Source organism: Prunus persica, chromosome G6, assembly GCF_000346465.2.
Source record: "Prunus persica cultivar Lovell chromosome G6, Prunus_persica_NCBIv2, whole genome shotgun sequence".
NCBI lineage: Eukaryota > Viridiplantae > Streptophyta > Magnoliopsida > Rosales > Rosaceae > Prunus > Prunus persica.
In genome coordinates, this window is record NC_034014.1 from 19,959,035 (window position 1) to 20,030,970 (window position 71,936).

The 71,936-nt window shown below is 36.7% G+C and overlaps 6 protein-coding genes across 11 annotated transcripts; all 6 read right to left on the reverse strand.

Moving 5' to 3' along the window:
• Positions 2,276 to 6,919, reverse strand: LOC18774149 (lanC-like protein GCL1). Its single transcript, XM_007207181.2, has 5 exons — positions 6,481 to 6,919; positions 6,154 to 6,359; positions 4,869 to 4,980; positions 3,234 to 3,704; positions 2,276 to 2,852 (listed from the first exon to the last, which is right to left on the reverse strand). The coding sequence occupies exons 1-5, from the start codon at positions 6,625 to 6,627 to the stop codon at positions 2,511 to 2,513; spliced, it is 1,278 nt and encodes a 425-aa protein (XP_007207243.2). The 5' UTR covers positions 6,628 to 6,919; the 3' UTR covers positions 2,276 to 2,510.
• Positions 19,196 to 20,012, reverse strand: LOC18774148. Its single transcript, XM_020565831.1, has 2 exons — positions 19,890 to 20,012; positions 19,196 to 19,783 (listed from the first exon to the last, which is right to left on the reverse strand). The coding sequence occupies exons 1-2, from the start codon at positions 20,010 to 20,012 to the stop codon at positions 19,196 to 19,198; spliced, it is 711 nt and encodes a 236-aa protein (XP_020421420.1).
• Positions 25,595 to 29,556, reverse strand: LOC18773121 (WEB family protein At5g16730, chloroplastic). 4 transcript variants are annotated; one of them, XM_020566490.1, is made up of 2 exons: positions 29,144 to 29,556; positions 25,595 to 28,601 (listed from the first exon to the last, which is right to left on the reverse strand). In XM_020566490.1, the coding sequence occupies exon 2, from the start codon at positions 28,581 to 28,583 to the stop codon at positions 25,887 to 25,889; it is 2,697 nt and encodes an 898-aa protein (XP_020422079.1). In that variant the 5' UTR covers positions 28,584 to 28,601; positions 29,144 to 29,556; the 3' UTR covers positions 25,595 to 25,886. The 4 variants fall into 4 exon arrangements, with proteins under 4 accessions (XP_020422079.1, XP_020422080.1, XP_020422082.1 ...); XM_020566491.1 differs by having other exon boundaries at positions 25,595 to 28,607; XM_020566493.1 differs by lacking the exon at positions 29,144 to 29,556 and adding an exon at positions 28,822 to 29,088.
• Positions 29,646 to 32,311, reverse strand: LOC18775281 (pentatricopeptide repeat-containing protein At4g02750). 2 transcript variants are annotated; one of them, XM_020566495.1, is made up of 3 exons: positions 31,942 to 32,311; positions 31,034 to 31,774; positions 29,646 to 30,749 (listed from the first exon to the last, which is right to left on the reverse strand). In XM_020566495.1, exons 1-3 carry the CDS (start codon positions 31,952 to 31,954, stop codon positions 29,791 to 29,793), a joined length of 1,713 nt encoding a protein of 570 aa, XP_020422084.1. In that variant the 5' UTR covers positions 31,955 to 32,311; the 3' UTR covers positions 29,646 to 29,790. The 2 variants fall into 2 exon arrangements, with proteins under 2 accessions (XP_020422084.1, XP_007205051.2); XM_007204989.2 differs by having other exon boundaries at positions 31,034 to 32,311.
• On the reverse strand, positions 32,397 to 34,165 carry LOC18772051 (histone H3.3). Its single transcript, XM_007207295.2, has 5 exons — positions 34,056 to 34,165; positions 33,389 to 33,460; positions 33,215 to 33,291; positions 33,029 to 33,119; positions 32,397 to 32,929 (listed from the first exon to the last, which is right to left on the reverse strand). Exons 2-5 carry the CDS (start codon positions 33,458 to 33,460, stop codon positions 32,759 to 32,761), a joined length of 411 nt encoding a protein of 136 aa, XP_007207357.1. The 5' UTR covers positions 34,056 to 34,165; the 3' UTR covers positions 32,397 to 32,758.
• On the reverse strand, positions 35,981 to 42,662 carry LOC18774255 (protein SCAI). 2 transcript variants are annotated; one of them, XR_002272142.1, is made up of 9 exons: positions 41,613 to 42,662; positions 39,870 to 40,076; positions 39,499 to 39,750; positions 38,354 to 38,420; positions 38,080 to 38,262; positions 37,840 to 37,935; positions 37,145 to 37,327; positions 36,927 to 37,063; positions 35,981 to 36,707 (listed from the first exon to the last, which is right to left on the reverse strand). XR_002272142.1 is itself a non-coding variant. In XM_007207967.2 (9 exons), the coding sequence occupies exons 1-9, from the start codon at positions 42,123 to 42,125 to the stop codon at positions 36,521 to 36,523; spliced, it is 1,821 nt and encodes a 606-aa protein (XP_007208029.1). In that variant the 3' UTR covers positions 35,981 to 36,520. The 2 variants fall into 2 exon arrangements, 1 of the variants encoding a protein (XP_007208029.1); XM_007207967.2 differs by having other exon boundaries at positions 37,844 to 37,935; positions 41,613 to 42,125.

Consider the following 71,936-nt stretch of genomic DNA (forward strand, 5'->3'; position numbering starts at 1 on the left):
CATACTAAACTCACACAAACTATAACTAATTTTTAGAACAAAACATTAAAATACAATGAAATGAAAGGCAAGCAAACTAACTTAATGGTTTTGATCATTTAACTAATCCATGTTGCTAGGTCCATTGTCACGAAAAAGTCTTCGTCTCATAACATCCCTTCGTTCTAGCTTCCAAAATTGTTTTGTTTCAGGGGACATATGGCTTGTATCCATGGCCAAGGTTTCCCGATCCTTCCTCTCAATGTTTTCTTGGCGTACATACACCCTTTCTTTGTGTGCATACTCCATTTCTTTGTGTGCATACTCCCTTTCTTTGCATACATACTCCATTTCTTTTGCATATTCTAGTTGAATTGCCCTCTCGTCTTCTTGGGTTTTCATGTCTATTTCAATTCTCATGGCTCTTTGCCTTGCAATTTCCTCCAAAAATTTAGATGCATTATTGGTAGAATTACTCCCTCTCTTCGCCTTTACCGCCTTCCTCCCAATAGGCATTGGCTCCCTTTGGATGGCGAATCCGATGCCGGTGTATCATGGTGTTGCGTCTCGTTTAACACCACCGTCGGACTCGTTGGAATAATTCGGAATCTCTTACAATTCTTCACCACCTCTCAACATTGGGTATGGTTGAAAGTTTTTTTGCCTTGCCCAGTAGCACCATACCACATTTGTGCTTGCATAATCTATATATATAATTAAAAAAATGAAAATGCAAGAAACTTAAAAAAAATTTGGCAATGCAACAAATATAAACAAAATAATGGAAATGCAAGAAATTTTAACAATTTATTGGAAATGCAAGAAATATCAACAAAATATAGAAATTGCAAGAAACATTTAAATAAAAATTAATAGGACATTAAAATTAATAAAACTAAAATTACAAATAATTTACCTAATTGCTAAGATTTTCCCCGCTTCTATGGTTGTCCATCGCTTTTGTCAAGGCATCTCTCCGTTTTTCCAACTCTTTATTGAGAATTTTCCACCTACTTTGTAATGCCATTTCCGTACGACTTGAACCCGATCTTTCACAAAATTCGGTATGAATTTTTTTCCACATATGACAGAATTTTATCTCATTGCCCGAGACGGGACAATGACTAATTTGGACCCAACACTCACACAACAAAACATCTTTCATGATTCTCCATGCCCCTCCGGTTTCGATAGAAGAAGCCATAATATGATTGAGAAAAATAAAAATTGAAAGTGAAAAAATATTGAGTAGAAAGTGAATTATAGTTGAAGGAGAAGAAAATGTATGAGGATTTGGTATTAAAAGTGAAGAGTATTGGTTGGTATTTATAAAAGAAAGAAAAAAAATCATTAATTTTTGGGTTTTTTTTAAAAAAAAACAATTTCAAAATTTTTTTATTATTTTATTGCACAAAAATTCGCTGCCGTTGGATTGGAGGAAAAAATTCGATCGGAGAGCCCGGATGACGACACATGGCTTCTAGCTGTTGAGGGACTGTAGCGCGCGTTTGGAATTTTTTTAACATTGCACACGCCAACGTTAAAAAAATTTGAACGACACGGGCTGACGTCTTCCCCAAAACTCCTGCTCGGCCCTGAAGTCAGCCCCAAAACTCGGGCTCCAAGTCAGGCTGGCCTCCCCCTAGCCCAGTCTGCTGGTGTCCACCTCTTGCCCGAGCCAGCTTTTATTGCTGAAAACGATTTTCTGGCCTAAACACCCCCCAGCCCGAGCCCAAACTCCATTGCTGGAAGTGCTCTTACCCTTTGAGGTGGAGGTGCTCTAACAAGTCACTGATTCAGTTTGTCATTGTTATTGTTCTTATTTCTTTTATTTATTCTGTTATCATATATAGTTTCGTTTGGTCATTTACTGTGAGTTTATTTCACTAACTATATGTGATCAGTACTGATTTTTCCCATCAAGATTGTGGAAATAGTTGTCTTTGGGAGCACAAAACATTGAGATGTTTGATTTTCGTTCTCACCTTTTCTTTAATAGTTCATCGGACTCATTAGGTTCAAAATTTAATTTTTTTGTTATGAGAATTGTTATTTACGACTCATTTGGAAGTGATTCTGGATAGAAACATATATTCATTTGGGAGTAATTCTGGATGGAAACATTTATTAAGTTGGTGTAGGCGTGGTCCTTGAACGCTTGCACATAACAAGCAATTGCAAACAACTATTAATTAAAATTTGCTTCGCATCATGACCCTTTGAATAATTTGGGCTTTATTTTTCCCTATCCAGCTACCAAAGTATTCTAATTTCATCATACAAAGAAACCCATTCATAACCAATATGTTTCTGCTGGTTGACTTCAAGACACAAGGGGCAATCAAACCTTGTGTGTTTGGGACAAACAATCTCATTTTTCCACTTTATATATTATGGAATTTAAGATTACAACTGCTCACTTAAGTACACACTAAAATATATACATGTTAGGATACGATCATATACTAACATTTTTCCACTTCATCTCATAATAAGAAGATTTAATTCGCAGATAAAGTTTCCTCAATTTCCTACAGTTCATAACCTGGGAACCTGGCGTTTTCGGGCACGTGCAGATCAAACAAGAGGCAAGCTGTTCCGGCAAGTCCTTGAAAAAGGGAATAGGCATGTTCAGCCCCATGAGTGTCCCCCACTGTCACAAGTTCTCTACCGTTGTGATACAAGAAGCTTGCGAATGCCTTTGCTCTCCCTTCATATATGGCTTCTCCGGTTAGACGGTAGAGAGAAAGGAAGGCATAGGCATTCCCAGCCACACCATCAGCAAGTCCTACCTTCTTCAGCAAGCCATTCTTCCACACAACTTCTCCTGCTTCTATCGCAGCATGGCGAAATTCCCTGTCACCTGGAAACACCTAAAGAAGAAAAGAGACAAGCAGCCATTAATTCATCTAGATTAGTAGACAGACAGACAAACAAGAAATACACACATACATGGACCATTTTGTGCTAGCAAACTTCGAGGATTTTGGATTCAGAAGAAAAGGCCAAGCACCATAACATAAATTCTCAATGCATTGTATACAATTGAGGGCAATGAATGGACCTCTATACTTTGAAGCCTTGCTAAAGGAAAATGTTAAAGGGATCATATCTTCTGACCACATTCACTCAGTATCATAATTAAACTACCAATTAACCTACCAACGGTCACTTTATGTGATTAATTATATCATGTAATCCCTCCAGCATTATTGCATTAGGAAAAGTAAATTTGTGCAGGAGAGGCAACCAACCTGTGATGCCTTGCACAGGGTTATGGCCATGCCAGCTGCACCATGAGACCAATGCACAAACTTGTCTCTGGGGTTCCCTTCACTTGAAGGGTAGTTTCCACTATGAGGAAACCTATTAGCCATCATATATCTGAGAGTTGCCTTCACATCCTCTGCATCCTCTTTAGCAAGTGGGAAGTGAAGCAGGACTTGCAAAATTCCAGCCAGGCCATTGGCTGCCCCTAAATACCTTGTCCCATGCCACCTGTACATGAGTGGGCAGGAAGGGTTATCAGATGCACCTGCCCTACCTCCAGCCAACACAGCATCCACCACAGGCATTAGAAGATCACTTGGCACCTTCTCTTGTCCAAGATACTTGTTTATGAACAAAGCTGCCCATAAAAAACCAGCTCTCCCATGTAGAAGATCATATGACATTCCAAAACCACCTTCCTCTGGCCCAACTGAGAGGGCCTTCTCTTGTGCTACCTATACATGATCAACCAAATAAGTGTTACATAAACCGGCACCTAATCTTCCTGCTTTAAAGGTTCGATCAAAACAAAATTTAGAGCAGATACATTGAACCATCCAACCCAACTGACTGGCCATTATCAACCATACAAGTTTTAAAGTAAAGATAATTTTGAGGGAGGTGCTAACTACATTAGTTGGTAATTTAAGTCCCTGACATCTTGCAAACTTATCCTAATGAGAGCAATTTTGCTCACTATGTTCAACCATATTGTAGCATTACTTATTTCGTCACTTGTTGTGTCCCGGGAGAAAAAATTCAAAACTTTGATCTACAGGAAGAGGGGAAAACAATCCACTCCATCTCTAGGATGAGGAAGGAGCTGATCCAAAAACAGGAAAAGTTTGCCCCGGCACAGACACAAATTAAAATTAACAGACAGACACATAAACTCTCCTGTGTTTTAATTGCAGATAAGCTTCCATAGAAAGTTGCATGTATTAGCACAGACGGTTGGTTTAATTTTCCATACAAGCAACATCTTTTAACTTTGTAGAACGTATAGATTTTAAAACTTGATACGAACATCATTTTAAGTATTAATATATTGAAACCTTCGCACAGAGGCAAAGACTTCTAGTCGGGAACTTCAATTTTGAAGAAATGTATATATTTAAACTGTCATTGTAGGAAGCGCATAAATATCAAACCAAGGTGGTAAGCTGGGGCAGAAATGTGGTAAGCTCATGTCAACAGGTGACCTGATATTTCCAACGGGCCAAAGAGAAAGGAGGAAAAAAAAAAAGTAAAGATATTCCAAGATAGATTTTTTTGGTAAGAATAGACTCCAAGATATTATGAGAGATTCTATTAGTACCATTTTTATTGACCATTTTGTTGATCGCCTCTCTAATACAAGTTGGCAAATAACATTATTGTATATTATAAAATCCATAAATAGATAGGTAATAGAAGTTGTACTAAAAATACGACAGAGATGCCAGTGTGGTATAGCTTAGTTGGTTAAGCTCTTCCACTTTCATCCATGTGCACAGAGGTTCGAAACCACATACACCCAATGAATATTTGTGTAAAACTCCCTCCCTCAATCGCTTGTACTCAATAAAAAAACAACAAAGATATTAAGATGAATTGGAGACTCAGATCGATATGTATACCTCAAGGAAAAGGTTCAAATACAAGTCACGCCTTTGATGGTCGCCAATCAAGTTGGCCACTACAGCTCCAATGGCGTAAACTCCTCCTCTACCACATAAAAACGTCACGTGCCTGCATAAACCAGTAATGTCCATTAATAATAAAGACAAATTAGCTCAAATATCCTTGGCATATCCTGCCTCAAAAATGGGAAGAAGGTAATTCCATGTTCGTTTAATTTACGAGTTTTTGTTTCTGTTTTTAAAGGTCTTTCATATTGTGATTACTTCACTTATTAGAGCATGTCCACCGCTGCACCAAACCTGGGCAAAAGGCCTCCCTGGCAGCCCATTCCAGCTCCAGTGCGCAACAATGAGCCAGGGCAAATGGTGGGTACCACCAGCCTGGGCAAGCCCACGGGCTAATCCTGCCTGAGCTGTTGCCCTCGGGCTGCTGACGTTAGCATGATGTCAGCAGCTGATTTTCAAATTTTTTATTACTGTTGGACCCACCAGCCCATATTGCCCAATGGTTACAAGCCATGTGGCTTCTCCTGGAGCCTCCGATCAAAAAATATTGCACAATCTAACGGTTGTCTAATTTTTGGCTTAAAAAAATTGAACAAAAAATCAAAAAATTTAAAAAAAAATATCAAAAAATTCTGAAATTTTTTTCTATACATACCTACCAATATTATTCACTTTCCACACCAATTTAATTTCAATATTTTGTCCAAAAATGTTATCTTGATTTTTAGGTGAAGATTTTACGATAAATATTAACACTTGGGAATTGAAAATCTTATTCGAAAAGCTTATTAAAATCAATGGTTTAAATATAAAAAAATAAAATAAATTTAAGTAAATAGTAATTGCCTTAGACTTGCGCTAGACTTAGCCCTCATGGATGGAACCACAAATGACAAGCCTAACACTATTCACGTAAATATTGGCAGTCCTTACTCTAGACTTAGCCCTTATGAGTGAAGATACTCTTACTAACTAAAAAATGGGGTGGATCTGGTTTGGGGTGGGGTAGAAAGAGGGCGGTTGATGATTAAAGTGGGAGGGACTTGACGAGAAAGGAGGAAGACAGAGAGACTCAATTTATTGTGTGTAATCCATTAATATTTTATTAATATATTTAATAAGGGTAAGCAAGTCACTTGTCATGCGGAAAAAGAAGAAGGCCAAACAAAATATATGTAATTACTTCAGCTCAGTAACCCCCAACCCCCAACCCCCAACTCCCAACCGATAACTGACAACCGACAAGACCTGTAACGAAACATTTAACGTAATTTACCTTGTGGACGCACGTTCGATGGTCACGCACTTGTCGACAACCTCTGTGGACAGCACCAAGTCCTGCCGGTTACCAGTTGCCTCGTAAGACCTCAAACACGTAAAAGCCGTACCAAGCAAACCCGTATACACTGTCGGATCCAATACCATACCCGTCCGCAGACCCGAACCCGAATCCCCTCCTCCTTCCCACGTGGCCTGTACCACCTGCATCCGAAATTTCAAAATAAATAAATAAAAATCCAAAAAATTAAAGGAGGTGAGGCGATTTCTGAGTTCAAATCTCACCAACGATAGGTGTTGAATTACGAAGCTGACCTCAACATACCTGGTCCTTGAGAGACACAGCTGCTCTGAGAAAAGTCTCGCTGGGAAGTGACCAGTTGGGAGCCGTTGGATCAATCAAATCCAGCCGTTCGTTGTTGGCATCCTCATGACCCTCCGGAGACGACGTTAACTCCACCCCAAACGACATGTTTTTGCTCTCTCTCTCTCTCTCTCTCTCTCTCTCTCTGCTTTCTTCGTGTTTGGGTTTTGAGCTTAATTAGCTGGGAAAAAGCGCACGTATACGGCAACGGATATATGTAGGGGGAGTTTGGGAGAGGGAAAGGTGTTGATCTGATTGTATGGTGTGGCGGTGCACCGTGGAGAGATATGCTTCCCCGCCTACCACGTAAGCTAATTATTACCTTGTACGATTAAATTGCCATATTTTATTACCCTTTTTTTTTAAAATTGTTTTTATCAAATATTTTATTACCGTTTGATGCATGCGAATCACATTCCTCGCCCGCAATTTGGACAAGTAACAGTGGAGAGATATTATTCCATCAGAGAAAGAAGAAACGAGATAAGGGGATGATATATTATTGACTGTGCGGTCCACTTTCTTTAATTAATTAAAGTTATTTTTGGACCCACGATTTTAACGTGTGCCACTAAATTGGCAATTTTATGTTTCATGGTGGAAAATCTACATGAACATGAAGTCCATTTTCACAGAAAATTTTATATGAAACGGGCAATTACAATCTGTCACATAAAAAAATTATCATCTGTGACATATCATGCCATTTCATATAAGTGTTTCTTGTGAAACATCACACTTGTAACTTTTGTCTTATCAATGAGGTGATATTTTATAATTTTGAAAACGATATTGCAAGTATGATTTTGAAAATGATATTGCATGTATGATTTTGAAAATGATATTTTACACACATGACACACCCAAAGTAAAAATTTCTACTTCCGAAAGACAAGTATTTTCATTTTGAATGACCAAAAGGCCTAAAATGATCGGTCCATAATGATTGAAAGTTGAAACCATATAATATATGATGTAGAAGGTGGGGGGTTTTCTGTGCCCCGCTAAAAACGTTGTCTAAAAAAAAAACAACAACTTTGGGAGACAACAAGTATAAAAAGATCTAATCGTATTTTTATGTGGGTCAAGATATTGAGGTGGACGGTGGTGGTGTGATAGACCACAAAGTATAGCTATGTGGGGTAAATTGTAAAACTGTAAAGACCTGGCTTTGCTTGTCAGCTTTCCCTTTCCCTTTTGTTTTGTTTTTACTCCCAATATGAGAAAAATTAGCTATTACACATAACAATTCTTACTAATTAGGATTTGAGACATAGAGAATTTATATTTGGGTTTTAATATCTAGAAATCAAATTTTGTTTTGGATTAAATCAAAGAGGAGGTCCATATTCATTGAGCCTGCCTAAATTACAAAGTTAAAATACAAATTTACCCCTTTTGTTTAAAAGCCTAATCAAAATTAGATCTCTCTCATCGATCTCTCTTTGCTGGAAGTTGAGGTCAGCCTGACGGAGTTTAGGTCCTCGACCTCGCCGACTCCATAGCCTCCTCATCTCTCTTCGGCCTCTCCTTGTCGGAGATCAAGATAAATGAGATGGCAGTAGGCAGAGTTTTTGTTCCTAACAAGACGTTGGTCTCCTCTCCCAAGTTTCCAACACGTTGTTTTCCTCTCCCAAGTTCCCAACAAACAAAAAGGCGTGCTCTCCTCTCCCAAGTAACCAAGTTTTCAACATTCATTTTCAAAAATTGATTATTTTTTCTTTGCCCAAATTGATTATTTTTTTCTTTGCCCAAATTGTTTCTTCACTTGTTCTTTACAACTTATTCTTTCCTTTGCCAAGGCCAAACTGTGTGCTCTCTCTGATCCTATCCACTCCACGCCACACCATCTCTCTCATATTACAAAGTACTTGGAATTTGAAGCCATGATATGATTGCAAGAAGAAACAAAGAAAATTAGGAGGTGAATCCCTAATTTGTCAATGCTTTCCATATATTATTTGTGTAGTTATTTTAATAAACATTTTTTTCATATATTATTTTTGTAGTTATTTTACCAGACTTTTTTGCTGGTTGATGATTGTGCGTGCTTGAGTTCTTGATTGCATCTTGTTGATGTTTGTACCTGCTTTAGTTTTTTTATCTTCAATTTTTTTTTGGTTTGCAAAAGACAATTTAGTGACTATGAGTATGTGAAAATAGATGTAATTGATGCCACTAAAGATGATTTTTGTTTAATTTATGGATTTTAAAATTTTAAAATTTGTTATTTTACTTGTACGTATAAGGCCTCATCATTTTTCTTTGCACATAAGACATAAAGTAGGATAGATTAATACTAAACAATTTAATTGTTTTGTTATTTGCAGAATAGATAACAAATTTTTTTGAGAGCGTAGGAACCAATAAAGTATGTTCCAATGTCAGAGAATGAGTTAAATCAACACTTCCAGCACTAGTGATTGGAGAGGGCACACCATTGGCATTAGCAACAGTAGCACAAGCAAGAGAACGATGATTGTGAATGAGAGACGCATTAAACGTCATATGATCAATAGCTCCAGCATCAAGAATCCAACCACAGTCCTTTTGAGAATCAGTAGCAAAGAGAGCTGGACCAATATTACTTGATTGTTGGAGAATGACAGTATCTACCACAGAAAGAGTAAAAGTGACGGACAATAAGATGTGTCAGTTCAATGGCACAAACGGTGGTTTTTCCCTCTTTTCGGCTAGGGGAGGTGTCATGGCCCTCGCGAGCCCTTCGCTCTTTATAGCTATCCCACCACTTAGGGTATCCATTTTTCTAAAATACTGCTTTACAGCATGGCAAGTACTGCAACAGTGAGTACACTTCCCAGTAGTAGAACCATGATATGAGTATTGAGTCAACGACTGATTCCAACCACAGTCCTTTTGAGAATCAGTAGCAAAGAGAGCTGGACCAATATTACTTGATTGTTGGAGAAGGGCAGTATCTACCACAGAAAGAGTAAAAGTGACGGACAATAAGATGTGTCAGTTCAATGGCACAAACGGTGGTTTTTCCCTCTTTCCGGCTAGAGGAGGTGTCATGGCCCTCGCGGGCCCTTCGCTCTTTATAGCTATCCCACCACTTAGGGTATCCATTTTTCTAAAATACTGCTTTACAGAATGGCAAGTACTGCAACAGTGAGTACACTTCCCAGTAGTAGAACCATGATATGAGTATTGAGTCAACGACTGATTCCCATGTTTCTTGACAGCTATAGCCAAACTGGAAGCACTACCCAGATTAAGCATGGTATTGCGGTATTGCTCCTCCACACAGTGGCAAAGGATGTCGTCAGGTTAGGGAATGGTTATGTATTAAGAATTTCTTCGCGAATAGGATCATAAATATCATCAAGACTAGTAAAAAAACAGATAGACACATTCCTCATCAATCTCCTTCTGGCGAACCTTAATCATGTCAACCTAGGTACAAGTAATTGGCTTGTGGTGATCAGGCTCCTGCTAGCCTTCAAAACAAAAAAATAGGATTCAATAGGTCTTCCTGCCTGCTTAGTCTCCATAGCTTTGCTAGATAAATCATAGATAATTGATTTATCAACACCTTCATAAAATTTCTAAGACACGGCCTCCCAAATATTCTTGGCGGTGGGAAGACAAATAAACAAATTCATCACACTCAATTCCATGGCACCGATAAGCCAACTTTTCAAAATAGCATTCTCCATCACCTACTTGTCATAGGTGACAGCATCATGAGCATGTTCTGGAATAGTACGAGTAAGATATCCCATCTTCTCTCATCCCGCAATAAACATAGTAACAACTTGGGACCAGAGAGTATAGTTGGTGCCATTTTGTTAACCATGGAGGAGAGAAAGTTAGGTTTGGGTGTTTGACAGAGAAAGTCGAAGGGAGAGGGAGAGAGAAAGAGAGAGAAATGAGATCTGTATTTTCTGTTATCAAAAACTGTTACAATTCTCACTTAACTAAAGCAATACTTAATCTGATGTTTATATAGCTGACAACTTCTACTAAGTAGCCTAACTAACAATCACGGGTTATACACTGAGAAGCACGTGACCACTCTCCAGCTCATATATTGTTAACACCCCCCCTCAAGCTCAGCTGGGGAAGAGCCAAGGCTGAGATTGGAGCAATGTTTGATGAATATTGGACTATGAAGGCCTTTTGTCAAAATATCAGCAACCTGTTCATCTGTGGGAACATATTGGACAATGAGATCTTTACTTTGAACACGCTCTCTAATGAAGTGAAAATCCACATCCAGGTGTTTGATGCGAGAATGAAAAACAGGGTTTGCACTGAGAGCTAGAGCAGACAAGTTGTCGCTGTGTAGGAGAGGAGCTTCAGGAACTATCATATGCAAATCGCACAAGACTTGTCGTATCCATGAGATATCTGCAGCACAGTGAGCTAGTGCTCGATATTCTGCTTCTGTAGAGCTGCGAGAAACAGAAGCTTGCTTCTTGGAGGACCAAGCAATCGGATTGGAACCGAGGAAAACAACATATCCTGTGGTGGATCTGCGTGTATTGGGATCACCAGCCCAATCGGCATCACAATATCCAGATAAGACCATGGATCCTGGAGAAAACGTGACACCAAACTGCAATGTGCCTTGCAAGTACCTGATAATACGTTTAACTAGGCTAAGGTGAACATCTGTAGGACTATGCATAAACTGACAGACTGTGTTGACAGCAAAAGCAATGTCTGGTCTTGTGAATGTCAAGTATTGCAGAGCACCTACAATGCTTCGAAAGAGTGTGGGATTTGGAAGTGGAGTACCTTCATCCTTTAAAACCTGATGGTGAGGTTTAGAAGGGGTGCTACAAGGCTTACATGTATCCATAGATGCCTTTTTGATGAGATCTCTAGCATATTTGGCTTGATTGACAAATATTCTCCCTCCTGAATGGTATTGCACCTCAAGACCAAGGAAATATTTGAGCTTTCCCAGATCTTTAAGCTCAAAAACTTCACTAAGAGCTTGAATAACAGATGTCACCAGTGAAGGATCAGAACCTGTGATTATTATATCGTCAACATAGAGTAATAGGATGACAACAGCAAATTCAGTTTTCTTCACAAACAGGCTGGGATCAGAGTGTGAAACTGAAAATCCCAAGGTAGGTAAATAGCCTGTGAATTTTGCATTCCATGCACGAGGAGCTTGCTTCAGGCCGTAGAGAGATTTTTGAAGCTTGCACACATGATTAGGATATTGAGAATCGACAAAGCCTTGAGGTTGCTTCATGAACACTTCTTCTTGAAGCTCACCGTGAAGAAAGGCATTTTTCACATCCAGCTGCCGTAATTCCCACTGAAAATTGACAGCTAGACCAAGAATGAGACGCACCGTTGTATGACGTACCACAGGACTGAAGGTTTCCTCATAATCTAACCCATATTCTTGACTGAAACCCTGAGCAACTAATCTGGCCTTATAGCGAGAGATAGTGCCATCTGCGTTCCTTTTGATCTTAAAGATCCATTTACAGCCCACAATATTTGTATTTGGAGGAGGAGGAACAAGAGTCCAGGTTCCTTGTTGATCAAGAGCTTGAATTTCTTCTGTCATGGCTTGTTTCCATGCTGGATGACCAAGAGCTTGTTTAAAATAGGATGGTGTGTCTGGTTCTGAAATGGAAGTTAACTGTGTATGAAAGCTGGAAAATTCTGGGAATTGCTTGGATTGCACAATACCAGACTTGGAACGAGTTTGCATTGGGTGATTATTCATAGGGCTTGCAGGATGCACCTGTGCAGGAGGTGGCCCTGAATTGTCCATAAGTGAAGATGCAGACTCAAGAGGAAGTAGAACTTCTAATTGTGCATCTGTGAAAACTGGCAACATCTGAATATCATGAATTGGAGATGAAGAAGAATTGGTGGATGATGTAGAGGAATTAAGCACAGGTGCAGATGGAGATTTCTGAGGCATGGAAGCCAAAATAACAGTCACTGGTGTAGATCGAGAGGTAGAGGTTGACAGTGAGGACTGATCTTGATTTAGAGTCGAAACTTGGGTTGTCTTACATGGAAACACATCTTCATTGTGTATAACATGTCTAGAAATGAGAACCTTATGAGTTCTCAGATCATAACACAGTACTCCCTTATATCCCATGGAATACCCCAAGAAAATACATTGATGAGATCGTGGTTCAAGCTTGTGAGCATTATAGGGACGCAGCAAAGAATACACTGCAGACCCAAAGACTTTGAGAGATAGTAAATCTGGATGGCCACCAAACAACTTATAATATGGAGATAGCATATTAAGAACTCGACTTGGCATGCGATTGATCAGGAATGCTGCGTGAGTCACAGCATAAAACCAAAAGGGAAGAGATAGCCCAGCTGTAGTTAATAGAGCAAGAGTAGTCTCAATAAGATGCCTATTCTTCCTCTCAGCCAATCCATTTTGCTGAGGAGTATAAGGACAAGAGAGCTGATGAAGAATGCCTTTAGAAGCTAGAAAATCTTTGAACATGTGACTAATATATTCACCACCACCATCAGATTGCAAAAACTGAACTTGAGCTTGATAATGAGTCACAATATAGGCATGAAACTTTATGAAAACAGATGAAACTTCTGATTTATTGATCAAGGGAAATACCCACATGTAGCGTGTACAATCGTCTATAATGGTGAGAAAGTATCTATAACCACCTAGAGCTGCAACATTGGAAGGGCCCCAAACATCTGTATGCAGCTTAGTAAATGGTCTAAGACTAGTGGTAGAAGAGGAAGAAAAAGGCAATTTGTGCATTTTGCCTTGTAAACAAGAGTCACACATCTCAGTTGTGGAATCAACAGACAAAGGAATATTAGAAACCTTTAACATGTGATGAAGAACATCATTGGAAGAATGGCCCAGTCGAAGATGCCACAGCTTGGATTTGACTTGTTGACCCAAGAGTGCATGAGGTCTTGAATTCCCTTGTGCTGCTGGAGGTAGAGACAAGGCTTTATCGTTGGCTGCATCTTTATTTGCTATGACAGAAATTGAAGAATCCAAGGGTGACTTGTGAATTTGTGAAAGTTGAGGATGAACTTGTGGAATGGGATAGAGCCCTTTGTCACTCTGACCTTTGTACAGAATCCTGTGGGTTTGCTTGTCCTGCACGTATATGTGAAACTCATCAAAAATAACATTGCAGTTATTATCCTTGCATAGCAACAAATCAAAAGATGATCTTCCAAGAAAAACAGATAATCCAAGGAATTGTTTCGTGCTTCAAGAAAACAGAGAAATTGCTTCGTGCTTCAAGAGAATTGAAAAATTGCTTCGTGCTTCAAGATTGAAAAATTGCTTCGTGCAACAGGTAATCAGAAAAATCGGCTTCGTGCTTCAAGAAATTACAGATCATGCTTCGTGCTTTTAATGAAATCGCTTCATACTTAAACTGAAATTGAGGACAGAATCAGCATACCGAAGATGAATGTATCATCGAGTCAAGAAGAACAATGCTCGAAGAAAGTTGGCGACAAACACTTGTAAAATCTGCAGAAGTAATATCAGACTTGAGGAAAGAATCTGCATCCAACGAATCGCCATTGATGCAATCGGAAATTGATTATGATATAGAAGAGCGGAAGCAAAAATGATTAGGAATCAAAGAGCCGAAGCTCTGATACCATGTTAACCATGGAGGAGAGAAAGTTAGGTTTGGGTGTTTGACAGAGAAAGTCGAAGGGAGAGGGAGAGAGAAAGAGAGAGAAATGAGATCTGTATTTTCTGTTATCAAAAACTGTTACAATTCTCACTTAACTAAAGCAATACTTAATCTGATGTTTATATAGCTGACAACTTCTACTAAGTAGCCTAACTAACAAGCCTAACTAACAATCACGGGTTATACACTGAGAAGCACGTGATCACTCTCCAGCTCATATATTGTTAACACATTTAACTTGACACCATAAGGAATAGACGTCGGTTTGGAAACAAGAGTTATAATCAGCGTAGGAGCAGGAGTAAGTGAAGGAGCAGCATCCTCTTGATAAAAAAAGGTTGCCAATCTCAATATCGTCACGAGCCATAAAGGTAGATTAGGGTAAGATGTAGAATAAAGTGCAACAAATTTCGGCAAGGGCAGGAAATTTGCGGCAAAGGTAGGAATAAAGAATAACAATTTTTGACAAGGGTACGGCAGCAATAACAATAGCCAAATAGAACAGCAGCGACGGTGGCAATGGCAAAGAATAGTAGCAGGAGTAGGATCTTAGGATTACTGCTCTCCTACCAACTCAAATAGAATTTAAGGCTATGAATAATTCTGTGTATTTCTATTCTTCTCACAATGAGGTATTTATAGTGATACAAGTACAAACCTATCTAGGAAATAAATACAATCCTGGTCAAACCGCTATTCCTATAATTACAAATAAAGGTAATAATTGTATATGATTCCTATAATGAGTCACGCCAACAAATGATGTTTCCACATTCTGTAGTTATTTCCAGTGAGTGGTTCTATGTAGCTAAGGTTCATGGAAAGGGCATTCAAAAATGTCATTCACTGAATATGCAATTGTGAAAATCCTTATCCTCAAATCTGTATGCATATTCTCATCTTTAGCTTTATAGAAACTTTCACCTTTAGGCAGAAAGATTTTATGATTCATATGTATCATATGTATCATATGTTGAATTACAATGCAATTGGTGATCATTTAAAAACCATGAACTGATGAGATGCAATGCAAACTGAACTGCTTTGGCAGTATCATTTTGATAACATCATTCTATAAACATGATCACAACAGTTATCTTTTTATGTACTCAAAAACAGATTAGTGACAGTGGCGGACCTAGCCATTAGCTGCCTACCCGAAAAAGTTCAGAAAAATAAATTATGTATGCAGCTCCCTAAACCCAAGACCCTAGAGGCATCTGCATGAGAGAGAGAGAGAGAGAGCGAAGCCGACATGTAACCACTAATGCTCAGGCTTTATTACTCAGTTTTTAAGGCTAATATTCTTTTCTTCATAGTTCCAGTATGATATTCACTTAATCGGTCAAGTTTAGTATGTAAATTTTGCCTACTCGATCTTCGAATCTTAGAACTGCAAATGACAGATATAGCATAAAACAAAACTGAATTGAAAAACTTTATAAATCTGTTTTAAGGATTCATGAGGTAGCTCTGATTAAAAACTGATGCTATGATCTATAAATTGTAAAAGCGCTCACAATACCACAAGATCACTTAGATGTAAATCTGAAATGTTGATCTTTGATGAAGGCAGCTTCAATGACAAGATCTTCCACAGCTCCCAAAGGCAGTCCAATCAATAGGACTAGAGGGGTGAAAGCTGCAGTGTATATTCGAGAGTTCAGGGCCTAGTATTTTATACCGTAAATGGTGTATTCTTTGCAGATTTCTAATGTTCTTTACAAAAGTGAACGGTTGCACATGTGCTATTAATTTTAGGATTAATCGTTTTATTAGTTCATGAATTTAGATTCGATTTACATTTGAGTCCCTCAATTTCCAAAATCATTCTCGTGGTCCTTTAACTTCACTTTCGTTAGGACAAATAGTCTTGCGTCAATTTTGTTAACTTTTTATGTTAAATGTAGGGGCAAAATGGTACTTTTATATTAAAACAAAAAAAGTTGAATAAAAAAGTATATCTTTAAAATAACAATAATATCAAATCAAATGAAAAAATAAAGTTTTTGGGGAGTAGAAATTGGGATAGAGGGGGAGAGAGAGAGAGTTTAATTTTAATTTTTTATTTATATTTTAATCAATTTAATGCAAAAATACCATTTTGCCCCTGCATTTAACAGAGAAGTTAACAAAATTGATGACAGGACCATTTGTCCTGATGAAACTGAAGTGAAGGACCATGGGAACGATTTTGGAAATTGAGGGATTTAAATACAAATCTAGTCTAAATTTAGGGACTAATAAAACGATTAACCCTTAATTTTATCTTCACAGCTTTACAGTTTGTTCTTATCGTGTACAATTATAATACTAGTAGGATTGATATAGCTCTTTGTTTAATCTGTTTTACACTCAATGAGCAACCATCAGTGTTGTTTATGAATTCTACTTCTGCACTTGAGTTGTGTTCCACTAGGATGAGTGTGAAGCCCTCATTTATGCTTAGGGTTAATCGTTTTATTATAAATTAAAAGTAAGTCTATTATGATCAACTTAACATGCAAAACTTATTGACGATCACATGTAAAGTGTTAAAAAAATTGCATAATTTGCAAGTGGGTTAGGCTAGTTTGACCATGGGAATGAACCTATTTCCTAAAATTCAAGTTCGAATCTTTCTTTCCATAAAGGGAAATTCTATATGAACCCCATTATTTGCTCTTTGCACCCCATAATCTCTTTACACCCCACTGAATTTTAATAGCACTTCAAATTACTCACTATACCCCATTTTTCTTCCTAAATTGCCCTCATGAACCTCATTCTCTAACTTACTGTGTAAACCTCATCTCATATCATACACCCCCATCGAAAACTCCATTTCCTTTCAGACACACCTCATCTGATATCAAACCCCACCCCATCCCATATCAAACCCTACCCCATCGAAAATTCCCTACTCTTGCAGACACACCCCATCAAATTTACAACAAGCTCCACCGCCCACCCCATCCCCTTTGAAACAGAGCCATCACACAACCTATCTCTGCAAATCTGAACCCCATCACACAACCCATCTCTGCAAACCCTAACCCATCGCACAACCCATCTCTAAAACAGAGCCATCACACCCCACAGCCAACCCCAAAACGCCTCACCTCCTCGCAAACCACTATCGCCTCAGCCATTGCAAACATCCATCACAAATCTGTCAAGTTTTCACAAATCCTTCGAAGAGCCAAGGTTTGATTTCAATTTTGATTTCTATATTTACGTTTCTAAGTGTTGATTAAGCCTAGGTTTGACTTCACTTTTGAAAAGCCAAAGTCTGACTTTAATTATTGATTTCAACTTTATGGGTGTTTGGTTCGAACCTGGTTTTACGAAACTGGATTTTAGTTTCGGTGGATTACCACCAAAATGGTTACATTGCTTCAGTGGTAGTCCACCGAATTTGAACATGATCTGTACTAAAATTAATTTTACTTTCGATGGTAGTCCACCGAATTTGTTTCTATTTTCAGGAGATGCCCACTGAATGTATTTCGGCTTTTCAGTGGTACTCCACCGAATATGTTTTCTTGTTTCAGTGATAGTCCACCGAATTTGTTTTCGTTTTTCAGTGATCATCTACCGAATCTGTTACTGAGTGTGTACTTAATAATTTTTTTAAAATATGAAGAGGACTCGCAGAGGTACTACTAAGGCTTCATCATCTCGACCTGATAGATAGCGTCTCACAACCTCAATGAGGAGACAGAGAGCGGCTCCCCAAGATCACTTTGAGGATACTACAGAGGTTGAAGATGTAGCTACTACTCATGATAGTAATGTTGAGGCACATGCCGAGCCTACTAAGCCATCTCGAGTAGGTCCCATTGATCCATCTTTACTTACGAGTTTTAAAACTCACATTGCAGCTGCAATTTGGAATAATCAGGTAAGTCGTTTTACTGTGACAATAGAAGGTAGAAGCTAAAAGACCTTGATAGTGTTGCTGGTATTCATGGGGTTCTGGGTGCTTAGCATGGTTGTATAGACAATTAGGCCAAGCTTCGACGTCTAAGGTGAAGTAGATTGCTGGGTACATGACTTTGCTGGAGGCATGGGTGTATGAGCACATGCATGGTGTTGTTGTCCCTGATCATGACCTTGATTATTTAGAGGTCTAACCTTGTGCACTTCGTTGGATTCCACGTCGAGACAATGGCACAACATCAGTAGATGTGCAGAAGTATAGACAGCGGCTTGACGCTTTGAATGCTAATTAGGTGTGTTTCTCTTACATATCATCCAACTTTGTTGTGTTTTGTATTTTATATATATATATATATATATATATTTTGGTTTAGTAATGTATTTTCCAGTAGTTCATGCTATATTGGGTATCATATTTTAGGTTATATGAGAATCGTACAAGCTTGAAAGGGAATACCACTCATTTCCAAATGTTGCATTCTACTCAGGGATGCTCAGATGTTGTGATGTTATTGAGCCCTACCATTTAGACAGTTTGGTCAAGTGCAGATGATTCCTCCCAAAATAAGTTCCCCAACCAGAACTGGTAGTCGTGCCAATTCGTATAATTCTTACTTTGGGGAAATGTGGGACAATCGGGAGAACCACATGTTGGGAGAGGCGAACCGTAGTATACTAGTGAAAAGACCATCAGATACTGTGCCTGGGTACTTGGAGTGGTACCTCAACGTGGGATATCCGTTTGTCCAGAATCCTAACTATGGCTCTGCATTTGACCCATTTGCCTCAATGCAAAGTAGATATTATTAGGTAAAATTTTTCAATTTTTATGACTTCCACTTTTTCTATTTTCTATTTTAAACTTTTCAATGTAGTCAAAGCCCATGTGTAATTGTCTTCCTTCTCGGCATGTGTATAACAAAGAATGTCATATTAGTATATGTCACCCCCACAATTTTCAATAGTGGGAAACGATACCTATTAGTCTTATAGGTTCAATCCATGATAAGTGCATGCAGAAATGCACGCAAAATCTCAATATTAATGGGGTGTGTCCAAAACAAGTCAATTACAATATCATCAAATGTCCTATGTCACTCAATATAATTGTGTTCGGATAACTTAGTAAGCAACTGTTGCATTTGGGTTCTCCCAACAAATTCTTTGGTTCTATTTCGGATCCTAGCATTGTATATTGTCTTCATAGTTGAAACATTCATTGCATCTCTATCCTTCAAGGTTACCAAAATATCTCTGGGTTTCACCAAACTCTTAGACATGTCCACCAATAAGGCATTCTCCTCTTCAGAAAGTCGCCCTATAAATGAATGACCTTGAAGATACTCTGAAATATGATGGTTATGTACTCCACAAACCACCTCCAACTTCCAATCATCCCCATCACCAATATTGACACCTTTTAACAAGAATGGACATCCACATTTCTTGGTACTAGTGTCCTTAGCACATTTTTTCATATCACTATTTGCATCCGACCTTATATCAGTTGTCTCACTAGACTTGCAAGACTTATAGTTACCGCTCCTTTCACAAGCAAGTATTACTCGAGGTCTCCTTTTGCCCTCACCTCCATAATTAGACCTTTTAATTAAATTGACAATATTATTCATTTTTCCTTGTGCATGAGCCCATCTAAGTAATGCATCTCTACCATTGAATATCTACACATAAAACTCATGTTATTTAAAGATAAAATGTGAAACATTAATGCCACATTAATGATACTAAAAAGGATTTTAGACCAAAAAAAAAACTCAAAAAAATTACCGAATAAGTTGTGAATTGATCACCATAGTCCGTTACCCATTCTGCTCCCACATTGTTGCCTTCAGTAGGGGCGTCACCTTGTTTTTGTTCCTTTAATGGGAGTAACATCAAAATAGCTTGCATTAAATTTGTGGTCGACAATAAGTTACTGAAAAAATGAATAAATTTCGGTTCGTTACCACTGAAACGCATATAAAATTTCGATAATAATGTAACACCCCGACTCCAAATTTAATGTCTATTTTAATTGATTTAACATGAAATTACGAATTTACCCTTGGGGTAGGGGTAAATTGGTCATTTTCTTATTCAGAAGGATTTTAGGGCCACGAATAGTATTTTTGGGTAGGTGGTACTGAGACAAATTCGTAGACATACGGTAGGCTTGAAACGGAGTTGTAATGAGGAAATAGCGATCAAAACATTAACAGTGGCAAAACTGTAATTATTTCAAAAAGTTTGGTAAAAATCAGATTTTTCACCTCAACACTCTCTCTCTCTCTCTCTCTCTCTCTCTCTCTCTCTCTCTCCTCAGTCTCTCTCTCTCTCCCCGACACCGATTCTCTCTCTTTGCGATTCTCCCAGCACCGGCCACGGCCAGGCACGCCACCGGTCCCGATCAACTCCCCTCGACGTCCCGGTCAAGACCTGCCAGATTTTCCCGTCGAAAACCTCGAATTCCAGCCACGAGCTCGACTGGTTCGAACCGGAGCTTTCCCGTCGCCGCACCGCCACCCAAACCCGGTGAGTGAGGTATGGTTTCTTTCTCTTTTTCCGAGTTCTAGCTGACTAATGCATAGGTTTGGACCAATTTGTTGTCTAGAAAATTGATTTGAAACCTAAGTTTTGGCCGAATTTCAAAGTGAAATTCCTGCCAGTTGCCGTCCGAATCGGACTTTCCCGTAGTTGAATGAAGTGATCCTGACCTTGAGCAGAAGCTAGGATAGGAAGGGTGAGCTCGGGTGTGGTGTTTTTCCGTCACCGAAATTTACTCTACACACCCACGCGCTGCCGGCGCCTGTGGCGGCGCGTGGGCGAGGCTGGTGTAGTTTCAATTTGAACCGATGAGATCCTTATATTGTCACGAGTGCATAGGAATTCGCAGATCTCAATTCGGACGTCGTTTGACTATCGAACGGATTTTCGCATATTGTGCGTTATCCAGGTTCGATAGGTTCTGACCTTTAGATCTTTTCCGAATTAAAATATGTTGTTCTAGGTATTCCTAGGACCGTATAGGACTTCACGGATTATGAATCGGAGCCCCGGATGTTCTGATTCAATAATGCAAAATTTGTGGGTTAGCGATAACCATACAATCGTGAACGATTCCTAAACCTGTAATCGGACCTTAGGATACCTTCTTCAACGTGCATGTACTGGGAATTTGGGGATTTAAGTATTTGATTTATGATTTCCGCTTCGACGTAATTTTATATTAATTAAAAGTTCATATCTCGAAATAAGTGTTTCGACTGCACGTACTCAGCAGGCAGGACCCTCACGTGGTCAAGCAGCGTGGGAATATTTGTGAGTGGACTTTGTTTTCAATCATATGCATGGTTTTATTAACGAAAGATTTATGCATAATGTTTTTAATGGTTTATTTAATATATTATATTCATGTATTGAATTTGATGTTGTATAGCGCTTTGGCAATATATTGTGAGTTGGGCATTTTTGGGTATCGAGAGTGTATTTTATAAGGATTTTGGGGAAGATATATATATATATATATTCTCTATAGGTGAGATACTTGAGTTGTTAAAGTGTGTTGTAGAAGAATTTGATTATGAGGGGTTGTTGAGAGAAGTTGTATGATTACACTATGTAAGTACCTTCTCCAGTTATTAGACTTTCCACACGCGGCATTGGATGTTCCGGCTTGTGGAAAGAATAGGTTATCCGTCTCACTCGAGGCGTTGGATGTTCCGGCGTATGGAAAGACTCTGTATAGTGTTTAGGGTCATCACCCATGGCGTTGGATGTTCCGGTGTGTGATGATCCAGTCTGTGCGCGTAGGACATAGTTTGGGAGCTACACATGGCGTTGGATGTTCCGGTGTGTGAGCTTTGGAGTTTCGTCCCCCGGTTGGACCACTCATCCTTAGACGCAGGATAGCACCTGAAAATCTTGCGGACTAGTCAAACAATCCCCCAGTTGGATTGTTTTCCCGATACCTAGGTAGTGTGATGAGTATATCATATAGCTATGTATAGTTATATTTATATATATATTTATATTTATATGTATATCTATAGTTGGGAGTGTGAAGAAATTAGAGTTTTTCAGTGGTTTGGCAGGAGTGGCAAGATTGAGAGAATGGGGTTATGAAGGAGATGACTTGTGTTTTGAAGAATTTTTAAATGAATTATGTTTTGAGTAATTAAATAATGAATTGTGAACCTGCATGTCTTGAGCATTATTTTTACACGGTGGGGTTACTATATTGTTTTTAACTGCAAAACTTGTTTTTGTCTACTCACATGTTTTCTGTTTTGCGCCCCCCAGCCAGTAATCGCTTCAGGAAGCGTGCAAGTGGTGTACGAGGCTCGAACTGTGAACCTTTCTAGTTAGGATCTGAGTAATTGCTTCTACTCAACTGTTCTTGTGATCTAAATTCAGTAGATGCTCTGTTATCGCCCATGGTAGATTTTATTTGTGAGGCCAGAGGCCATTTAGTATGTTTTGATGAATTATAAAAGTATGCTGCTGGTTGGGATTTTTTTTATTTTATGTATGTTGCAGGTTGAAATTCTTGTTGGGTTTGCTTAAATTACAGGGGAAATTCTGCTAAAATTTTGGTAGGAAGTCTCGGTTTTTAGTAAGTGGGCCCGACATCGGGAAGATGTCGGAACAAAGAAGGGGTCCGCTTCGGTTTTCGAGAAATTCCGGGGCGGGTCCTATCAAATAAACCACTGAACAACGTTCCATGTTACGGTGGATCTCCACCGCATATTGAGTTCATGACCGGTCAAACACAACTGAAATAGGTGTTACGTTTCGGTTGCATCCCACCGAATTTACCTATTGCGTTCGGTACTGATGTGTTGAACGCAACCAGCGACCATCATGAAACACTAAACTTGCAAAACGCCAAAAAATAAACTTATACCTCATTCGAAGTCTATCTAACTTCAATCTCACTCTTTATGAATAAATACAATATATTTTTTCACCAATATAAACGTATAAATCTCGTTAGAGTTGTAGGAACATGATGGTTTGAGAAAAAAGTCAAACTAGGGTTGCAGAAACATATGTGGGGTGTAGTGAGCAATTTTAATTTTAAATTTAAATTTTTTTGTCCTTAACGGTAATTATGTACAAGAGTAAAATAGATTATTCATGTTTTAAATTAATATGGAGTGCAAAGAGCAAATAATGGGGTGCCAATAAAATCTCCCTTTCATAAATTAGATTAATTTAGACTCTTGTTTGTATAAGTGCACGTAATTATCAGGACATCATTCTCTCATTTTAAGTTACTGTTAAATAATGCTCTTCTAATTACACAGGCATAATATAATAACAGTAAACTGAGATTAACTATTATTTTAAATAAAAAAATCCTCACGTGCTTTTCTCCAATTTCTCTTTATTCCAAATTTTCTCTTTTTTCTCTCTATTTCCCCAGCAATGACGGGGTTACATGCGTAGCATACCGCAGTGAACCTATTTCCACACGAGCTTAAAGTTAGAAGAGATAAATTTTACAAAAATATAAAAGAGTTTATGATGACTTTTTTAGAGTGCCAACAATAGTTCTGGTCTTAAAATTGCTTTTATATATAACAAAAATTGATGTTTTGTGTTTGCAGATCGGAAAACCCATTTTAACAAATTAAACAACATCAAAATCATAATTTTTGTTTATCCAAAGAGTGGCCTATGTTTACCAAAATAATTTTTGTTTATCGAAATAATTCCATGGCGTTCGAGTGTGGGTGTCTTTAAGCTTTGATGTTATGAGTTTTGGTATTACACATTACACTATGATGCAATTTACTCAGAGTGGCATATCTTTAGTGATGCATATGTGATTGGCATGCATTGATTTTTATTAGCCTGTTAAAGTGGTGTCTTTAAAGACTTTGTTTTGCAATAAACGTTTGTGGGTATCGTGACTGGTAAACCCTCAAGAGACACAACTCCTCCTACTAGAGACATCTAGAGGTTTAACGGCTTGTGGCACATGCTAAGTGCCATCAAGTTTACCTGCGAAAGTGGTTTAGTTAGTTTTTGTTTTGTGTTTGTTTTAATTTCTAATTTTGCTCGAGGACTAGCAAAAGATAGGTTTGAGGTAGTTTGATAAGTGTATTATTTCCTATATTTTTATACCTTTTATATATAGGTTTTGTAGGGAAAGTTAATTAAAAAGTGTATTATTACTTTACTTTCCTTATTTTCAGCTATTATGCGCTCTTGGAAGGATCTCAACTGAAAATTGACTTTTTGAATGAATTTTAGTGCAAGGCCAATTGTAGAAGAAAGCTAAGACATTGAAGATCATTGTATCAAAGTTTCGTAATTTTCTACTAAGCCAAATGCTCCAGACCTGCAAGTCAAGACAGCCTAAGTTGAAATTCCGTCAGAACTGCACTGCTGTGGAAGATTGAAGATTTGAATAGCTTTCCGATTTTTCCTAGTGGCATGTAATATATGCTTGGAAAGCTTAGAGATAAAGCTACGTTTCTCATATTTTTCCAGAATTTTCTAGGAAGTGGAACGACCCCAAAACGTGCATGCAAGTTGGCTGACGTGTTTCCTAGTCAAAAGAAGGATTCTTTCCTAGTTTGTTTCCTTAATTGTTTGAGATTTTGTTTTGCTTTAGGAGAGTTTTTCTAGACCTTTTTGAAGTAGGGTTTAGTTGTTTTATACTATATAAGGTCACCCTAGGATCTCTTCATACGATCATCTTTTCCATCATCTCCCCATATACAACTTTCATACACCCACAAATATAAATATATCAGAGAGAGAGCCAAGAATTTGTTGTCGCTGTGTTGCTGTGGAGAATCCAGAGATCAAGTCCATCTGCCAAATCAGTTTTATGACAACAATTCTCTTGTTTATCTTTTCTTTTGTCATGAACTAATTTTCCTTGATAGGGCTACGATGTAGCCTAACCATGAATACTTAATTTTTATAGTTATATTAATTTCTGATTATTATCCTATGTTGAGTATTTGTTACTGTTCTTAATTAATGATTTAAATATCTAGCTAATATTTAATTGATTATCCAAGCGGAGACCGAGAGGAGATGTTTGGTGTTTGCTTCTTGTAACAAATACCATGACTTGAATGAGTGCCCGAGAGGGACTAACATGACTCATGCAGTTTTCTTATAGGTTCTCATAGAACTTAATGGGTTCTTGGTTTTCTAAATCCGTTGCTCGAGAGAGAATGTGTTGTTAATTGAGAATACTTTTGGTTGAGCCCGAGAGGGGATATCGAATGAATTAGGAGAAACCAACTGTCAACATGGATAGTAATTAGGGTTAATTGGCAATAGGAATTAAGTAGAATTGGTTATGGTGAAATCGGATGCTCTAGTGTCTCATCAACTTGATTTTCCAACATTAATTAAATTGCTATTTTTCATAATTGTTTTAGCTTACTTAAGTCAATCAATCTTCTTAATCAACTATTCAAATAAATTCTAAATTAATCATAATTGGTAGTTAATAGGAAATTACAGTCTTCGTGGGAACGACACTCTACTTATTTCTATATTTCTTGTACGAATTGTGCGCTTGCAATAATTTCACAACAAGTATGCTGATGATGGATATGTACATAGAATGATGAAAAGTAGAAGACATATGTTGTCTAATAATGGACTGTTCTAAATAAGTGTTGTTTCTTTTTACATCTTTGGATCATATTCTTTGATGCACTCTGACATACAAACTAGATGAAATATGTGACAGAAAGAATCAGATTAAACTACTTGGTATCAAAACTCGAAAAGTATCACCAAAATGCAGCTTGTCTATTCCGGGGAAGCTTCCTTTTTCGTCGGCGATGTTTCCTCTTTGGCATCCTGTGATGGTGATGGTTCCTTTTTGGTATCTGGTGATGGTGATGGTTCCTTTTTGGTATAAGTAGTACTTCTCTTTATAAGATCTCCAAATCTTCGCAGCAATGCTTTCTTCTTCCTTGAATTTTCAGCTTGAGTCCCATCTAGATGATCATAATCATCTGAATGGAGTGTTTCTCCATCATCTGTGAATGTGAAAGAAGAATTTCTCCGGTGATGCGTAGCTGAGCCTGGCGAATCTACCTCGAATATCGAGCCTTTGAGAGCCTCATCTATTTCAATCTCATGATCATCATCATCAACTTCCTCGTGTGTGTTTGAAATTTTGAGCTCCTTAAGATTGAAACTGAAAACTTTGCCAAATAAGCCTCCATTTTGAGATGCTGCAGCCTCCTTATCCTCCTTTGATGATGTTTTCTCTTTATCTTCCTTTTTGGCATCCCCTGACATTGGTGGTTTCTCTTTACCAGCATCCTCCTTTTTTAACTCCTTCAGTGGTTTTTTCTCCTTGACCTCCTTCTTCACTTCCTTTGAAGATAGTTTCTCCTTAGCCTCCTTTTTCGACTCCTTATCCTTTGATGGTGTTTTCTCCTTCTCCTCTTTCTTACCATCCTTTTCCTTTGATGGCGATTTCTCTTTCTCCTCCTTCTTCGACGATTCAATGAGCAACCGCTTTAACTCCTTAATGTTTTCATGAGCTGCAATTTCATTTACCCTATAATTTTCGTTTTCGCGGGTAAGGAAATTCAAGGCATCCTCCTTTTCAGTCAGGGTATCTTTCAGCTGAGAATTTTCGGCTTGAGCAATGGCTGTAGCTCCTTTTGCAACATTTGCTTCATTTAAGGCCTGTTTAAGTATGTCTCGCAACTTGCTATTTTCCTCCTTTGATACCATGGCCCTGTTATCCGTCTCCAGAAGCAACTCATGCAATCTAAAGTTCTCTTGCTGTGCAGCATATCTATCTTCTTCAGCTCTTCTAATGCAATCAACAAAACCAGTTTCTTTCCCGCTCCATGCCAAAACTGACTCCTCGTGTTCTATTTTCAACCTGGCAGCAGTATTTTTGTACCTCTCAGCTTCTTTCTTTGCTTCATCCAATAGTGCTTTATAACTTTCCTCACTGCTCTTTAACATCGTATTCAAGCATTCTTCTTGTGATCTTGAGTGCTCTAACTCTGCTTGGGTCACGCAGAGTTTATCCTTCAACTGGTTGGCTTCTGTTGCAACTTCTTTCAGTGCAAAAGCCAAGTCATCCATTGCCTTCTTTCCGTTTTCTTCAGCTTCCGCTGTCAACTTCAGTTCACGTTTAAGCACTCCCATCTCCTCAAGTAATTTCTGAGCCTTGGATGAAGCAAGTTGCTCCTTCTTTTGGGCATCAACCAGACTCTCCTTTGTTAGCTGAATCTCAGACTTTAGACTCTCTAATTCCTCCTCCTTGGAAAGATTATTTTCGAGTTGATCATGATAATGAGACGTACTACGCTCTTGACTATTTTGAGCAGATTCATCTTCCCCTTTCTCCAATTTGTTTTTAATCGAAGCAATCTCAAACTTTGCCTCTTCAAGAAAAACCTTGGTTTGCTCAAGTTGGTTTGTCTGGGTGATCAATGAATCAAGAATTCTTGCTTCTGATTGCTTTCTCTTCTCTATTTCCATCTCCAACTCCCGAATTCTCTCGTCACTTTCGGACAATAAAGCCGTCATGTCAGCCTCAGAGGTTTCCACATTCTCTGCCAGTTTGAGCTCCAATTCCCGAATTATTCCTTCCCCTTCGGACAATAAAGCTTTGGTGTGAGCGTCAGAGGTTTCCACATTCTCTGCCAGTTTGTGCTCCAATTCCTGAATTCTTCCTTCACTCTCAGACAATAAAGTCTTTGTGTGAGCCTCTGCCTCAGAGGACTTCATAACCTCTGCCAGTTTGACCTCCAATTCCTGAATTCTTACTTCCCTTTCAGACAATAAAGACTTCATGCGGGCCTCTGAGGTTTCCACCTTCTCTGCCAGTTTGAGCTCCAATTCCTGAATTCTTCCTTCCCTTTCAGACAATAAAGCCTTGGTGTGGGGCTCGGAGGTTTCCACCTTCTCTGCCAGTTTGAGCTCCAAATCCCGAACTTTTTTTTCGCTTGCAAACAACAAAGCCTTTGTGTGAGCCTCTGCCTCAGAGGACTTCAAATTCTCTGCCAGTTTGACCTCCAATTCCCGAATTCTTTTTTTACTTTCGGCTAACAAGGCCTTTGTCTGAGCCTCGGAGATTTTTGCATTATCTGCTTTGAGCTCCAATTCACGAATTCGTTCTGCGCCTTGAGACAGCAAAGTCTGTGTGTGAGCCTCGGAGGTTTTCGCATTCTTTGCCAGTTTGAGCTCCACATCTTTGGCCTTTCCAAGTTCAAGTTTCAAAGACTCAATATTCTCCTCTTTACTCTTCAAATCTTGCCTTGCATCAGACAATAAATCCTTCACCGAATTCAATTCCGAATGCACCCCAGCTCCCTCCTGAGTTGACAATTCTTCACTAAGCCTCATGTTAGCCGCATCTGCCACCTTTTTCATCTCTCTCTGTTCATCAACTGCCCGATCTGTTTGTACCTCCTTTGTCTGCAATTGCTCTTTCAGCTCCTCTTCAGGTTGCTCCATTATTTGTTGCTGCATCTCCGAAGCTCGAGCGATCTGTTTCTACCATGAACACACAAAACACCCATCACCAAACAAATTAAAATCCAAAGCAAAAAAACCATCAAAGAAAAATATAAAAAATTGGCATGGTCAATCCAATCCCTTAGAATCCTTTAAAACAGTTATGAACATGGATATTGACTTTGAAAAAAGTTCCATACGAATAAAAACCCTGTTCTCAATCAAAGCAAAAACAATGAAACGGGATCAATACCAAATGCAAATTTGTAGCTTAGAGGGCTTTCTTGAGGACTTTGATGCAGAGCAGAGATGGTCTTGAATTTCATATGACCAAAGAAAGCTTCTTTGGTTGAATTTCAAAAGATCCAGATCAGAAAAGCAGGAATATTTCACAGATTGAACGTCAAAGGCATGAATTAACGAAAGTTGAGAAAAGCAATGGAACAGTGGACAAAGAAAGAAAAAAAGACACAACCCAACAACGTTAAAAGCCTAATGAATGAGATTAACACAAAAGAAAGAGATAATTAATACAGAAAAAAAGCATTGGAATTTTCAAGGAAAAAGAAAAGTACCTTAGCCTCGGTCTGGAGGTGCCATGTTTGATTATGGTGAAGAACGTTGTTGGGACGGGATTTTCTATTTTGGGAAAGTCACTAAAATGATTTTGGTGGAAAAGTCCGAGGTTGGCGGGTTTTCCACTGAAGGGAACCTATTTGGCGGGTGTTGGAAGGAAGCAATCTAATAAGTGGATTGATTGAATTTGACAAAATTGACATTCCACACATAATATTCCAAGTTTCCAACGGTCCAATCTATGACTGCCTCTGCCTCTGCCTCTGGTCGGCTGCCTGCCATAGTCGTTGGAGACTGTTGTGTTCAAAATTGCCAATCATCAAATCGGGCTTACACTGTTTTTGGGCCTGGAAAAGAATTTACATTATTCACCTATCTTTGCAAGCTCCAAATTTAGCTAGGACTGGCCCGTTCTTTTCTTCTTTTTTTTCCTTTTTTTCTTTTAAACTTTTCGACTTTTTTATATTTTCTTCATCAATATCAGTACACCTGGTGGCAAAATTGAAGCATGTCAAAGCCTCAGGACATTGAGCTTGCAGGACTTTCACTACAGAAGTTTAACATACATTTTACATGAAATGGTGGTGTTTGGGGTGCTGCTGTGGCTCCGCCCCTGGATAAAAACCAATGCATCCCACATTATAGGTCAATAAGAACAGCTCCATGGAACACCGATCTCTGCAAAATCATCCACTGCCATGTGTAGACTGATCCTTTTGAGCATCAAATGAATCTTATCAATATCTGGATGGGATATATCCCCTCCCAGGAAAATGTGCACCTTATTTCCAATCTCTGTCCAGCTGTGCGCGTGTTGCTTCTTAACTCCATGCTCTTTCATCAGAGTTCTCAATCTTGCAACATCTCTCCACTTTCCCGCAGCTGCGTATATATTGGACAACGAAACATAAGGCCCAGAACTATGAGGATTTAGATCTAATATTTTCTTGGCAGCTAGTTCCCCTATTTGCACGTTTACATAAACACTGCAAGATGCAAGTAGAGAACCCCATATCTGACAGTCTGCATCAAATGGCATCTCTTGGATTATCTTGCAAGCCTTCTCTAACTGACCTGCTCGACTCAAAATATCAACCAAGCAAGCATAATGGTCCGATCTAGGGGCAATACCATAATTACTAACCATTGCCTCAAACAAATCAATGCTTTCATTCACCTTCCCCGCATGAGCACAAGCAGATAACAGACTAAGAAATGTTATACCATCTGGCTGAAAGCCAAGCAACCCCATCTGGTTGAAAAAAGCAAGAGCTCTCTCATAGAGACCATGCTGTGTAAATGCAGCAACAATGGTGTTCCATGAGACAAGGTCTGGACTCTCAATTTGTTTGAACGCTAACTCAGAATCAAGGATTGCACCACATTTGCTGTACATGGTAATCAAAGCATTACATATGGATAAATTTGATTCATACCCATGTTTGATAATGAGTACGTGAGCTTGTCTCCCTTCTTCAAGTAATGCAAGAGTAGAACAGGCAGTAAGAACCGAAACAAGGGTGCATTTATCTGGACGCAAACCAATCTTGAGCTTCTGTGAATGTAACTTCAATGCTTCCTCTCCGCTGCCATTTTGTGTGTAGCCTGTAAACAGAAACAGGCATGTGAAGGGACAAGGGAAAGCTATCTCATGCTCAGAATAATGTCAAGCACTATAGTACCATCAACAAGATTTTGTTTGATTTACTAAGTTCTGCAAGCACAAACAAGTTTATGTTTTGGAAAATTGGAAGCACATAAGCAAAAATTCAGCCAATTTTGAAGTGTAACCTTGTCAAGTTGTCATTTATGTCATGAGCACAAGTTCAGTTATCCACTAAGCAGTTAAAAGGTTTCTTTTATTGATGAGTGAATTGCACTTGGCATACCTGTTATCATTGCATTCCAGGAGACATGATCCTTACACTGAATTTGATCAAATAAAGTTCTCGCCTCCCCCATCTTCCCCTCCTTAGAGTACCCTGTGACCATAGCGGTCATTGCAACTACATTTTTCTCTGGCATCTGCTCGTACAATTCCCTTGCTTCATCAAACTTCCCATTCTCCACATACCCACTGATCAGCACGGTCCAAGAAACGGCATTCTTATGGGGCATGCAATCAAAAAGTGCTCTTGCCCGCTCTAGGTCTCCTTTCTTTGCATACCCATCAATCATTGCCGTATAAGAAATAACATTCCTCCTCGGCATGTCTTCAAAAAGCCTACTAGCTTCCTCCAGCCGATCATATTTCACATAACCTGATATCATAGCATTCCAAGAAGCAATATTTCTCTCCGGCATCGACCGAAAGTACCTGAAAGCCTCATCAACCATCTCATTCTCGAAACACCCGGCTATCATGGAATTCCAGGACACCACATTCCTAGCAGGCATCAATCCGAACAGTCTCTTTGATTCTCCAAAGTACCCATTTTTCCGGTACCCAGTAACGATAGCATTCCATGTAACAACGTCTTTCGTGGGCATTTCATCAAACAATTGGCGGGCGGCTTCAATCTTACCCGCTCTTGATAAGTCACCAATCTTGACGTTGCAAACATATACATCTTGGGTTGAGAAAAGCTTAAACTGTGGAGAAAGCAAGCAGCGGAAAATGTAACAAGCACCTGAAATGAGATTGGCAGGGACCGGAGTTCGAAGGATAAGTCGCATTATTAGCCCTAATATATATCAACATCATTACTTGTTGAAACCTCGTTACAGTGCAAGCAAAGCCAGCTACTATGTAGGCTCTACTCTAGATTTATGCTTATTTTCTCTTTCTGGGACTTACCAGGCCTAAGCATACCCCAACATATTCTTGTCTAGTGCTGCGACGCGAGTAACTAAAAGCCTCCACCTGTCTAAACTATCACAAAAGACGATGGCAGACAAACCATCACTGCCTTTTGGGATAGTGCTGCGGAGCGGGGCATCTGCCTTTCGGGTCTCGTTCTCGTATATTGAGTTTTCACAAATAACACGTTGCCTGTTTGAACTGTATTCAATATAAGCCTGTATTTGTAGAAGAAAACAAACAAATCTCTTATAGCCTTAAAACCACCATCACAGAACACCAGAGAGAGATCAATCGTATTAACAGGAGACAGGCTTTTCATGGGATTTAACATCAAGACGCATTTGTTGTTTTAATGACTATTGACAAAGTTGAGCTCGGATATCAGAAAATGCACCACATTCTTGAACAGCATATTAACAATTTTAACGAATCATCAAATCATCCAGATCCACATAACAAATACAAACTTAAAACTAAATTAGATGAAATATTGTTCAATACCATATTAGTGAGGCTGCAGACAACCAAAATAACAAAAATACAATCAAGTGTGGACCAACAAATTGAAGGTTCCCCAATCTAAGAAACAAAACACCCAAAAGCATATCAATTCATAAGAGTGTTTGCCTATAAGGATATTCACTACAAACTTGTACCAAACCTACCACCTATCTATCTGATCTGACTTAATAATAACAGTACCAAACAAAACACCTCCTTCCTTTCCCAATTAAGCATTTTACATATCAACCCCATCCATCTGCAGCCACCACACAACCAACCCCCCATCTTCATTGCAGAGGCAGGTCACTTAAGCACGTTCACCCCTGATCCTCCTAGCCAGCTGGATATCCTTCGGCATGATGGTAACACGCTTGGCATGGATGGCACAAAGGTTGGTGTCCTCAAACAGACCCACAAGGTAAGCCTCAGCTGCCTCCTGCAGTGCGAGCACCGCATGGCTCTGGAAACGCAGATCAGTCTGCAACAACACAAGAACCCAAAACACATTGATCAACACAACATTCATCAACAGATCACCAACAACAATTTGACGTAATTTTGGAAGCAATAAATATACCTTGAAGTCCTGGGCAATTTCACGAACAAGCCTCTGGAATGGCAACTTCCTGATCAGGAGCTCAGTACTCTTCTGGTACTTACGAATTTCACTGCACAAACATTCCAAATAAAACAGAACTTAGACCACAGCTTATGGCCATGAAGACCAAAACTTGGAAAACTGAAAAAGAGATCAATCACTCACCGAAGAGCAACAGTACCAGGGCGGTATCTGTGGGGCTTCTTGACTCCTCCAGTGGTCGGTGCAGACTTACGGGCAGCCTATAACACACACACACACAAATTAACAACTGCAAACACCCCACGACACAATTTCAAGAAAAGAAATTAGACCACTGCAAAGTTTACAAGCACCAACCTTGGTAGCGAGCTGCTTCCTTGGAGCCTTTCCTCCAGTTGACTTACGAGCAGTTTGCTTGGTACGGGCCATCTGAACACATAACAGAAAAGAAAATTAACATTTGTTCTAGCACACAATTAAACCTTTTGTTGGCAAAAATATAAGACAACAGGAAAAGAAGTATTTCTTTTAGGAAATCATTTCAGAAACGTAACAAAGATGGATATTGCCCAAATGATAGAAAAGTGAATATATAGAATTTGCACAAACCCAGTTCATAACATTCAGGTCTTTTCGTAAACCTTAATTAACAAACTAAATTAAAATTCAGGAGCCCTAATTATTGATATCGAAATGGAATAGCGACACAAGATCATAAATCCTTACATGAAATACCATAAGCACCGGAAAATCCCAAATCTTTACAATGAAACACTCTAAACAACGGAAAACCCTAAATCTTTACATTGAAATACCATGAAAAAAGGGAAAAATCCTTAAATCCCAACAGTGAGATGGAATAAACAACGGAAAACCCTAATCAAAATTATTTGCCATTACACCACCAAAAACCCTAAATCAAGATCACAGACATAGGCGAGCTGAATAGGAACGAAAAGCATACCCTAATTTACCTTCAAAAATAAATAAATAAAATTTTTGAAAAATTAAACGGAAGTCATACCTCTGTGTTCTTCGCGCTCTGTCTTTCTTTACTCTCTCTCTCTCTCTCTCTCCCTAAAGATTTGAACGTGCAAGAGGCTAAGGAGTATATATAGCGTGTGACTCAAAACGGTCTGGGGGATCGGACGGATGAGATCCACTATCCGTGTGTTTTCTCTTTGTGGTATCTAACGGTGATGGAGGGGCTTAGTTGTGTTTTCTCAGTCTAAGTGCACGGTCGCGATGTGTTGTTGGGGTGGTGACGCGGATCGCTACGGACTAACACAGGCTTCCTATTGGCCGAGAAAAACAACATTGGTTTCAAATGGGAAACGGACCCAACGGAGGTTGTGTAATTGGGATGGTAAAACGTTATTACGGGAGAAATTTTTCATTTTTTTAAATCATAATGCTATGTGGACTTTCCTCTTGAGCGTTGCGTGCAAACAATTTTATTTTTATTTTTTTCTAATCAGATCTGGATTCTTAACCCATGCCATTAGATTTTTGGCTGAACTTTTTTTATTTAATAGATTCCTATACGTTGAGTTTGAGAATTTACATGTAAAATCATGTGTTTGACATTTTCTATATGACAATTGATGAAAAGAATTGATGAATTATTTTATATATTTTATATATTTTATATATTTTATATATTTTATATATTTTATATATTTTATATATTTTATATATTTTATATATTTTTATTTATACAAATGATATTGGGGGAGCAAGTCAAGTTCATTTTATATATTTTTATTTGTCATATATACACTGTCAAGATGCTAAGAGCACTTCCAGCGTGGGCTAGCCCCGGCAAGAGGGGGAACGAGGCCCGTTTGGCGATTCCAGCATCCAAATGCAGCCTGGACAAGGCGTGGGGCCCACCAACCTGGGCAAGCCCACATGCAAATCTAGCTTGTGCTGCTACCTAAGTAAGTGATGTAATGCTCACATCATAATGACGTCAGTAGCCAATTAAAATTTTAAAAAAATTGAAAAGAAAAACCCCAAAATTCAGAATTTTTTTTATATAAATACCTAGCCATATTCTTTACTACTCACACTAAAACTATAAACCCTATCAAAATTAATCGTTTATGTATTAAAAAAATAAAAATAATTTAAAGTGAATAGTAATTGTCATTTGCTATGGCAATAGGTGGAAACACATTTTGCCTTTAGCAAGGGGTGACACTATTTATGTGAATAGTAACAGCCATTGCCTCCCCTTGCCCTTTGACATGGCAAATGGGTGGAAGTACTTTAAAGGGTTTTACTTGAGACCGTTAGCCCGCAAGTTAAGTTCATTTTTCATTAGACTAGACCACGTCGGCAACTTGGCATAATTAGGGTCTTTTTTTTCGAACACGACAATGTTGCATGTTGCAACCCTTTTCTCTTGCCTTCAACCCAAAGCAAGGCCCAAAAATCAGAATGGGAGAGACATACTAGTCAAATCCCCACATCATTGAAGGGCAAATTCGGAAGCAACAAAGACTAAGTGTTGGATTGGAAAGTTGAGAACACAGTTAGCAAAATCAATTTCTTTTGGTTAAAGACCCACTAATGTAGTGGTTTGGAATAATTGCACCCCACAAGTAAGCTCCTAAGTTCGAGTCCTAACATCCGTGTTGTGTTTGTGAATTTAGCGTATTATCGCCCCTCTCAATAGCAAAGATCCTTAAAATAAAAAATCAATTTGTTCTATTGGGGTCAAAGGTAGCTATAGTAGTGGAACTAATTCAACCAAAATAGCTGTTAAGGTTGTGTCTAATACGCTACTTCAGGAAATTTATCTAGTTGTTAAAGTTACTTAAAAGCAAAAACAAGTCTTCTTGCACATTAACGTTGGTTAGTGTCAGTTAGCCCATGTTATGTTAGGGCTGCTCTCGGAGTTCACATTAACAACCAAACTGAAATTTGAAAGAAGCATAAAGAACGTAAAGAACAAAGAAAGCCTTTTATACCAAGTCCCCCGGCAAAAATGAGCAATAGTAAAAACTAAAACAATACAAACCAAAAACTCAAATCGAATTCTAGAATCAGTACCAGAGGCCTTCAATAAACTCCTCGGTACCTGTTTACATCTACCTAAGCTTCACCAAGAATGTAACGGTGCCGCCAAGAAAGGCTAGAAAGAAAAAAAAAAATTATATCTCATTTCACTAGCTGATTTTCTTTTACAAAGGTATTGACAATTATATGTAATTTGAAAAAGCTCCAAAGTTTCACCTGGCAAAGTTCACACCGTACTATAATGATCATACAACGAAACCACCATACATCATCGAGAAACAACAGGGCTGCATGACCACGCTCAAACATTTTCTCTATATTTTGCGCTTATCAACCAGTATCTTCTCAAACCCAATAAGACCAGTTGATTGATCTGTGCTGTGGTCAAACCGGATATACGAGACGTTAACCCCCAGAAGATGCAATGCTATACTTACAATCTAGCTTTGATATCTAATCAAGTAATCATGTGTCAACAAAGTGAAAAAAGTCAGAGACGCTGAGGTGCTTTGCAACCCGGTGGACGGCAGACTGCACAACTTCAGAATCTGGAGAAACAGAAATGGGAAGAAGAGGTAGGCAAATCGGCAAATACTGCTCGCTATCTTCTGGAGGACAGAAGAATGAAAGCACAGCTCTGCAGAAAATAAATCTGAAAGTAGGAGCATCATGTAAGCATTTCCACTATTTTAATTATACCCAGAAAATAAACAGAATCAGAACTCCAAGACAAATGCTATTTTCTCGTTTCTCATTATTAAAGAAATTGCACAGCCCATTTCAAGTCACAGAATCGAGTAAGATAGCGCTAAGCATAACATATTATGAATCCGTTGCTTTGTAGTCCTTTGCAAGGTGGAAAGAGGAGTACCTCAGAATAAGTCGCCGCAGAAATGGATCAGAAATAACTTGTGCCCATACCAGATCTAGGCTTGTTGATGTACAAAGAATAACTTCCCACTCAGAGAAGGCAGCAGAGAGGATGCTTTCAGCATTGTTATAAACCTCCTAAAAGCAGAACAAATTAATTGGAACACCTAAAATACAATGGATTGTCAGGAAGTACTACAGGTCTTGCAACTAACTTACTGCTTCAGTATCAGAAGAGGAGAAGCCAACTAATTGGCAGAATGCTGACAGAGGAGCAGTCAAGAAAAAGGTAAACTGACTTCCATTTTGCATCAAATCAGCATCAGCTGGGTTCTTGAATGCTGGTCTCAAAGGTGAAAGAAACAGAGCAGCTGTCTCTCCTCTTTCCGCACCATGTAAAACCTGAAATCATCCATAATCAGAATGTACGTAATTTCACTGACAACCAGAATCAGATGCAGATTGACTCCATATTGAACATCAGGCAATGAACAGACACCATGAGTTGGAGAAAGCTTCTCCAATTCCATCAAAATGGCCAAGCACCATGAAAAAAAGTTGCATCTGGAGAAGTGCAACCTTTAGAAAGATTCAGAAGACACTGGCGCTCTTTTGAGATTAGATACAAAAGACATATTTGAGCCTGAAGGGCTCCATTTTTGCTTGTGATAAATGTGCTTCCAATAACATTCAGTGGGTAAACTATTACTGGTTCCAGAAAGTGAGTAAGTTCCTCTCAACATGTCAAAACTTACTCCGGGATCAAACATAGAGTGTAGACATGGCACTGACCATATAGTGAAATTCAGATGATAACCATAAATGTCATTTATTAGAAAAATCTGATTTAGAAACAACACTCCACTGTAAACAAAACACGGAACCTTGGAATTCATACACAAGTTTTGACAAACCTGCCTTGAATGCATGGCTGTTGTCACTATCTATTATCAAGAAAAGAGGTCTCCGAGTAAAAGGAATTATGTCGCCAGGGTAGAGGTTACTCAAACCTGAAAATCCAAAAGAAGCAAATGAAAGGGTGGAACAATAACACAGGGAAGACAAGATACATAATAAATGAGTTAACAGGTTACTGTGCACAAAAATGGTCACAATAAAACAAGACGGCACAACGATTCAATACAGGAACCTACCACCATTTCCTCTAGGGCCAAACCACAAATATTGGTCATAATAGCCACTTGACTCTCCCTTGTTGTTTATACAAGATTCAGGCATAGAATTATTCTGAGCTGGGAGAGGAACTTTATTTTTTGAGGATTTATGTGATCCTCCAGAGTTGTACGCCTGAGTAACATTATTACGACCAGCCTTCCCTGCACAATTGATCATCAAGTTCAATAATCTGGGACGACAAAGACATAATAAATGATGAGTTGATTTTTATCCTAAGAAACCAAAGTTAACCTGAGGCTGACAGATACACTAGCATAATACTGTCGAGAGGGAGCTCCTCGCATATTGTAGCCATCACCTGCCGATGCATCGTTTAAGAAATCAGCCTTACCAATAATACTTACATAATTAAGAAACAGAAAGAATAAATTAAAATACCTGTATATTATAGATCGAAAATTTTAATACTGGCAAACAAGCAACTGTTATTTGATGGACCCACTCCATGTAGTTGCAATAAAGACATATTTACACCATTATTTCTATTGCAGGTACATGAAAGAACAGTGAAACTGGCAATGCCCTTTTTCAAACAAAGTTATAATGAACCCCACATGATAAAGCTGAGCAAACAAATAAGTTACATACAAATATGCCATGGACACTTTGTCAGAATCATGCAAATAAAATGCGCTTTCAAATTTATAGGCCATTTCACTGACAGAAGGACAGACCAACAGACCCAAAGGGCTGCATTGCTACATATGATGTGTGAAGAAAAAAACAAGGATTGGAAACATCTGGAATCCATCCCCAACATGGACAGGCCAAATTCAAAAAGAAAAAATGTGAAAAACTGGAGTTCATTCTGTAATTTTTTTAAAGTTTCTTTTTCTTTTTTCTTTTTCTGCTAAAAAGTACTTTTTGTCAAACAAAAACCATCATCTTGCCAAGCAAATGAAAAATCAGGGGTTGGAGCATCCATTGGCATTTCAACTAACAAAATAGGGACTACTAGGACATGAAGGGTCGTGCTTAACTCTTTCTTCATTCACCACAGAATTTAATCTTAACAAAGCAAAGGTTAAAACTGTATGTAATTAATTTTTCAAGCTCAAAGATTTTTAGTGTTTTATTATTTTTAATTCTTTGAACTTTCTTCAGGAAATTAGAAGTTAGGAATTTGATCAAATTTCATGAATATTCCTTAAATCATACCTTAGCTTTTGTAATTTATTCAATGTATCAAATAAAAACAAAATTACATTTTTTTTGCCTTGTGTCCTATTTTTTCTGGATTCCATTGTCAGTTTGGTATCATTTTGAATGTTGCATGTCCAGGTTCATGCATCACACAACATGCGTTTCAAATTCCAAAAGTTCCAGAGACAGATCCCTGAGATAACAAATATGATAAAGATGGGATTAACACTAACCGCAATCAAATGTGTCACAGATGGACGGTAAATAACCGCTTTCCTTGGATTTGGAGGTAAAGTTGGATCAGTCATGTCCGCAGCCAAGTTCATATCGATTACTCCAGATGCAGCAGAAGCCCCGGAGTGATCAATAAAAGTGCCATTCTCTTTGGATTCCACTGCACGCTTTTGGTAGAAAGACCCGCTTGGCTCCCATTCCAAACATTGCAGCATTCGGTAAGTGTCCAATGTAAGTTCAGCAAATTTGACCTACATGTCACAGTACACAAACATTCACAAAAACTTTCCTAAGTCAGGGCTGTATCTATTATCAATTGTGAAATAAATTAAAATAAATAGCCAAAGGTGCGAACAAAAAAAATATTGACCTCATTACGATGATAGCTTGTCAGCAATGCATCTTGAAATTTTAAAACCCTCTTTGCATGGAAACGAGCCACATATGGAAGAGATGACGGATGTGAATCAAACAAGGTGGAGTATCGCAATGGCCTGACATTCATAAAGGCCGTATCAACTTTCATAAATCGAACAATTTCTTGCACCACTAGCCTCCATTCTTTAAAATTAGTTTCCTGAGAAGAGATAGCTCAAATGTCCAAATCATGCAGACCCATCGAAATAAGTACACAAGAACTCATTTGAGGAAACCTATTTCTAATTAACTACTTGAACTGAGACATGAACGAAAGTGTACATGCACATTAACTATTTGAACAGAGACATAAATGAATGCACGCATATTTCATCAGTAAAAAATTGATTAACCTTGACATTTTACTTGCTTCATTTATGAAATATTTTAAAGCATCCAAGCAGAAAATGAATGGCATTCAGTGACTTAGAACTTCGCATTGCTTCACTCAACAACTTAGTAATTCAACAGACTATTGAACCTCACAAACTCACCCACCCCAAAAATTAACAGTCCCTGTGTCTCTGAATAAATTCCACCGCATCCACCTATGTGTGTCAGTCACTGTACCAACTGCCTAGCTCAACTAGAAGCACCATTCCTACAGATAAAATGCGTTATCTAAGCCATGTATATCTAGGTATCATATATCACTATTTCGAGGCAAGTACTTCCGGACAAGAATCAAACCACGATACTAAGTACACATCCATTGGCTTCATTCTTGGATTGTCCTTGATTAGCTTCACTTCCACCTTTCTCCCCGATTAGAGTAAAGACAGGTTTATCATCCTTGGTATGCATGAGATGCTAAATTTAGTCTCAACTTCCTTATAAACTTAAAGGTTGATATTTAATTTGCAAGTCATCATACTTGATCTAAGCTTCAATTATATACCATCAGAATTCACATATGTTAATGATTCAAACGGTAGTTAATATATGGATAAAATTGAAGAAAACTTGAAACCATTTATTTATCAGAGTTCTTATTTCTCTGGATCTGCCATCTCAACTGTGAATGCGCCTTTGACTAATTTATTTAAAATCACAAAAGCAACCAGCACATTACTATCACAAACAAAGTGACTTTCTAGTGGAGACTGAGCAATCAATAAGTTTCCCCATCTCTCTCCCTCAACATGATGTAGGTTTCAGACACACCCAAGTCGATGAGTTACCTCCGCCCCAGCGGAAACTCAGCTGAAGGTACCATTTCATTAAGGAATTTACATCTTCTCTTTAGTCAGTTTTCATAACAGCATGGCAACACTTAACACTCGGATCTGATTTAGATGACAGGTCGTTTTCACTTAATATTATGACAATATTAAATAAAAAAACCTATTTTTTCACCAAAAAATTATAATAATAATTGAAATCTTAACTTGAAATCGAAGACCCCATATCAAAACGGGAAATAAAATTCAGAAGCCCAATAATAAATCACTCAATTGATCCAATCACACCAAAAAATAAAAAAACATAAATAAATAAAAAAACTGTCACTTAATTTGAGAAAGCTTTTATCTTGTAAGTAGTACTTGTTGCTCTGTCTCTCCGATTATAGAAGCAACTATAAAATACCCGAAAATGCTAAGGACCAAGTCAACATACTCTTGTAACTTGTATGATTGATTGGTTCTCAGCAACCAAACAAATCCTAGTACCGCTAAAAAAGAACGATGTGAATTACCCGATAATTGGCTTTGCAGTCATCAACAAGAGCCTTGAACCGCTCAGCGAGAAGTTGAACCATCTCGGTCCGGTTCAAAATCAACGAAACGAGCAAAAACCGGGCGTAGAACCTCAACTCCTTGAACCGAACGCCGAGATCCTTCTTCCCGAAAGCTTTGGAACTGGAATTGGACCCCTCAAAGTAGCTCCGGCTAAGAATGGCCTCGTAGAAGACGTAGGCCTCGACGAGGAACCTGGCCTCGCTGGTCCTCATGTACTGGCCGAAGTAGAGCTGGCCGATCCGGCTCGCGATCTCGCCGATTTCCCAGCGGTTCAGACCGGCCTCGATGAGCTTGGACCGTTTCTCCTGCTGGTACTTCCAGAGGCGCATGTAGGCCTTGAAGACCTTGTGGAAGTAGTGCTGGTTGTGGACACGTCCGTACGCCGGCACGTCGCGAACCCTAGCGAACTTCCGGTCTGCGCTCTCCACCAGCGCTCGGAAAGTCCCCGAAACGACATCGTTGTCGGACATGTGGCCAGTTAAAAGCAGCAGCAGCAGCCTTTGTTTCAGTAATTACGGCCCCCGGAGGTCATCGGAAAAGGTGTAGTAGCTTTTATAGACCATAGACAGAGCAGAGAGAGAGAGAGAGAAAGAAGACAGAGAAGAAATGGACTTCGCTTGGTTTTATATTTTTTGTGATTTTCTTTTCTTTTCTTTTTCTGGTTTGGGGATTTTGGTTTTTGGTTTTGTTTGTTTTTGGTCACTGAATTTGTGAATTACAGTGGCGGCGTGGGAGATATTGGGTGATTTGATCCGTGACTTTTTTTTTCCTTTTCTTTTTTTTAATCTTTTTGTGTTCAATTTTGTCATTTGCAAACATGTGCAAAGTGTTCTCTCTGAGCTGACGACGACTGATGTGAGAGAGAGAAAGAGAGAGAGAAGTACGTTTTGCTTAGTTTTATTTATGACCGTTGGATGGGCTGTGCCCATCTCAGTCAGTTCCAATCAAGCCTTCAAATATTATTAACCCAAAACAAATCCTACTTAAACCAAAATCCAAATGTTATCTGTCCCTCTCTTCAATTCATTATTCTTTGGGTCATTTGCCTAAAGACAAATTAGGGTGACTCAAAGTTGTAACCGGCTCAACACGAAAGGAAAATAACACAATTATAAATAAAATAAAATAAACACAAGTCATTCTATAGTTTGGTAAATAGAATTACTTTCAAATTAGCTTCGTTTTTTGTGGGCATTAAGTGGACCAATCAAAATGTCAAACGGCCCCAAAATTGAATCAAACTGTATTATTTTGGTTCGGTTACGATTTTAGCCTTAATAAATCGTCCCAACCGAATCAAATTGTTCCTTTCAATAAAGATGTGAACGGAAAGTTTACCTAAGACCTCTAAAAACCTAAGTAAAAAAGAAGAAGAAAGTAAACTTACTCCATACACTCACCTCTATACATCCATCTAAACTCATTAAACTCTAGAATTGTCTTCTCACATCTCTCATGTCATTCAATTCTTTGATTGATACTTTTGGGTAAGAGATATGAAAATGAATGTAGGACTGGATTTTCCTAGTGAAAAGGTAAACCAAGCATTGTCATCTTTCATCACACTATCATAATTTTTTATTCACAATATTACCCAACCTCAAAATATTTATAAATAAAAAAAATACAAAGTCAAAGAGAAATATATGAATCAAATAGTGGCATAATTTATTCTCATTACTTTTTAAAACATTTCTCCAAGTATAAAAGTTCATTATGTCTTCTCCCATTGAGTTTGACTTCTTTTAATCTCTGACCAACCTTAATATATGACACATTGATATTCAAAGCAGCATGAAAACAAAATTTGATTCATGGAACCAAGACATACGACATTGTTAATGACTAATATTTGAATGTGGCTTTGGAAAATGTTATGTTTATGTAAAAGAAACATAATTTATAATTTGTTTTCAAATAGAAAAGGAGGAATCGAATCTATGATCTCGAGTGTAAAGATAAATGCTTTTAAAAACTACTTGAGCTACGAACTCCTTACTTACAACTCATATATGTTTGTTTTAGTTAAATTGTGTATATATAGTCATTCATAATGTAATATAGGCAAGTGAAATTCTCTAATATATGAATCCAACAATTGGCATAAAGGATCGTTTGGTGACCGATGGAGACATGCCGTAAGAAAATAAGAAAGAATATATATATATATATAATGTTTGTTCTATATTTCATTTTTGTACATAACATGTGATCCATCGTGAGATTATAAATTCTCACAAAAGAAAATTAATTTATATATCTAGTATTACTTGAAAGTAGATCTGGCACGTACTTGACTGCACAGCATTTTATACCATATTAATATATAATGATTATAACTATTTTATCATGGAAAAAAGTACATCAAACTGAGCATAATTTGCTTAATCATATCGGTAATCGTTCTCATTATGCATCTAATTATCAAACTGAGGTATTGAATATTATTATTATTATTATCAATATTTTACAATTGTCTTAGGTCATGTCGTGCCACATTGTCGCGGTGTGCATATATAATACATATAACCAAATGTGGTTTCTCACCTTCACCACACCAAATTCAAATATAATTGAGTAGCAGGTTGCCTTTTATTTTTTTATATTTTTTATTTCTGTTAATCCACAGGCTGTTTCCTGATGATTACACCATAATAAATTGGCTAATAATTTGACTTTCACTTTGGCTAATAATTTGGCCCTCAGGTCACTCCGTTAATTTCTTTCCCCTTTTCTTGTGTATATTTGTGCTGTCCATTTAACTATCCTTTTCTATCTATGAGCCACGTTGTTTTGTTCAATCTTTTGAGGGGACATTACCTTACCTACTCTGAAAATGAATATATATAAAAAGTAATTAAAAAAATTCTTGTGAAGTGCATACTTTTTTTTATAGCCGCAACAATTTCATTAATAAATGGACATTACATGATCATAGCCCCACAAAGGCCTCTTGCAAACAATGAAAGATACAAATAATAGTCATAATTATTGCAAGATAATAAGCAAAAATAATTTTACATGTTATTCATTGGAAACTAAAAATATAAGAGAATTCATAAAGCCAATGCAACCGGTTCTGTAAGAAAATCATATTAAAGATGATAACTCTCTATCAATTCGGGAGTTGGGGATAGAAAACACGTACAAGTGGAAAAGCAAATCTCACTCAACTTTCAACTGAATACATCATTACAATATCTCACAAACACCCCTAATTATATCTCCCAATATCTACAAAATCAACAGTTCCACCCCTCAATACGGAGATTTGTGAAGGGCAAACTTAAGCATGTCTTAATTGCGGTTTGCTGTCAAAGTTTTGGTTGTTCTTGTTCTCATTTAATAATTAGGACCACCCTTTACGTGACCTACCGCTGCATGGACCAGAAAGGGAGACTTAGTTGTTGAACAAACATAGCACAAAGATGATATTGAAAATTTTATCAAATGAGTCTCGTCCTTATCCAATGTAAATACTTAAGTGGTTTTCTTAATTAGTGGAGAAATTCCACAAGTTGTTCATATGGGAGTACATTACAAAAGATCAAAAAGATTAACAAAAACAATCGTGTGTTTAATTTGATTAGTCTTCGTGTTTTTTTTTTTCATTCTTAAATTTGCTTTTTATGTTATAAAAATATTTTTGCTCATCACTTTAATTTAAGGTGTACTTTCAACACTTAACACGTGTCCATTGACATAACCATAGTTAATCCATTACTTTGTATTTATAGAATCATGGTTATATCAATGAACACGTGTCAAATGTTAAAACATATAGTAATAGTACACCTTAAATTAAAATGGTGAACGAAAATGCTCATATCTATTAATAATGTCGGTGACACTTTATGAAATTTATTAAAAAAAATTATGTACTCAAATTCTGATGGAAAAGTTATTTGACTTGCGTCCGAAAAATCAAACCAAACAGAAACTATGGTCTAAAGTTTCGTTGTCCCTCCGATGTGACCTTGCATGTAAACTTATTATAAGATGCTAAAAATGAAATAATATGTGGATCTATCTTCAATGATATATGTACCTAGGTTGACTGTCTTCATAAGCTATTAGCTAGACTGCCCCATTTTGCTTTCGAAGAGGAGATTTCGAGTATATATATACAAGAATTTTCTTTTTAAATTCAAACTTATAACATTTTTTAAGGCTAGGTAAAAAAATATGGTTAGACTAAGATACATGGCCTTTTTTTTATAGATTAAAAATTGAAGTTTATTTGATCAAACATATAAAATGAGGACAAAATAAAAAGACTATAAAGGGAGTCATCCCAATAACAGTACGGTGAACATGCACAAATTTTTCCTTAATGATCTGAGACAACCAAAAAGCTAAAACAATTTAAGGAGAATCACTTCCAAAAATAATTTTTCTAAAACCATTATCTACCTACATAGTTGCCTCAAATCTAGTCCAATTATATCAAGGACAAAACCAGCGGCTAACTGGCATGACTCTCCTAAAAATACTATGAAACACAACAAACTCAACAAAGCTTTTAGAATTATGAAAGAAAAACAACACAAACAACTCATAGAGTTTCTGAACTTTATTGAACAAACTAAACCAAAACCAAAAAGCTAAAACAACGCCGGTATAAGGAAAACCAAATCGCCGTCAATCTTCCTCTAGGACATGACATATAGAGCATCACCTATTTACTCTAGGGCCTCAGCGCACCAATAAGTAGTGGATCTACCATGACCAAACTGTAACACCTAAAAGAATAGACTCGCCAATATTTGAGACAATAAATTTGCCGAAGTAAGAGTAGATCGACATAAGTCCACCAAAAGATGAAGAACACCGATGATCCGACAAGATCCGACTCTCTCTCTCTCTCTCTCTCTTATAGCGGCTAGGATTTTTAAAACATTAAATTTATAAAAAATATAATAAAAATATATTATATCATTAAAAAAAACTTGGAAGAAGAGAGGACATCCAAAATAAAATATGTAGGGATATCATAAACAAAGCATAAGTTGTTGTTTTGTCATAATTCATGGAAACTACTTGTCTCCTTCTACTGTAAATAGGAACTCTATTTTCATGTCAATCACAATTTAATATGTGTACATAAATTTTTATTTTTGCTTTTTAATGAATTATTTTTGTATAAGTGTCAAACTATGATTTGTAGGAGGAATGTATCCTTCTAAGGGAGACAAACAATGTCCTTAATTCATAACATAGTATTTACTAAACATATTTCTACTAATAGTATTAGATATGTATTTTTCTTTTCCAATCTCTCATGTCGTTTTTCTCTTTATTTCTATTATGGTAAGGCTCTTTACTTTGAATATGTACTGAAATATAGACTTGTTAATTAGGTATCATTGCTATTTTCACTAAGCTAACTACAATAACAAAAATAGAATTCAGATTTCTAAATTAAAGTGGATGGGCGTGGTGTGTCGGCTTTTGTATAAAACAACAATTGAATGATTGATGAAATATTCTTTTGAATTTTGAAGATGTTTTGAACTTCAAAATTTCAGAAAGATGTTTTTTATTTTAAAATTAAATAGTATATACATATATTGGCTTAATTTAACTAGAACGGACGTGCTCAACTCTGCATCCAAGTTTGAATCATCTCTCCATCTTTACTATTCATTTTAGGGCTCATTGCATGACTTTATGCATGCCCTTTTCCAATTTTCAATGGAAGTCATTTTCGTTTGCTTTATTAGGTGGAGGCTAGGGATTTCCCTACTCACTGTCACTAACGTCGGATCATTAAAGTCTCTTGGGACATATCTTGTCAAGGCAGCAGAGTTTTCATTTAATTTGATGTTGTGATATTATATACCCCCTGATGATAAACTATATACTTTACTTATATATAATTTTTGGTTCTAATGAATGAGGTCATTTTTTCTCAATGGTTAGATCAAATATGAATGATTCAATTACATTATCATTCTTGCAATATGTGTACATGTATGTATAAATGCATATATATATATATATATATAAGAACTAAGAAAGTTACTCTCATTTCTAAACTCATCTACTTGTGTTTTTAGTGCTTGTATTGTGCTTATATCGTGTTTAAGTTCTATTTAATCTTTTTCTTAATATAAGGTCTAGCTAGATACTAAACCCTAAATCCAAAACGTTTATTAATTCTGAAATTTAAAACAACATTGTTTGAAACACAAACACCGAAAAACAAGTCATTTGTGTTCTTTAAAAAGGGCGATCCACTTTGTAAGAAAAGAGACAACATTGTTAGCACTCTTCGACCCATCGAGTGGAGTTTAAAATAACATTTATAAACAAAACAAAAAATCAAACTAAAAGCGATTTAGCCATTAGATGAATGGATCATTTACACAATTGGGTGAATCAATCATTCACGGGCAGTTGAAATCATTGAACTTTATTAGTGGGACCTTGCAATTCCGTTCACTAACATTAGACTAGACAAATGATATGCAGTGTGATGACAATTAATTACACATAAAAGTGAGAGTATGAAATGAAGTGGGGTAATCTATATATATAAAGCAAAAGGCAGAGAATGGTGAAACATTCAAAATACCAGAAAATGCCCTTTGTTAATTCAAACATTAAGAATTGAAATTATTAAATAAATAAGGATAATATGGTAAATTCATATTTTTTAATATTAAAAAAATTAAAATTAAAAACAAAATAAGATAATAGGTCCTACTTTTATGGAACATAACTACCCTGTTATCTTTTATTAATTCTAAAAATAAAATAAAAAAGAAAAAGAAAACCAATTGGCACATGCGTGAACATGTGTCAAGGGGCTAGTATATATAAAGCAAAAGAGAAGGAATGGTAAAATATTTAGAATATCAGAAAATGTTCTTACTTAGTGAATGCAAATATTAAGAATTGAAATTATTAATTAAATAATAATAATAATATGATAAATTCACACTTTTTTATATTAAAAAATTAAAATTAAAAGAAAAATCAAATAATGAATCCTATTTTTATGAAACACAACTATCTATTATTTTTTTTTAATTTTAAAATAAATTTAAAGATTAAAAAAAAAAGCTTCTCGCACGCAGAAACGCGTGCAGAGAGGCTAGTATGTATAAAACGAAATAAAATTATAGATAAATGGAATAAAGAATGTTAATAAGTGAATGAAAAGGATGACATCTCAACTTCTTCCGTTATAAAATATATATTTGGGCATGCATGTTTGGAACCTTGGAAGGTCGATCACATACTCCACATCAGTGAAAAAAGAAAAAGAAACCCTAAAAAATATATACTTAATTAATTTGAAATTATTAACTTGTAGTGAGTAAGTAAAAAGCTAACCATTACAAATAAATAAAAAATTTAAAAAATAGGTTAATTGTTAAAGTCAGAGGCAGGCACGAATGCTGTGAACCCTACCAATGAAGAAATAGTTCCACTTCCACCATTGCCATTGAGTACGTACATATAGCTTTGGAAAAGAGGCTAAAGGCAAAGGAAGGCCATTCATGTCAATAAAAAGCAACAAAATTCAAAATCCACTCAAGCTTTTTTCAGTCTGCTGCTCGAGAATCTTCTAAAGCTAGCTATCTGCAGAGGCTTAAAAGAGGAAGTGATCTCAAAAGCTCGAGAATAAAAGGAAACTCATAATGATGAAAGAGAGAGGGAAGGAAGAGATTCAAAATTTGACATTTTTTTTGTGAGTGGGTTGGTTTGCTCTGATCAGCTTCATCACCTGTGTGGACCAATGGTGCCTGATATTTTGTTTTATGTTTCAAATAGGACACTCGCATGGATTTCAGGTTGGCTGCTGCAAGTGGAATTGTGTCTAAACATAGAAAATGTCTTTCAAGTGTGGCCGAGGAAATTATAGGATAAAATCCCATGATATGATCACAGCGTAACATCTGTTTATGTACCAATAAGAAAATCCAAAAAAGTAGCATTAAACGGTTTTCTCTCAAAATTTGACTAAGTATGAAAAATGGACTTCCGAAATATTAAGATTATTTTATGATAAAACCATCATATATTATTCAATTTCATATTTATTTTAAACTAAAGATTATTTTATTTTATTATCTAGGTTTTTCTAAAATTAGATTTTTATTATTATTTTAATTATACATTATTATTCTCTAAGTATACATTTTTCATTATTTGTAATAATTTTAGCCTTTAAAATATCAGAATTAAAAAAAAATTAGGAGAGAAATTAGCAAAAAAATACTTGAAATATTATTATTATCAAATTGTCCTACCAGACATGTTTTCACTATTTTTATTTTTTGAATCTGTTTTCCAATTAATCTACTAGATGCATTTTCGAATCCTGAAAATGCAAATTCATTTTCTCGTTTTCATTCTCATAAAACATTAGCTTATTTACTATAGCACATCCTGAAACTTTGGTCAAATCTCACTTTGCCCCCCGAAAGTTAAAATGACTCACTTAACTCTTTTGACAATGCTTTTGTGTTCTACTTTGCCCCCCGAAAGTTAAAATGACTCACTTAACCCTTTTGACAATGGTTTTGTGTTCTACTTTGCCCTATGCTGTTATCTCCATTCATAACTCCGTCAATTTTGATGATGTGACAGAATTATTTTCGTATTTTTACCACAAATGATGATGTGTCATGTACATGATCCACTTTTTTTCTGAAGTGAAATAACATATTAATAAAAATAAATATAATATAATTAAATAATGTATTTGCTATTTAATTAAAACAATCTCTTGTTCTTCGTCTCTCTCTCGACCTCTCCCCTTCTTCCTCTAACTTCACCATCATACCACAACCACCACCCAATACAAAGCTATCATCACCACCACCACTCCAACCCCACTGGAAAATCACCCACATGCACCACAGTATAGTGCACCCATCGTCAACCCCGCAAAGATACATCATTGAAAATCACCAACAGAAAAACCCTCTGAGTAATGCTTCTGGGATTTCAACCTAGAGAATTTATCAATCGTCCATGTGAATGCTACAGACACAAGCTCCCCAACTTGCTTTGCCTCCATTTTTGGTCTAACAACCCAAAAACAATAAATAAAAGAAACATATTATAACAATAATAAACACCAAAAATCACACAACATAGCCTAATTTAGAAAACCCATTAACTCAATCATATAGGGCAACACATATGATGCTACAAACAACATTCTCTTATACTACACACCGAAATAAATGTGGACAAAATTACTCTGCTTATTTTCTGAAGCATTGCCCTGTTTTTATTTTCTGTTGGCGTTGATTTTGAGTTTTGAAGAAAATGTTCAGTGATGAGGAAAAGCAAATGGGCGGACAAAATCTGATGCCATGTAGATTGTCTGCAACTTCCACTGGTGGAATGGCTCTGAGGATCTTTGAATTTTGTATAATTCTACTTGTAGGCCCAGATCTAGGGCTTTCTTGGCCCAAGCTGCAGAGGTCTCAAGCAAGCGAAGAATGGCCGGGGTTTGAGCAGCGGCCAAGGTGTGGAGGCTGGGAGCGCTTGGGACACGAAGCCATGGTCATGCTCCATGTCAACGACAACAAAATCGTAGCCGGAGAGGCCATCGATCTTGGCGAGGGTTGGGGAGAAGGAGATGGGGTAGTTGTGGTAGTGGAGATGTGGTTGGAAAAGGTGGTTGATTTGATGGGTGAGGAGGTGGCGGTGAGGTTTAGGGTTTTGACTGGTGGCTGCTTTGGGTGGCATTGGGTTGGGTGGTGGTTGTGGTCTGATGGTGAAGTTAGGGGTAGGGGTGGGCATCGGGACCGGAAAACCGGAACACCGAACCGAACCGGTGAAAAAAAACCGGAAAAAAAACCGATTGACCAAAAAAGTCAACAAACCGGACCGGAACCGGACCGAACCGGTTCCAACCGGTTCCGGTTCCGGTTTTACATCTCTCCGCACCGGACCGGACCGAACCGGACCGGTCATATATTTTATATTTATATTTTTACAAAATTTTAAAATCTAATGCCATATTTTAACTTTTATAATCACTAATTTTCCAAGTTCAACTTCAAAAAATTTCTAAATGTATGAATTGGATTATTTGTTCATTTTTAAGCTAAAAAAATAAGTTATTTATTATAATTTTTTTATAAAAAAAAATTAAAAAAAAAATTTTTTTTTTTTAAAAATTAAAAAATTAAAAAATTAATAATCCGGTTCAAAACCGGAACCGGTCAGAACCGGACCGGAACCGGTTAGAACCGAACCGGCCGGTTTTTGAAATTTTTTTTGCCTAAATCGGACCGAACCGGACCGGTTAAATAATACCGGTTTTGGTTCCGGTTTGAGGTGAGAACCGGACCGAACCGGACCGTGCCCACCCCTAGTTAGGGGAAAGAGAGGGCCCAGAGAGACTGAGAGAAATGAAGAAGAAGATATTTTTTTAAAATTAAATTTTCCATTAATTTTTTTTAATTAAACAGTAATTAGATTATTTTTATTTTTATTAATATGTTATTTCACTTCAGCAAAAAAAATAGGCCACGTACATGACACATCATCATTTGTGGTAAAAATACAAAAATAGCCCTGTCACATTATCAAAATTGATGGAGTTATGAATGGAGATAACAGCATGAGGCAAAGTGAAACACAAAACCAGTCAAGGGAGTTAAGTGAGCCATTTTAACTTTCGGGGGGCAAATTAAGATTTGACCAAAGTTTCAGGGGGCGCTATAGTAAATAAACCTAAAACATTCTCCGAAAACGTTACCAAACGGGCCCTTTTCAATGATATTTTTGGCACTTTATATTTGTTACATCTTAAATAATTAAATACGATTTTATGAGATTTTAGTATAAAGTATACATTGACGTATTAAGGTATCAATATTGGTATATATTGTATCTTATACTAAAACTAGATTATCATATTTTGATTTGTTGGCAATTTAATTTTCTAGTATTTTTAATTGAATCCAAATGGGGGTACTTCTTTATTTATATTGTAAATTTAAATAATTAGAGTAATATAAAAATAAATTAAAGTAAAAAGACAAGACAATGAGCGAGCCTACTTGGGTCGGGTCAGGCCATAAGCAGGTCTTGTTGGGTGAGCCATGAGTTTCAAATCCTAAACTCGGCCATACCCAACCTTCGAATAGGCTAGGTTGAGTAGGCCTAACCATCAGGCCAGACCAAGCTTTAGCTCATCGTGGCTCGGGCTAAATGTGATCCCCAGTCCTAGAGACAGAAGCCCATAGATCGTCTTAATCAGGAGGCCCGTTTTATTGTTTACTCCAGTCTTGTAAAGTGACTTCTCCATTGTCACCTTGAATACTTCTATATAAGAAAAGTCATGCCCACTAGCGCCTTCTTCATTTGTTTCTCTTTCGATGGGATATTGAACAAAATACTATGTTTGAAAATTCGAATAATTAATTAATTACCTATAAAGAGCCTCAACACAAGTTGTGGCTGAGAGTGCCTATCATTGCTCTAGTGTTTCAATGAGAAATTGATTATAGTAAAATAGAATAGATTATCCAAAGATAAAAAGAAAGTCAAAAGATAGGTTATACAAGAAATATGCTTACTCGTATCACATACTCATCACTAGGGGTGGTTGCGGTTCGGTCATTGCAATTTTTCAATGAAACCGTGAACTGATCGATATATTGCGGTATACCGCAATTGTCAGTATATTGCGGTTGGTATACTGCAATTGTCGGTATGCTCATGCTTAAAAATACTGCTGAAATAAGTAGAACTTTCTATCATTGTATTATTCTTTAACTCATATACGGAGATAATGAACTTTATTATTAAAAACCAATACAATCCACAATCCTGTTAATGCACAATTAATCAACTAAATAGTTGATTGCAAGCTAGAGATTATCTCGACTAATACACTAATAACAACCTAACAAAATTACCAACACAGCTAATGAGTTTGCAACACTAATTGAAATCCAGGTTCTTACTAGATAAAAATTTAATTATTTACTACTTAAGTTATATTAATTCACTAAATATTCAATTGATATTTTTTCAAGGCTGAGATTTAAAAAAAGAACAACAATAGAGGGAACTTCAAGTGACTTGCGGAGAATACACGTCATTAGTAATACATTCAAAGCCTAGGTGAGTCCCACAGAAAGGAAGAAGATGAGAGAGAGAGAGAGAGAGAGAGAGAGATTCATCTAAATGATGAAGTACTAGCCTTTGTTAGTTAATATAAAATAATTATAAGTACTTATTTTAATAATTAATTAAATTATATTGCAGTTTGCGGTATTCCGCATTATTTGGATGTGCGGAACCACAACCGCAACTGCATATCATGATGAGTTTTATAAATCGCATGTTGTGGTCGATTTTCTTGATAGGTCGATTTAGATGCAGTAACACCTTTGTCGGTATTTGCAGTTTTTCGGTATAAAATGCCAGCATCGCAATTAATTTTGGTCACCCACTCATTATTTTTTTGCTAGTGATTTTGATAACTAAGGTTGGGTTAGACTATACCTTATTCTGGACATGTTCTTGGTATTATTTTATTTCAATGAGTCCAACAACATATCCCATGATGAAAAATCTATGGCTCCACTTGTTCCTTTTGCTTTCAATAGTCGTCCTAACAAGCCCCAAGGCTGTCAATTGACCTAAGAGTCGGTCAAATTGCTCCCTTATGAAACCATCATCCTTAAACCTTTCATCCCAAATCGCCCTTTCAAATTATAGAGGTGTGATTCGAAAATAGAGATTATCTTCGAATTAAGATATGAATCATATTATCATTATAGAAACAAACTCCTATAACTATGATATGATAGAAATAGAGCCAATAATATAACAAACTTAATTAATAATACAACGTTAGAGTCGCAGTAGCTCGTAAATAGATACACGCACTAGACTAACATTCCAACAATTTATTCCTTAATAATTATACAAACAACAACTAACAACACTAGTCTAGTCCTTTGGTGGAACTTCTCATTCCTTAAGATTTGCGTTGGAACTTGCATCATCTATTAGAGTGTGAGCATTTTAATGCCTAGTAGGGTACTAAAACACCCCCCTTAAAGCCAACTATCACTGCTAAACAAAGTGGCATGCATCAAACAATTACAAGGTAAATAAGTTATGCATATGTGATGATGTCATGAACTCACTTCCTTCTAAATCGACTAATTCATATTTTAGGGCATCAAGCCTACATGTCTCATACCATACATTTTACCACTATGGCTCAAAATACCCTAAAATATAAATTAGTGTCCATCCGTCCCATACCCCAATTTTCATTTGTTTACGAATTTCTCAACTTTCAGTTTTCATTAAAAGGCCTGCTCCCATCACCTAAATATATTCAAGTCATGCTCCCATCACCTGAATATATTCCACATTTTTTACTTTTATATATATCTAAGGCCTTCTCCCCCCCCCCCCCTCCCCCCTTAGATATACCTCAAACTACACACAGACCCAACAGAACTGTATTTATGGTCCATATGTAATGCAGCTCAAACATGCATTTGTGAAATAATAATAATTCAAACAAAAACAATAATATTTCAAGTTTAATCACATGAATAGTAATATTCATCCAATGTTAAATAATATTCACAGAGCAATATCAATAATAATATTCATCCAATATCATATAATATTCATTAAATATTCATCAAACAATAACAATAGTATTCACCTAAAAATATCTACCAAGCAAAACAACAAAAATATTCATATTTATAGTATTATATGTGGGAGCAAATATTTCCATCTCCAATTACGGCGCGCCACGAGGAAAAGAAGATTATCTCTTAAATTAATTAATTGGATCAGTTTATCTAGCCAATTAATTAATTGGGATATAAAGAGATAATATCATTAATAAGATATTATCCTAATAAAGAGATATAATTAAGTCCGACTCAATCCCTACGAACTTGTGTAGAGAATAAACTCAGCATATTCTCTACGAAACCTTAGCCCCGAGGCTCCTATAAATAGACGACCTTATTCATCATTCAAGGTATATCTAAACCTACTTCTAAACCCGAGAAAAATACCTGAAGCTTTCTCTCCCTCTCCACTATCCATATTTTCTCCACATCTCTACGGCCACCACACACGGCTCCGGCCACTCGGTTCACATCATACATACAATTTCATACCCTTTGCTTAGCATTTGTTTTCCTACAAACACTCAAACTGACTTAGGCATCGGAGGACCTTTGGCCAACACCCTACGGGTGTGGTATATTTACTCCAATCTTTTTTACAAGAATCAAGGAAGAGAGAGAAGGAAGATCGAAGGTTGAAGGATTTAGAAGTGAATATTCTCCCGTGAGATTATTTGCACAAATACTATATATAAGCACCAAGATTAAACCTAATATAGTCTAATAATTGGGGAAAAAGTTAGGGACCCTACCTCATGTCCAAAAAGCTTAAATGACGAAATTACCCTTCAGAGGTTGTTGAGTACCCTCCCGTTCCTTAGAAAAATTTTCATTTCTTCCTCCTATGCTTCCTTCTCTTCCTCACCCAACTTCCATCTCCTCCCCTCTCCCCCTTTAAAATAATATCCTAGAGTAATCATCATTATTAGCTTAGACTAGGTGATTCAATCCTAATATGTGGACAACTCACCCTTAATTGAGATCAAAATCTGATTTTGAAGGGAAGGTATAAGGGAATGGGAGAGGAATGAAGGGAGTAGCATGGGTTTTGCCTACATGTTGCATTATTATTTTGTTATTTTTTATAAATCTCATAATAAAGGTTAAATAAATAAATAAATAATTTTTTTCTTAGATGTTATATCCTACCCTTTTTTTTAAAAAATTCGTCCTCAAAATTTGAACGCACCTAGATCGTTAAATAGCTCTAGATACTTGGTGCGCATTTCAGGTTCCAACTCCCATATCATCTCCTCGGTGTTTCTACGGCACCATAAAACTTTGACTGATGGAATGACCTTTGTACACAAAATTTGCTCCTTTTGATCCAGTATTTGAACATGTATATCCTCAAATACCAATTGCTCATCTATTTCCAAATCTTCCAAATCTAAAATATGCGTCGGTTCTGGTTCGTATTTCCACAACATAGAGACATGGAAAACGTTATGAATACTTGGGAGTTGAGAAGGTAAGGATAACTTATAGGCTATCACTATAATCCATTCTAGGATCTCGAATGGTCTAATAAATCGCAGTGCTAGTTTCTCATACTTTCCGAACCTATTCACTCTTCATAGGGAGACTTTTAGAAAAACATGGTCACCCACATTAAATCACAATGGCCTCATTCTCATATCATCGTAACTTTTTTGTCGACTCTATGTTGTCAATAAGTGTCGCTTGATGATTTTTACATTTTCAGTGGTCTCTTGAATAAACGAAGGGCCCAACAGGACATTGTTGCCAAATTATGCCCAACACAAAGGTGATCTACACGACCTTCCATAGAGTACCTCATGGGGTGCCATCCACATACTGGCTTGATAGCTGTTATTGTAGGTGAATTCTGCTAATGGAAGATGATCCTCCCAGCTTATGTGAAAGTCTAGTATACACGCCCTTAACATGTCTTCAAGGACTAGGTGGTTCTCTCCGATTCTCCGTATGTTTATGGATGGAATGAAATGTTAAGATTTAATTTTGTTTTCAATGCATCTTGTAAACTTTTCCAGAAATGTGAGGTAAATTTAGAGTCTTTGTCCGACATAATTGAGATGGGAATCCCATGTAGTCTTACTATCTCTTTGATATACAACTTTCCAAGTGTTTTAGTGGTATCGGTTATCTTGACTGCGAGAAAATATGTAGACTTAGTTAAGCGATCCACGATGACCCAAACTGAATCGCGACCCTTTGATGATCGTGGTAAACCCGCCACAAAGTCCATAGTGATGTGATCCCATTTCCATTCAGCTACGGGTAAAGGTTGAAGCAACCCTGATAGTTTTTGGTGTTCAACATTCACTTATTGGCAGATAAGACACTTTGATACAAATTTTGCTATATCTCTCTTCAAACCTCTCCACCAATATTGTCGACGGAGATCATGGTACATTTTTGTATTGAAAGTGTGGATAATGTAAGCAAAATAATGGGCTTTATAAGGGATTTCATTTCTTAACTCTAGAATTTTAGGTACGTATATCCTCCCTAAATATCTTAGTCCCCTATCATTGTGAAGTTTCCACTTTTCCAATTCCCCTCGTGCTGCAATCTTATTTCGCACTAATGTCGACAGTCGATCATCTTGCTCAATTTCAATCACTTTCTCTTTCAAAGTGGGTTGTATTTTCAAGTTATACAAACAAATTCCATTATCACCTGTAGTCACAAGTAGATCATAATCACAAATAGTCTCCATCATCTTTTCCTTCTGCATTTTTAGCCTCGCTACGAGATCTTGAGTCTTTCTGCTTAAAGCATCTGCTACCATATTTGCTTTCTCCATATGATAATACAACCCAAAATCATAATCCTCCAAAAATTCCATCTATCTTCGCTAGGGGTGGGCATCGGAACCAAAGAACCGATCAACCGAACCAAACTGGGCTGGAAAAAAGAAAAAAAAAATTGTGTTGACCAAAAAGTCAAACTCAATTCAAAAAACCGAACCAGACTGGTTCTAATAGGTCCCCGTTTCGATTCTATACCCCAATAAATCAAACCGGGCCGAACTGGACCGGTCGAATTAAAAAATATATAATTTTAATATTTATTTATTTCCAATGCTATATTTTTAAGCTAATAACTAATATAGCCCAAATATTTCTTTTTGTATGAAATTGGATAATTTGTTAATTTTCATGCCAAAAAAATAAAATTTTAGTTGAAATTTGTATAAAACAAATAATTTGAAGAAATAATAATAATCATAATCCGGTTCAAAACAAAATCAGACTGAAACTGGTTTAACCCGAATTGGATAGTTTTATTAATTTTTTTTGTTAAAATCGAACCAATTTGAGGAGAAAATCAGCCCGACCAGGACCGTTCCCACACCTAATCTTCGTTGTTTTAAGTTAAGTTCATTCTGAGTAAAATGTATTTGAGACTCTCATGATCAGAATATAATTCAAACCTCCGCTCACCATATAAGTAATGTCACCATACCTTCAAAGTATGAATAATTGCTGCCAATTCCAAGTCGTGGGTGGGGTAGTTCTTTTCATGAGCTTTTAATTGCCTAGATATATACAGCACAACTTTGTCTCATTGCATTACAACTCCTCCCAGTCAATGCAATGATGCATCATTGTACACTTCATAGCCCACCTCTCTTTCTAGAATGATAAATATCGGGTGGTGAATCTAGTTTTTAATTCCTGAAATGACTCATCACACCCACTGGTCCAATCAAACGTCACCCATTTTTGGGTCAACTTGGTCATTGGGGCAGCTAATTGAGAGAAATCCTTTATGAATCTTCGGTAGTACGCTGCCAATCCCATAAAACTTCGTATTTTTGTGACATTTTTGGGTGGATGCCAATTTAGTACTGTCTTTACTTTAGAAGAATCTATTGCAACACCATACTTGAAAATTTCTTGTCCTAGGAATTTCACCTATGTTAACCAGAATTCACACTTACTAGACTTGGCATATAGTTGGTGCTCCCTTAATGTTTGCAACACAATACACAAGTATCGTTCATTCTCCTTTTGGGAGGTGGAATAGATAAAAATGTCATCTATGAATACTATCACGAATTGATCCAAATAAGAGCGAAACACCCTATTCATTAAGTCCATGAATACTGCAGGAGCATTTGTAAGACCAAACGACATGACTAGGAACTCATAATGTCCATATTGAGTTTTGAGTGCAATTTTCAGAATATCTTCAGCCTTGATTCGAAGTTTATGATACCAAGAACGAAGATCAATTTTTGAAAAAAAAGAAAAGAAAAGAAAAGGGCTCCTCTGAGTTGATAAAATAAATCGTCAATCATGGGCAATGGATATTTATTCTTTATTGTAACTCGATTCAACCGTCAATAATCAATACAAATTCGAAGGGTGTCATCCTTCATTTTCACAAAAAGTGCTGGTGCTCCCCAAGGAGATGTGCTTGGACGTATGAATCCCTTCTTCTCCAGTTCTTGTAGTTGAATTTTAAGCTCATTCAATTATGTTGGTGCCATACGATAGGGAGGTATAGAGATAGGTGAGGTTCCTAGGTATACCTCAATAGCGAATTCAATCTCTCGATATAGAGGTAGTCTGGGAAGATCTTCAGGAAATACATCACGATACTCCCTTACTACTGGAATAAACTCAATTTGAGGCTTTTCTATTTCCTCAACTTTGAGATTGGAAATCCAACTAGAATATTCATTGTTCTTTGTCTTTAGACTTAACCTAGGGCAATGGTTATCTCTATCTCCATAGAAATTAAGTATCTTCCCTTCTAATGTGCATATGGTTATCTTTCTCTTTCCAAAATTAATGACCTCTTGAAATTAGTTAGGCCAATCCATTCCAAGAATAATATCATACTCAGACATCTTCAGTAACATGAGGTTTAAAAAAAAACATTACACTCAACTATTTCTATTGAGCATCTACAAATTCGATCAATTGTTCTATCCTACCTAAGGGTGATCCAACCCTCATGAGAACTTGCATGAATTGAAATTCCAACCCAAGAGTAAATGCAAATGATCTTGATATGAATGAATGGGAAGCTTTAGAATCATATAAAACCCTTGCCCAATAATTAAATATTGGAAATGTACCTTCCACCATCTCTGGTTCAATTGCTTCAGTAGTCCCCCCTAGGCATACACACGTCCCTGAGTGATTGGTATATCACATTTCACTCCAATTGAGGGCTTGGGTTTTCCTTGAGCATGATGTTCATTAAAATGCTGTTATTGTTGATTCATAGGTGGTCTCCACTGATTTTTTTAAGGTTGAGTTGGGGCACGATGTTGTGGATGGGGTGCTCGAGGAGCTTGATAACTCTAAGATTGTGGGCAGAATCTCTGAATATGGCCTAATTGCCTACAAGAATAGCAAACTTGTGGAGGTTGAGCCATTCCACCTAGTGTTTGGGGTCATGGAACATACTGAAAAGGTTCAAATTGTGGACGCTTGTTGGGCTATCCCCGACTCATACTCTTGGAGTTCCACGCTTTCCTGACATCTGGTGTAGTTCTTTCAACAATATATGCTCGATCCACGATCTATGCATAGCGACTTATCTTGAGAACCACCACTTTGTCCTAGATTTCTCCTCGAAGACTATCTTCAAATCTCTTTGCCCTTCTAGCATTGTCAGGTATCATATAAGATGCAAAGCGAGAGAGTTCTTCAAACTTAGCTTGATATTGGGCAACTATCATATCTCGTTGTTGAAGACACATAAACTCTCTAGCCTTAGCCTCCTGCAGAACATAAGGAAAGTGGTTTTCCATAAAGATCATTTCAAATTCTTCACATGCCATGTTCTCAGTTTCTTGCATACTCTGCACCAACTCCTACTAGTGGTAAGCTTGCCTCTCTAGGTATGTAGAGGCAATGGACATTCTTAGTGCTTTAGGAACCCTTAGATTGATCACGCTTCTCTTAATTTGTCTTATCCATTCCTCTGCCACCATTGGGTCTGTTGCTCTTTTAAAACTAGGGGTCGAAACTTGCGGAACTCACCATGAATTTTTATTACTCGTTCTACTTCACTCTCAGCATTGAGTCCTCTATTAGCCTCCCTGATTGCATTAGCCATATCTTGGATAACTGCAACCACGCCTCCACTTCCATAGTGGTTGTTTGGGAGTTCTTCTACTCCGGCCATCTTAACATAGAATATAACATCTAAGTTGGTTAATACTTGCTATGACATAATTTAAACCAACATTCAAAATATGTTAAAACAAAATAACTTTAGAAATTCAAATTTAAAATCAAGAAGTTCAAATAGTATAAGCAAATAAACAAGATTTTAGTTGCACGACATTTATAAAGGATAATCAAACACCATAATAATATAAAGATGCATGGACTGTAATAATTATACATCAAGTCATAATTATACAAAATAGTTCTGAAAGTTTCCTTCCTTCCTTACAACCTTTTCTTATACCCCAACCCTATTCCCAACTGTTCACAACTTTCCGAAAGTGACCAAAATACCCAAGTATTGCCAAAAATGGGTATTAAAGAGCTAGCCTCCTAGAGTCAGATCATACTATTGCCTAAATACACAACATGCAGCTAGGTATGCTCCTCAGAATTGGAGTTCACATAAGATGGAGGAGTATGAGGTCCATCATACACGAGCTTAGTTGGCATCTCACCCTCTGGTATCATCACTGGCTGCGGCTATCTCTAGATCAAGTGCTGCCTGCTCCTCAGCAAACTCAGCAACCACAGTTTGATACAGAAGGTCTAAAGTCACATCGGTCATAACAAACTGATGACCAACCATTACACTCATCTCAAAAGTCCTCATCTTATGCTTAACTATCTGTCTCTGTGTCTCGAGAGCAAGGTATGGCCTAGTCAACATGGCAAACCTAATCTCATGTAAAAGTAACTCTCTCCCCTGCTAATCAACTTGATCAAAGTATGTGGCCAAGTCCAAAGGGACTGCTCCTTCAGGTCCTACCTCGTAACCCCTATACTCATCTTCTCCCTGAATGGGATCCATTTGTTTCTGTTAAGAATTTTTTTGTTCTTTTAGAGGTTAGTATCCAATCAAAATAGTTAAATAAATAAATAAATAGTGCCATTTTTCGTATATTCTATTTACTTCAAAATATAACTCTTTTAAGGAAAACTTTTTTTTGACTTAAAGGCTATGAAGGATCTAAGTCTATTTATCCCAAATGTTATAAACTAGTTTAAGACGCTAAGTTCTAAATTAGGCACTAAATCTTAAGGCTCTTTGTAATATCTTTCTAATCTAAAGCTTTGATACCAACTTGTCATGCCCCGATTCAAAAATAAAGATGATCTCCGAATTAGGGTACGAACCATACTATCGTTATAGAAACAAAATTCCTTTAACTTTGATATGATAGAAATAGAGCCAATAATATTATAAACTTAATTAATAATACAAAGTCAGAATCGCTGTAGCTCGAAAATAGATATACCCATTAGAGTAACATTCCAACAATTTATTTCTTAATAATTATACAAACAACAACTAACAAGACTGGTCTAGTCCTCTGGTGGAACTTCTTATTCCTTGGGATTTGTGTTGAAACCTGCCTCATCTATTAGGGTGTGAGCATTTTAATGCTCAACAGGATACTAAAACACCTTCCTCAAAGCCAGCTAACACCGCTAATCAACTTGGCATGCATCAAACAATTACAAGGTAAATAAGTTATGCATATTGTCAGAAAAATGTAAAAAAGAAAAACCTTTCATTTGTAATTGTTTGTACATAAATGATTTTGATAAGAATTTGTAAACCGACTAATTCATACTTTAAGGCACCAAACCTGAATATCTCATACTATGCATTTATCACTGTGGCTCCAAATACCATAAAATATAAATTAGTGTCCATCCGTCCCTTACCCCATTTTTCCTTTGTTTACACATTTCTCAACTTTTCACTTTTCATTAAAGGTCCTGCTCCCATCACCGAAATCTATTCAAGCTCTACTCTCGTCACCTGAATATATTCCACATTTTTTACTCATATATATCTAAGGCATTCTTTCGCCCCTTATATATACCTCAAACTACACACAGACCCAACACAACTATATTTATGGTCCATATGTAATGCAGCTCAAATATTCATTTGCGGAATAATAATAATTCAAACAAAAACAATAATATTTCAAGTTTAATCACATGAAGAGTAATATTCATCCAACGTCAAATAATATAAATGGAGCAATATCAATAAAAATATTCATCCAACATCATATAATATTTATTAAACATTCAACAAACAATAACAAGAATATTCACCTAAAAATATCCACCAAGCAAAACAACAAAAATATTTATATTTATAGTACTATATATAAGCACCAAGATTAAAAATGATATACTCTAATCATTGGGGAATGGGGAGGAATGAAGGATGAGCATGGGTTTTGCCTACATGTTGCACATTTTTAAAATTTTTAATTTATAAATCTCATAATTTCATATATATGTTCTACATGTTATACGAGAGGCAAAAACTGAACAACTTATTGCTGAGGAGAACCTCAATAAGGCCACACATGCACCATTATCATGCAAGAAAAATTTCATTTCATCTAAAGATGATCTCACTTACCTTTTCTAACTTGCAAAGAAAGCAAGCGGAAGGAAGATTCTGTTACCCACACAATTTCTTTTGACATAAACAATAAGAGGTTGAAAGATGCTATGAAAAAGAAAGAGATGCATCAACAAGCAAAGAAAGTGAAGCTAGCAGAGCCAAACTAGCATAAATTGTCATTTCATTTTGTGAGACACACTTAATGCAACATTAAAGTACCTCTTCCCTCATTTAGGTTTTTTTTTCCTCCTAAATATATGAGTTTTTTTTTTGCTCACTTGTTAGGACATGTGCTCTTGCCCTACTTGACCTAGACAAGGGCCGACCCTAGATATATGCAATTTTGATCACCTATTTATTGTTAGCAAAAAAAAGTTATGAGTAGGTGACCAAAATTTCTTGTAATGGGTAGGTGTTTTAGTTAGCCGTCTTACCACCATTTTACCTAAAAAAAGAGAAGAGATTTTCATCTCAAATCGCCATCTATAATTACAGAGAGGCAAAAATTGAACAACTTATTGCTGAGGAGAACCTTAATGAGGCCACACATGCAACACTGTCATGCAAGAAGTTTTTCATTTCCTCTTGAGATGATCTCACCTCTCTCTTCCAACTTGCCAAGAAAGGCAAGTGAAAGGAAGAGGTTATGGAACCCACACCATTTCTTTTGACATAAACAACAAGAGGTTGAAAGATGCTATGGAGAAGAATGAGATGCAATAAAAAGCAAAGAAAGTGAAGCTCGTAGAGCTAGAGCAACATAAAATGTCATTTCATTTTGCTAGACACACTTAGGGCCCGTCTGGTAATGTTTTTAGAGAGTATTTTTAGAGAATGTTTTCTTAGAATGAAAACGAGAAAATGAAAATGCATTTTCAGAGAACAAAAACCCGTCTAGTAGCTTAGTTGAAAACTATTTTCGAAGAACAAAAATAGTGAAAACGCATCTGGCAGTAATATGTGAAAATGACAAAAATAGTGAATATGCGTTCGATAGGAGGATTTTATTTTATTTTTTAAACTAACATTTTCACACATTTATGTATGTAATTAGTCCAACTCCTTTTTTATTTTGCACATCAAACATGTTTTTCTCATTTGACCTATTTTACTAAAACTAAAGAGCTTGGATTAAGTTAGATTTAAGAAAAAGTGATATATCTATGCATTTGGCTGAGTTTAAATTAGTCGATTGAAACATTCATTGGCTTTTAGACCAAATATTACAAAAGCTTGTTCATTGCCACACAAAAATTAAAAATTAAAAATTAAAAATTACAATAATATAATCAAGAGTCTTGGGTGAAATCACGCCACAAATCTTGTGCAATCTTATCTCTAATGTTGGTCATTTGTGCAATATTTTCTGGAGACATATCTAAATTTGGTGTAGCCATATCTTCACCCTCAACAATGATGTCATCTACTTGAAACTCTTCGAACAGCCTATCACGACGTGCTTCTCTTTGGATAAAATTATGTAACACACAACATGCAATAGGGATACGTCGTTGCCTATGTGGAAGATAATTGGGCATCAATTTGAAAATTGGAAAACGAGCTTTCAACACACCAAAAAACCGCTAAATTATATTATGTAATGAAGAATGCCTATAATTGAATAATTCTATAGGACCTCTTGGTGCTCGGCGCGGTCCCCTATAATCACGCAAATGATATCTTTCACCTCGGTAAGGTGCCAAGAATCCAAATATATTTGTATATCCAGCATCCACAACATAATAATATCATGTTAATTAATTCATTATTTTGATGTGATAATAATATTAGTAATAATTTCAATTTAATTTTCTATATTTATTCATACCTTCCTCTGGAAAAGGAAATTCATTCTCTGGCCTCAAAACTGCATCTGTGAACATTCTAGAATCATTTGCAGTCCCTTCCCATCCGGTGTAAACAAATGTGAACATCATACCGAAAGAGCATGCACACATAACATTTTGAGTAATAAGAACCTTTCTACCATGGTATGAGGTTTGTTTTTGTGCTGGTGCCCAAGCAGCAACATGTGTCCCGTCAATTGTACCAATACACTTCTACAATATAGTGAAAAGTTACTATGCTAAATAATAAAAATAACTTAATGATATATATAGTATCATGTGATCAATTGCAAAATAAATAAAAAAATTTCCTCACCTCAAAATAAGGATAATACTTTGGGTTATTCAAAATTTCGGGCGGTGTTTCCCCTTTACTACTTGGGCATATAATACATGGTGATAATCCACATAAAGCTGTCAACACATGCTTAAATTGTCTGTGAATTGTGTCTTTTGATCGTTGAAAACGCTCAGCCTCAACTCGCATACGAATATTATGAGAAACTATAAATAAGAAAATATGAACTGCTTCTTGAAAACCCACATGTCTATCATAGTGTAAAAGATCTAAAGTCTCAAGAGTTTGACATAACCTTAAAAATACATGTTTGTCCATGCGAAATGAGTCATAAATTCTATCCGGATTTCCATTTAACAACTCTTGAACATATTCATGCCCCGATAAAATTGAATTACGGCAAGGAGTCCTATCAATACATGATTGCCAATATTCATAAATATTCATACATATTAGCATATAATGTGTCATTTCTTCAAGTTCTTCCATATGTGAATCACTCTATGAGTTATTGTCTCCATTACTAGTAGACATTTCTAATACATTCAAATATTCAAATTAAGTAATCGTCACTAACATTGAAACAATAATAACATATCCACAACCATACTATTCAAAAATAAAAGAACACAAGGACTATCCATTAATAATATAATAACATATCAAAGATATTCATAAACTCAAATAACACATAATCCATAACATATCAAAGAAATTCATAAACTAAAAAACATATAAAAGAAATTCATAATCTCAACTAAAGAGAAACAACAATCATACTAATATTCCTAAAGACTAGCTAACCAAACTCTCCTCCTAGCATCCGACATTGTAACAAATATTTTTCTCCATTCAATAAGCACAATTTTTTCTAGCATCTTGTTGAATGTATCATTATCAATATCTCATATTTCTTCAACAATTCCGATGCATTCTTCAATAGAATACATCTCATTGGAGGTGCTAGATGCCTCAACACTCTTTTCCTTTTGAATTGTTTGCAATCTTTGACTCATAACTTCACTGCAAACCTCCAAATAGGATTCTATTTTATGCCATTTCTTTGGACAACGCTCGGGTGGGGTAGCAGTTACACTCTTTCTTTTTCCTTTACCATGATCAGTTTCCAAGTTAACACCATCATCATCCAAGTCAACATCAATATGAACACCAGTGTTAAGGAAATTATTTTCTAACTCATGCTCCTCATCTGAGTTAGGAGGAAGTTGATTAGAGGCATAACGCAACTGACCGGTTGCAGTAGTGGTGTTGAATATCTCCTCTAAAAGCTGATAGTGCACTAAACCGTGAGTGCGATATTGCTTTGCTCTTGGCTTACTCTTCAAACCATGACAAATATTATACTCAAACATCATAAGCAATTCACTTAATTATATGAAGTGAAGTGAAAAAAAAAACTTAAATAAAGGGTTGGTATACCTTAATGTAACTAGCCCAAACATCCTCTGAGGCAGTGACTGTGTTAGCATTAGGATCCCACCCAAATCCAGTATGCTCAATTAGGTCCGAGAACTCACGATGTGCAATTCACAACCTATTAAACTTAGACTTAAGTTGCTTAACAGTGGATTTTTTTTTCCCCATTTTGTTAACAACTCTTCACTTATTTCAGACCAAACTTTCGTTTTAAAGGTTGATGCTTGCAAGTCACCATTCTTCACATGATTATGCAATATATGTATATAAAAAACTCTTCATGTTTGGAAGGCCATTGTACCTTTTTCTCACCATCAACATTCTTAGGAGCCATATCCTTGTAAAGAAAAAACAATTAAGACAATCCAATAATTTATTGCATTTCAGAACATCACACATATCATCACCACATATATGAATCACATATTTACGAATAAGAAAACATATCCTTTAAATAAATAAATAAATAAGACAAATTCAATATGAAAACATCTCTTTTCCCTGCTCCAGTGATACATTTTTCGCATAAAAAAATATGAACATTTTGGTGTCACCTATCCTTAAATCAAATTGTGAAGGATGTTTCCACTCAATTGAGTTTGGTGACTTGGCGTGGAGTGTAGGGAACATGAACTAGCCAATTATTATTGGTTTATGGGATTAGTTTGTTGATTGTTAGGCTATATTTTGTGGACATTAATTTGGTTCAACTATGCTCTCTTTTTCTCTCTCTCTCTCTCTCTCTCTCTCTCTCTCTCTCTCTCTCTCTCTCTCTCTCTCTCTCTATCACACACATACACAGACACAAAACACAAAAGTGCATATAAAAGTTCCTCTTTTATCACTGTTCTGATTTCAATTATAGGTATGAGCAAGCTGAGTTTATAGAGAGAGAACTGGAGCAGGTGACAGAACAAATCAAATCAATTATTCTGACCCTAAATGTGAATCATGTACAGTTTTTAGTGGCGTTTCTACTTATTAAGAAGCTTTTCCAACATATGTAGATGAGTATAACGATGCTTTCATTTGTTTTTTAGGGAGGAGAACTTGATACAAATGATGGAATGGCTCCATTAGATGTGGTTGTACAAATCTGAAACGATCTACAACAGATAATGACAACCCACCAAGATTCATGCATTCTAGTCCACCCCAGACAACATGACAAGTTTATAACTATAAATGAGCAATCTTCCAAAAGTAAACTGAATAACAGACCACCACTTACAAAATCCAACTCGAAATTATGAAAACCATTATCAAAGATCCCAAAATTAAGAACAAAAAAGAACCCATTTGAGAAAATTACAAAGCTGAATTGCCCAAATGAATAATGAAGCACCAAAGAGAAGAAAACAGAGGAATTACCTCAGTCAATGTGAGGTTTTTGTCGTTGTTCTTCTGCTTCTACTATTGCTTAAGCTTCTTCCAAAAGTAAACTGAATAACAGACCACCATAAATAAAACCCAACTCAAAACTATGAAAATCATTATCAAAGATCCCAAAATTAAGCACATTGAATAATAGACCACCATATACAAAACCCAACTCGAAACTATGAAAATCATTATCAAAGATCCCAAAATTAAGCACAAGAAGGAACCCAATTGAGAAAATTATAAAGCTGAATTGCCCAAATAAATAATGAAGCACCAATGAGAAGAAAACCGAGGAATTACCTCAGTTAATGTGAGGTCTGCGTCGCTCCTCTTCTTCTTCTTCCCAATAATTTTTAGATGTATAAGAAACCTAATTTACATAATACAACAATTATTTTTAGAACAACCTTCATGTGGTCTGTGGCGATGGAGCAATCGGAGAGAACAAAAAGCCTTAGTGGTGAAGAGGGGAAGAGAGACTGTCGCCAAAGAGAGGAGTGAGCCAAGCCAGAGAGAAGAGTGGTCAAGAAAGGGGGAGAGAAGAGAAGGGTGAGCGAGGAGGAGAGAAGAACGATTTTTAGTCTGATAGGGAGAGAAAATTGAGAGAGATTGAGGAGAAGCAGTGTGTTTTGAGCGTTTGTTTTCTGGGAGAACAAAAACATCTTTTTTATGTTTTGTAGAAGTAAACGTGAAGTTGGTCTCATTTTATGAAAATGTTTTCAATGTTTTGTATTTTTATTCATCGAACACGTTTTTGCTTTGTTTCTGTTTTTTTAAAAACGAAAATGAGCCTTTAAAATGTAAACGAACAGGCCCTTAATGCCCGTTTGACATTGCTTATTTTGGGGTGATAAGTGATTTTAAAAAAAATTTGGGAAGCCCAACCCGTTTGGTAAACTATGAGAAAATCACTTATTGTTAAAAATTGTTGTGAGAGAAAGCTATAAGGGAAAACAACTAATAATGTGCTTTTATTTTTTGATTATGAAGGAATCAGTTTCGAAGAGGCGCTGGGTTTAGTGATTATGCGGAAATCATTTTCTGATTATGCGGGAATCAGTACCAACAACACTTTTAACAAAAAGTTTACCAAATACCAAACTGCTTTTCTTCACAGCTGATTTCTCTCACAGCAAATCTGATAGCGATTATTTTTACAGCACAGCAATGCCAAACCGACCCTTAATGTAACATTAAAGTACCTTTTCCCTCATTTTTTTTCTCCAAAACACATGAGATTTTTTTTTTTGCCCCCTTACTTGTTGGGACCTGGGCTCCTGTCCTACTCGACCTAAGAAAAGGCCGACCTTAGATATATGCAATTTTGATCACCTATTCATCGTTAGTAAAAAATTTATGAGTAGGTGACAAAAATTGCTTGAGATGAGTATGTGACCAATTTTTTTTTTGCAATAGGTAGGTGTTTTAGCTAGTTTTCTCACCACCCATTTACCTCGAAAAAAAGAAGAAGAAGAGATTTTCATCCCAAATCGCTCTCTCAAATTACATTTTGGCAAAAACTGAACAACTTATTGCTGAGGAGAACCTCAATGAGGCCACACATGTAGCATTGTCATGCAAGAATTTTTTCATTTCCTGTAAAGATGATCTCATCTCCCTATTCCAACTTACCAAGAAAGGCAAGTGGAAGAAAAATTATGTAACCCACACCATTTCTTTTGACATAAATAACAAGAGGATGAGAGATGTTATGGAGAAGAAAGAGATGCAGCAAAAAGCAAAGAAAGTGAAGCTTGCAGAGCCAGAGTAGTGTAAAATGTCATTTTGTTTTGTGAGACACACTTAGGGCTCGTTTGGTACACCGTATTAGACTCTGGATAGGAGTAAATAGTCTATGTCAGGTGTTTGGTGTCAACTTGTATTATTTAATTACCCGACTATTTTATACGGGTTGGGCTTTTAATACTCTCCTTACCTGACTAACTAATACAACCCACACACCCCGGTTTAGATAATACACGCTTAATTATACGGCTAGGGAAAAAGAACACGAGTTCTACAAAAAAAATCAGATGCTCTTTTCATCTTCTTCTCCCTAGGGTTGTTCTCTACTATCTTCTCCACATGTTATTTTCTTCACTCTTCTCCAGGTATTCATCGCTCACTTTCTCTCTTTTTTCATACTCTCTCCAATATGCTTTATATATTTCAAATTTTTAGTAGAAATTAGGTTATGAAATTTTTTTTTGTTGGTATTTTTTTTAATCGAATGTTTTCTTTGTATGTGATATAGTGATTCAACATTGTGGGAATATTTAGATTGTTGGTATTAAACAGAGTATTGCCAATTTTCGTCCAAAAATAAACAACTGTGCTAGTATTGGTAGTTTAGTTGAATACATACATACCTGACGACTAGGAGAGCAAAATTATAAAATTAAAAATGTATGAAACTGAATTCTAGGAACCTTTTTTTTTTCTTTGTCAATTGTTATTAGAAAAGCAAAGATGGACTTGTCTATTAATGACCAAATTAAGGCACTACGGCTAATTTTGGAGAAAGCAAATGATAAAAAAAACATTCCTGACAGTGGATGGTGCTATGAGAAAAGCATTTGTTCTTCTCTTACTTGAGGCGAGGGAGTTGTGATTCCCTCTTTGATGTAGTTTGGTTTATGAACAACTTTCTCTTTTGCTCTTATTACCTTAATATGTGATCACTTTGAATTATACATTATTTGGTACTGTTTTTATTAACGTATGCGAGTATGTTGGAATTTTTATGAGATACTACAATTATGATAATGGGTTATATGAAAAAAAATCTTGGCAAAAACAATTGAAAAACAAATATTGTCATATGAATCTTACCAAAAAAAATTTGTGTCATTTGAATCTCAATTTCCATTAAAATTATCAAAAAAAAATTTATATTTTTTTATTTATAAATAGTCTGATATGATGTTATCTGAAACATCACCAAACACAGTATAACTTAGTCAAATTATTTATCCGGAACAGCACCAAACGCCTTATAATATTATGGATAAATAGTCAGTACTCTCCGGAATAAATTAATACTATTAGTCAGAACAGTCCGACGTACCAAACGAGCCCTTAATGCAACAT

Excerpts from the sequence above, each read along its gene's own strand:
- LOC18774149 (XM_007207181.2), bottom strand. The coding sequence starts at position 6,627 with ATGTCGTTTGGGGTGGAGTTAACGTCGTCTCCGGAGGGTCATGAGGAT. Across the intron at positions 3,705-4,868 it reads ATTTGAACCTTTTCCTTGAG|GTAGCACAAGAGAAGGCCCT; the intron begins GTATACATATCG and ends GATCATGTATAG. Across the intron at positions 2,853-3,233 it reads CCCTGTGCAAGGCATCACAG|GTGTTTCCAGGTGACAGGGA; the intron begins GTTGGTTGCCTC and ends TTTCTTCTTTAG.
- LOC18774148 (XM_020565831.1), bottom strand. The coding sequence starts at position 20,012 with ATGCAAGCTATTTTGATGTTACTCCCATTAAAGGAACAAAAACAAGGT. Across the intron at positions 19,784-19,889 it reads ATCAATTCACAACTTATTCG|ATATTCAATGGTAGAGATGC; the intron begins GTAATTTTTTTG and ends TTTTATGTGTAG.
- LOC18773121 (XM_020566490.1), bottom strand. The coding sequence starts at position 28,583 with ATGCAGCAACAAATAATGGAGCAACCTGAAGAGGAGCTGAAAGAGCAA.
- LOC18775281 (XM_007204989.2), bottom strand. The coding sequence starts at position 31,820 with ATGCGACTTATCCTTCGAACTCCGGTCCCTGCCAATCTCATTTCAGGT. Across the intron at positions 30,750-31,033 it reads CTGGAATGCAATGATAACAG|GCTACACACAAAATGGCAGC; the intron begins GTATGCCAAGTG and ends TTCTGTTTACAG.
- LOC18772051 (XM_007207295.2), bottom strand. The coding sequence starts at position 33,460 with ATGGCCCGTACCAAGCAAACTGCTCGTAAGTCAACTGGAGGAAAGGCT. Across the intron at positions 33,292-33,388 it reads GGAAGCAGCTCGCTACCAAG|GCTGCCCGTAAGTCTGCACC; the intron begins GTTGGTGCTTGT and ends TGTGTGTTATAG. Across the intron at positions 33,120-33,214 it reads CCTGGTACTGTTGCTCTTCG|TGAAATTCGTAAGTACCAGA; the intron begins GTGAGTGATTGA and ends ATGTTTGTGCAG.
- LOC18774255 (XM_007207967.2), bottom strand. The coding sequence starts at position 42,125 with ATGTCCGACAACGATGTCGTTTCGGGGACTTTCCGAGCGCTGGTGGAG. Across the intron at positions 38,421-39,498 it reads CTGTGACACATTTGATTGCG|GTGATGGCTACAATATGCGA; the intron begins GTTAGTGTTAAT and ends ATGCATCGGCAG. Across the intron at positions 37,064-37,144 it reads CCTCTTCTGATACTGAAGCA|GAGGTTTATAACAATGCTGA; the intron begins GTAAGTTAGTTG and ends TTCTGCTTTTAG.